Source organism: Manis pentadactyla, chromosome 4 (genome assembly GCF_030020395.1).
Source record: "Manis pentadactyla isolate mManPen7 chromosome 4, mManPen7.hap1, whole genome shotgun sequence".
NCBI lineage: Eukaryota > Metazoa > Chordata > Mammalia > Pholidota > Manidae > Manis > Manis pentadactyla.
The window spans coordinates 38,039,174-38,110,889 of record NC_080022.1 but is presented as its reverse complement, the minus strand read 5'-3'; the positions used below and the strand labels follow the sequence as shown (position 1 = coordinate 38,110,889).

The 71,716-nt window shown below is 44.1% G+C and overlaps 2 protein-coding genes across 7 annotated transcripts in view; one reads left to right on the top strand and one right to left on the bottom strand.

Moving 5' to 3' along the window:
* Positions 1 to 9,882, top strand: part of SPATA6 (spermatogenesis associated 6) — a 161,064-nt gene extending 151,182 nt beyond the window's left edge. For all 4 annotated transcript variants that reach the window (XM_057500190.1, XM_036893140.2, XM_057500191.1 and 1 more), the window contains 2 exons: positions 1,356 to 1,447; positions 9,672 to 9,882. In XM_057500190.1, coding sequence (XP_057356173.1) covers positions 1,356 to 1,447; positions 9,672 to 9,852 — 273 coding nt within the window. In that variant the 3' untranslated portion in view covers positions 9,853 to 9,882. The remainder of the gene's footprint in view (positions 1 to 1,355; positions 1,448 to 9,671) is intronic.
* A 27,101-nt stretch (positions 9,883 to 36,983) lies between these two features.
* On the bottom strand, positions 36,984 to 65,320 carry SLC5A9 (solute carrier family 5 member 9). 3 transcript variants are annotated; one of them, XM_036893097.2, is made up of 15 exons: positions 65,196 to 65,320; positions 59,366 to 59,586; positions 57,399 to 57,470; positions 55,770 to 55,874; positions 55,290 to 55,454; positions 54,147 to 54,252; positions 53,282 to 53,362; positions 52,774 to 52,979; positions 52,452 to 52,587; positions 51,909 to 52,016; positions 50,751 to 50,901; positions 48,794 to 48,962; positions 46,704 to 46,919; positions 43,647 to 43,806; positions 36,984 to 40,138 (listed from the first exon to the last, which is right to left on the bottom strand). In XM_036893097.2, exons 2-15 carry the CDS (start codon positions 59,504 to 59,506, stop codon positions 39,930 to 39,932), a joined length of 2,025 nt encoding a protein of 674 aa, XP_036748992.2. In that variant the 5' UTR covers positions 59,507 to 59,586; positions 65,196 to 65,320; the 3' UTR covers positions 36,984 to 39,929. The 3 variants fall into 3 exon arrangements, with proteins under 3 accessions (XP_036748992.2, XP_057356172.1, XP_036748993.2); XM_036893098.2 differs by lacking the exon at positions 36,984 to 40,138 and adding an exon at positions 40,180 to 41,140; XM_057500189.1 differs by lacking the exon at positions 46,704 to 46,919.
* Between the last annotated feature and the right edge of the window lie 6,396 nt (positions 65,321 to 71,716).

Sequence of the window (71,716 nt, the reverse complement as noted above, 5' to 3'; positions counted from 1 at the left end):
TTCTTTTAACATAATCTATTTCTGAAGGTTAAAAACATATTACATTGTTTTTTTTTCCTTACACTTGCTTTTGTAGTGGCTTTCTCACTCATTACAGGCAATTGCATTTTATGTGATATTGATGAGTAAATGCTTCACTTCATTAACTTATCAGACTGGACAGAAATAAGCAACATTCAGCTACATGCTATTTAAGAAAAAGATCTAAAACCTAATAATAAGGAAAGATTGAAAATAAAAGGACAAATATGTACCACCCAAGCACTAACTAAAAGAAAGCTATTGTAACTATATTAATAGTAAACCGAAAAAAAGTTATGGGAAAAAAGCATTAATAGAAATAAATGGAGTTACTTCATGATGATAAAAGAGCTCAGTTCACCTAGAAGCTACAATAATTCTAAATATATATATTCATATTTTCTGTGATTTTTAAGCTTGCTGTATATTTATTGCTTAAAATTTTTAACCAAATGCTCTTTCTGATATTGTGCCATCAACAATTTCTTAAAATAATTTTTCTTCACAATCTTTGTTAAGCTGATTTCTTACATAGAGTGAGTCCCTTATTAATATTTATCCTTATAAAAATCTTTTTATGCTCACTGGTTCCTTTTTTTTATCAGTTCTCTTTATTTCTGTTCCTGTTTGACTAAGGAACAAGGGTATTGGCTAGTAGTTGAGAAAGATAGTTGATACTCAATTATATTAAATTATTATACATAAGAACATAATTACCATGAATGTTAGTTTACAAAGCTATCTCTTTAAAATCCTATTTCTTATGCCCTTGAATGTGTCTGTTAGAGGTTAAGAACAGGATGCCACAGGAGCAGGAGTAGCTATGTATTTTGATTCCAACTACCTTGTTTTTCATTTTTACATCTTGTGGCTTATTTTGGCTTATGACTAATAATTGTAAGTTACTGGCTTTTGTAAGCCATAGGTAACTGTTAAAGAACTTACATCTACATAGTTTTCACAAATACTACTTCTTCAGAGTGCAGGTACAGTTTTTTAGTTCATGTAGCAATGTGTATGATATACAAACATCAGATGACATTTTGTAGTGTCTTTCTGTTTCCATTCATTTCCTATTCCTATTCTTTCACTGATGCATGAAACATCTACTGGATGTCTAGTTTTTGATAAGCAGTATTAACAGAAATATAATAAAACTGAATTTGTTTTGTTGAACAGAATACTTAATTCTCACTTACCCTTTTGCTTCTTTCCTAAGAAATCCAAGCATTTAATTCAAGTTCTTATAATGGGTTGGGGGAGTACATTTCCCAAAGAACCACAGGCATCATTGTAAGTATAAAGTGAATTAATGGAAATCTTTAATTTTTCAGGATGAGAAAGACCTAGAGAAAGATGATGAACTGGAATTGAAAAGAGATTTTTTATACAAAGACTCTGCCTATGACAGTGACCCAGAGTATAGGTATGAGCTTGATTATTGCAGTTTATACAGATCTTCTCAGAGTATGTATAAAAATAACCTGCCTTTTAATCTGGATTTGTGGGAAATTTAGGCCCAAATTAATAATTATTTATTGATTGATATTTAAAATTTTTAACTATATAAATCCCTTTTAAAATATCTTGTTTGCATTACTGCCGCTTTTCAATAAAAACAAATATAGTCAATTAATGGTGATACCTTTCATCTTAAGATTTATAGTGTATTTGACTGCCCTGCAAATCCACATATCCATAGATTATTTCATGATGGATTTATTCTTATGCAAACCATAGTTTTTATAATATTAGGCCATGAGTAAACTTTTATAAATTGAAATATAATTGATATGCAATGTTATATTAGTTTCCAGTGTACAACATAGTGATTCAAAAATTATACACATTATGAAATGCTCACTACAATAAGTGAGTTAACAATCTGTCACCACACAAAGTTATTACAATATTATAGACTATACTCCCTATGCTGTACTTTTCTTCCCCATTTACAATGAGTAAGCCTTTTTTTAATAACATAAGAGAAATTCTGTTCTTCTAGCCTAAAATTTCAAAAATATTAGTAATAAAATTTTTGTAAGATTATACTAGCAAATCCTTGAAGACATTTGAGAGCTCTGTGTTAATTATTATAAAATATGGTATTAAAAACTGAATATAAATTGTGAGTTTATATAACTAAAGGTTCTCTGAATCTTTGGTGCTGTACCACTGATTACTATATAGCCTCCACCTTAATGAGTTTCCTGAAAAACAAGCATAAGAAAAAAGCTCCCAATAGTGGAATATGTGCTAACTGAAGTTTTGGACTGAACTCTCTGCTCTTTATCCTGGTAAGCCAGGCTAGACATTCTATGAATGTGTGAGGAATTTTCCTTTTTCCCTTTACACAGAGCATAACTGTGTACTCCTTTCACAAAGTTAAGATCAACCTGGACCTGTCATCAAGGTAAATAGTATATTATAGGTGGCTTTAAATAAGAAGCAATCCAAACAGGAAAAGAAGGCCCAAGAAAGTTAACACCTTGAGGAACAAGAATTTTTGCATTTATTGTTTTACTCAAAGTTCTGTTCCCTAGATTGCTGCTATATGAATTAGCATCCCAATTTTGGGTCCTTAATCCATATAATTAATTCTAGCATGGTTGAGAATTGAGTAAGGTTGATAAACGAATCTGATTTTAAAAACTTTGTATGCAAAATAGTTACCTGGCTTGCTTCTTAAAAATATATATTTTGACTTTTTACGCCCATAGATTTTGGTTCCTTACATCTAGGGGTGAGTCCTAGAAATCTGCCTTTTAAGGAATATCATGGGTGATTCTAATGCAGGTAGTATAAGGAACACATTTTGAAAGCACTGGTCTCTATTTAAAGTTTACCATAAACCTCAGTATGGCTCTTTTCCGTTTTATCAAGCAATGTTAATGGCCAGTCTTTTGGTCACTCAAGATGGTTTCAAAAGAGAGAGTTTAGTAGAGTATCAGAAAAGTTCCATTTACACATTTTTGAGATTAGTTTACATTCTTTGCCACTTCTCTCGTGTGCATACATTGACCAATAGGACAGAGTGGTTAGTATTTCAAGAGTACTTTTATGAAAGTATTTTTTAAGAGTGGACTTTCATAAGAGTATTTCAGATATTAGCTCCAGAAGCTAACATCAGGAGGGATTACTGAAATGATCAGGGTATTGTTTTAGTTTTATCCCCAAGTCATATTATATACTAGGCCAAGAAGTCACTCCCATTCCAATTTCCCTCTCAAAGATGAGAGAACCTACACTCAGTCACATGCTTGTCTTAAATCTTCCATCAGCAGAGGTCAGGAGGGAGCTTGGGCTCTTGGCTTACTATCACCCCCCTGCAGACACGCATTGACATGGGTTGAGAGAAGGTCCGCATGGAACTCTGGTATGGCTGAGTAAGGAACTCAGCAAATCCTCCCCCCAAAACAACAACAAAACTAGACAGAATTGTCAAAACAATGATTTAAAGACTGGAAATTGACCAAAGATGTAACAAATTGTGAAGTATTTATCAAGAAAATCTACTGAACCTCAATAAGAGCAGTAGGAGTCTGTGGCATTTTGCCTGGAGCTCCCATCCCTATTCCTTGCCCCTCAGTTCCTTGGCACAAAAGTGCCCTGGGGCAGTCATGCTGAAAGACTGGCACCTCTGCCTCTAGAGGGACTGACTTTATATGAAGCAGAACATGGGAAGTTCCCTATACAGGGGGCTAATAGAAACAATACTACTGATCCCATTGGCAAACTATAAGGGAAAGCTTGAGATACTACTAATTGTTGGGGCAGACAACAAAGATCCAGAGACAAGACAGCCAAAGTTGGCCTTGATAAAGTTATACTTATCCCTGGTAGTCTGTAACATTTTGTGTATGCATAAGTCTGTAAATATATTCAGGAAAACTGGAGAGAGTCTTAAGGAACTACTAATCCATGGTCAAACGTGAGACCCTTTGAAGGAAGAAAGTAAACTCCAGGGCTGACTTGTAAACTGGATAGACTTTGAGTGTATTCTCCAAGCCATGCATATGTCCAATGGCAAAAGTTGGAAACCTTATAGGTTCATTTACAATGACCAGTCATTTGTTGGTCACCAAGCTATGCTGACCCAGGGGCAGCCCCTAGGAGACCAGGCTAAAAATAGAAACAATAGTTTTAAAAAAAGGAAAGAAACAAAAGATGCCACCAACTATACAGTGCACAAGAAGCAGACTTGACTGTATTGTCCAGGCAAGTCACTAAACAAATAACCAAAATAGCAACAACTCTGCTAAGGAGATCAGAATTCAGAATTGCTGCAGTTTTTATCTATAATGTTGTTTTCAACCAAAAATTATGAGATACAAAGAAATAGGAAAGTGTGACATATGCACATGAAAAAGGAGTTACTACCATCTCTGAGGAGGCCCAGATGTTGGATTGAGCATCAATGTTCAAAGAACTAAAGGAAACCATGTTTAAACAATTAAAGGGAAGTATAATGACAATGACTCATCAAATAGAGAATATTAATGAAGGAATAGAAATTATTTATTTCATGTTTTCCTCAGCAAAAAGCATGCCCAGGACTCAATACTTTATCCTATAATCTAGATATACATTGTGGTTGTCAGCCATGATATCCAGTATTTTCTGCAGGAAGAGCAGAATGGGAAATTAGAGTGTTCATTATTTCATCATCCAGGCATCAGCCTATCCATGCTAGCTAGTTGTCCTGTGTCTTCCATCACCTTTGAATATGAAATTTATTTGGAAGAAATCTCTTATCAAGGAGTTAAGTGACCTTTTACTTTCAAAACTTCTAGATTTCATTATTCATTATTGAATTCCACATACTTCCAGTTAAAAAAACTAGACATGAAACTGACCTAATGTGTTGTACAGTAAGATATTTGTTTTACCCCAATTAAATAAAATAATGAACATTTTTTTATTTCTAAAGGCAACTATCACTAAAACTCAAAGAACTACAATTTGAGCATAATGCCATGAAATGTTACTTATTATGACTCCCAAAGATAACTTTGGATTGCTGCTAATTATATTTTCCATGCCATCACCTAGTCAGCAGTCTATCTACCTAATAATATCTAGTTAAGGCCACAATTTTGATATCTTTAATGACAACTTATGACATTGTATTTTTGTATGGTATCTTCAAAGATACAAAATGCTTCTCAGATTTTGTTAGTCCATAATATAACCTCTCTCTATCATCTTTCATGAACTTCAAAACTTCAAATATTTCCTTCCTTCTATCCCTCCATCCAATGTCTATAGAGCACATGTCACATCCTCAGTACTATTTCATGTGTCTTGGCAGTCCAAGTTTAGCTTGATCAGAAACTTTTTTAGGGAAGGAATTCATTTCTTGTATTTTAAAACATGTTTGATTATACTGACTCTTAAATCACAAGTCTGAAGTATAGAATATCAATCATCATCTTCGAAAGTAAGTTTCAACTCTGGTTCTTTGAGTACAAATGGCAAATAGCCAATTTTTAAAATTCTCGTGACCTTCCAGATATTTCCTAGAATTAATATTCTTTGGGTAGCAGATCCATATTACTTTCTAACCTTTTCCATGTATATCACCTTATAGAGATTTTGTCTGATGACTATAGAGTAGTATGTGCTTGGTCTTCACTTGATCCTGAGAGAGAGAAACACCATCAGGGTTTCAAATGAGGTCACACTTTTCTAAGCAAAAAGCTAGTGATGCCCTTTGTCTCCTAGTTCATGCCAAGCTACCTAAGACTTTCTCTTCCCTGCATATATGCTGGGTTTTTAAAAATAAAATTATAATTTATATTTTATCATCACTTAGGATTTGAAACTGCCCAATTCTCAAATATTATCCTGGTCTTTCTTCTTTTAACATTTTAAACTTATTAATATACCCATTAATGGGGATTTAGAATTGACTCAATTCTCAAGACTAAGCTGCTTAAAAAATGTACTGCATTAATAAAATAACAATATCATCCCTGCTTTGCAGGTAACCATTTTAAGGTATATAGTACTCCTGCAGTATTTTGTACAGTATATATAGTAGGAACTCCCTAAGTGCTTTGTGTGAATGAATTCCAGAGATACTCATGGTAAAATAAAGAAGTGTAGTTTTTAAGAGCCTATTACTATAAAAGACTTTTTAGTGTCACTTAACATTTTAAACTTATTAATATACCCAGTAATGGGGATTCAGAATTGACTCAATATGTTCACAGTTCATTAATTAGAGAGCCAGTGCTTCCATGTCTGGAAGTAAATATTGCTTTTGGGATTCTAATACTCTTTGCACCTATCAGTGGACCATATTGGAACCTGTTTTGTGTTCACATCTCTGTTTTGCAATTTACTTCTAGACTGATGCAATTCCCAAATTTTCTCCGGAGAACCATAATACTGTTTACTCAATTGAAAAAGTTTGCAATTTTAAATAGAAATAAACTCCCTGCCAAATTTTGCAAGCTCTAAAAGCAGTAGAATGTCTATTTTGGCCACTTTAGCTGTTCTTTATAGAACATTATCAGATTCACAATTGCTTCTAAAAAGCTTTCTGAATTTTATTTATTCATTGCAAGCCACTGAGGTGGTATTTTAAGACAGTTTTGAGACATGAACAAAAATGTATTGTCTAATGGAACCAAAGGAGTAGCAAGTCTATGCCTGATAACATTAAATATGGTAATTTATAACAGGTATTTGGAATTTGGTTTATAATCTCAGAGAAACCTATACAATGCTTTTTAAATTTAGCTTTACTATTCCTTACCAATTTGAGAATTGGGTAGTGGTATGTGTTAGAAATTCAAAGTTCTGTTGAGTAGGTTTATTATGTACTATAGTGTCTATAGTCTGGCAACTAAACAAAATATAAAGTTCAGAAAGAAACATATTATCTGGCCATGAGTATACAGTAAATTTGATGATTAAGCAAGTTGATAGGGACAGATCCATGTCTTAGAAGTTTTAATTAGTGCATGACTTGCTACAAAATAAAACAAAACAACCAACCAAATAAAACACAACATGTGGGACTCCTGTAAAAGTATGAGGGAGCAGAGGCAAATAGAGGAACTTAGGCTGGTAGATATGTTTGCAGAGGTATGGAGTACATGCAGAAGTTTTACTGTTAATGTATTGGTATGTGTGATTTCCTTATTACATAACTCAAATTGACCAACTGTTTTAAGTGACAGCAGGAGTTAGGCTTTGTAAGATTGTAAGAAAGAAATTGTATTCAATGGCTATTTCTTGAGCAAAGCTAATGAAGGAAATTTGGTAACTATCAAAGCAATAGCACTGAGACTTGGCTAAGGCTTTTTGAAAAAATTTTAAAGCTTATACAGATATTATTAGAAATAGTTTTAATTACCTCTTTGGACAATATAAAGATAGAACTAATAATAATCATGTTTTAAAATACCACAGTTACCCTAGAGATTGTATCATTTTCAAAATTTTAGAGTGTGAAAGAGGTGGTACCAAGTGTAAAGAATGTTTGGCAGGATCTAGTAAATATTGCTAGGAAATATGAGGCAGAATCCCTTTTTATCAAAGTCATCAGAAACTAAAGATCTCTTGCCATAGTTCATGGAAGTGAAATTTTTAAGAACTTACTATGAAATATATTAACTGTAACAGAGGAATGTATTTAAGGTTTGTACACCTTAAACAACAACAATAATAATGAATACCCATTTACTCACTATCTAGCTTAAGAAATGTAATATATAGCCAATACCTATAAAGCCACCTTGTGCCCCTAACCAATTGTGTCTCTTTCTAAGAGGTAACTGTTAATTGTGACTTTTCTGTTAACTCTTCTTTTTTTTCTTCAAAATTATACCACACATATATCTATTCTTAAGTAATAAATTATTCAATTTTCCTTGTTTTAAGCTTTATATAATGTAAATATAACTGCATATTGTTTGAAATTTGCTTCCTTCCGTTCAGTTGACTTTTCAGTTTCATCCATATTGATGCATGTAGCTATAGATCATCAATTTTCCCTACTGTATGTTATACCATTGTATGTGTGTACCACAATTTGATTTATGTGTTCTAATAGATGGATATTTAGGTTGCTTCCAGTTCTTAACTCTATTATAAAGAGTGTTATTATGAACATGTTTGCACATGTCTCCTAGTAAATGTGCAAGAATTTTGCTGGGGTTCCTAGGAGTGGAATTACTGGGTCCAAGTTGCATATTCAGCCTTACTGGGTCATGCCAAACTGTTTTCCAAAGTGGGTGTATAAATGTTCTCCATTCCTTTATATCCTCACTGACACCATATCAAGCTCTAAGAATGATAACACAGGTACTTCATGCCTTTTTTTTGTGTGTGGTCATTTTACTTGTTCACATGGGGGATTGACTTCAAGCCAAACAGCAAATTCTTCTTAACAGATACCCAACTCCAAGATTTCCTGTTTCACAACTGACAATAGAAGTAACATCATGGGACTGATATTGCAGGGAGGAAGATGTTTGTGTGAAGTGAGATTCAAATGTATGAAGAAAATATTTGGAGCATTTAATAGCCAAGACATACAGTTTTATATGGCACAAATTTCATAATCTCTAACATGCCTGAGATGTCTTATCTATAACAAGTACTTAGTTTTATTGAAGTAGGTCAATTATTTATTTAGAAAAATAAAATAAGCTCCATCTTTGAAAAAGTCAACATTTTATTTCTAGCAAATGATAGGTTAAGCCCAGAGCTTAATGTTTAATGATAGTAAAATTATAACTTTGGTATGTTTAAAAAGTGCTTTCAAGCCTTTAGAGTTGCCTTTTCTTCCCTGTTACCATTAGAACTAGCCTTGTTCTGGCCTATTTCTTTGCTTCCTACCTGTTCTTTTTCTTTTTTTCCTCTTCAAAACCCTCAAAATTACAGTGGATCCCTATCACTTCAAATATAGATTCTTTTTTCTTATTCTCCATTTTCCAAAAGTGGTTCATAGTCAGTCTACTTTTCTTCTACTCCTTGAGGACAATCGCAATATACCATAGTAGAAAGCCTTAGGGCCACAGACGTAGTATCCCATTCTGGCATTTACTAGCTGATTAGTCTTAGGCAAGTCACATTGATTTCACTTAGTCTCAGTTTCCACAGTTTCGAACTTCAGAAGGTTGTAAGACTTTTTGATAAAAATATATAAGTATATATAATATGTAAATATACATAGTAGTTCAGTACCTCATATTCAGTAACTTCTGTGTGCAAAGTAAGCCCTGTACTTTACATACCTTCTCTTTGATGTTTAAAAAACTGCAAAAGTACAACAAAGGAAGCTGAGACTGGACAATTAAATAAATTGCCTAAGACCCCACAGCTTTATTAAGGAGTAAGCTGTCATTCTGTTCCAAGTCTGCCTGACTTCAGAGGCTGGGTGCTTGCATAACTGGCCATACTACACGGTCTGTGCTCTGCTTTTACCATGCTGCCCTTTCTCTCTTCTCTGAATTCTTTTTAAACTGTGTTTCTTCACACATGATTTTCATTTTATTGTTTTGTAGTCATTTCATGCAAATAGTATCACTATTTGAGTAGCCCATACCCATAAACTACTCAGTAAATATTTGATTTATATAGTACTACCTCACATTTAGTTTCACTAGTTTTAATCTTTTAACCCTTTTTTATAGCTCATTTCAGCGTCCACGTGGTACTCTCCATTTTGATGATGGCAAATACTGGTCCAACAGGGCAGCCTCTTATAAAGAAAAATCCCACCGACCCATCTTTGAGAACAGCATGGACAAGATATACAGGAACTTATACAAAAAGGCCTGTGGTTCTGTTTCTCATACACAGGAAAGCTTCTGAGACCATCCACAATAAACTGTATGAATGATCGTGTTACCTTCTCAGTGAAAATGTTTGATGTGATCAATATCTGTATTCCTTTATTTCATCAGGTGGTTCTGAGTACAGTAGTTAGACTTGAATACGTTCATTACTTCAAAGGGTAAATTATCATAGGGAAGCCTTTTTTTCTGTATCACAGAAGAGAGTGCTGTGTTTCAAAAGTCAAAGCTGTGCAACACAATCACAGCTTCCAATCTGATGACGAGGAAGAATATCTATCTCCAAATCCAAGAATACTCTCTCTAAAAATATTCTTCTGCCTTAGTCACCTTGTAATTTTCTTTCCTTCTACTTGACTAGTTATCTTGCCTAAGATTTAATGAATATTAATTTCTTTTTCTAGGAAATGAGCAAAAAGACATATTGTACTGAAATGAATTTCCCGAGTTTAAACCTGCTTTAACTAATATTTTCTACCTTTCCCCCCCACCACAGAAAAGAGTACTTATATTTCGTAACTAATAAGATGTAGCTTTCTTTTTAAAGTTTATATAATCATTCACTCTTTCTTCTCTAAACTACCTAAGTTACCTTCAATGCATAACAATTAGCTAGAAACAACAGTGCCATGTGTGACCCAAAATGTGAATTTCTGACTTTTAGAGGCAGAATCCTTTGCATGATTTTCTGTAAGGGCATATCTTTTGGTGAAGCCAAAATAAAAAAAAATGCTCTCCATTAGTAAGGATGTAGAAACTCAGAATAAATAAAGGAAGTATATTTACTTTAACCACTTTAGAGTTTTCAAAGGCACCAAATGGCCCAAGACAGTAGTATTCTTACTTTAAAGGACACTTGGAACCATAAAGGGGAGTAAAATATCATAGCAAAATTCTGTACTGAAAAGCCTGTTGTTCCTCCCCCACCCCTCAAACATACACCTGTGAGGCCAGCAATGCTTTGAAGATATGAAGAAACCAGTTACTTCCTATTTACCAGAGAGTGAGTGGAAAGAATACAAATAATAGGACATGAATGAACTTGGGTTATAGACCTGAAGAGTTGACTACAAGATAATGTTTTTCATTGACTCCAACTTTGAATAATTCTACTGTTAGAATTTTTTTTTTAAAACTGACTTGGACTCCATTTAAATTAAAATTAGCATGTAAAATTGGGTAACTTATTTTAGGAGAAAATACGTTAATACTTGTTATCTAATAATAGGATTTTTAAACTTCATGTTAAGTGAATTTTAGTATGGCTATCTATGATATATTGGAAAGCACATCAGAGATGGGGGCCAGAGTCCTAGGCTTTCATCCTATCTCTGCCATTTTCTGGCTGAGTCTCTTTAATTTTTTGATCCTCAGTTTCCTTAGTTATTAAATGAAGAGAATATAGTAGATTAGCATTTCCTGAGCAATGTTCTGTGAACCACTGCTCTAGAAATGGCTATAGGAATGTAGATACAAGGATTTCATTGGTCGTTAAAGTTTAGGCACATCTGTGCACTATATTCACCCCTGAGAGAGTCATAGGTGGGATGAGAGCAATGAAAAGGGGTGCTATTGATGCTGAAACAACAGTTATAAACTGGAGCTCTCAAAGCAAACTGGGACATGCGCTCATTAGAGTCAGAATGAACACTAGCATGTTAGAGCCTCTGAGAAATCCCAGCATAAACCTGTTTTGTTCTAGCATCTAACAGAGTCTGATACAGGTTGGTGCTTGTTAGGTATTTTTTGAGTTAACCCAGAATTTCCTAAACTAAGTTGAGTGTGTAACAGTATTTGCTTTTATGGCCACTTCTTCCCTCCCATTCTGCTCCCCTCAACTACCCACACTCCCTGTCAAACGCTATCCTCAGGTACATGTGGACATCAGTTGTGGATATGGTGGACTATACCATCACTGAATTACTCTCTGGCTGTGAGTTATATAATGATGTTTTGTACAATAAGCTTTTGAAGATCAACATTTAATAATGATTTTTTTTAAATTCTCATTGACACTTATGTTTTTATATTTTGTTTTTGCTTTTTTGGGGCGTTTGTCTAATCAAATGAAAAATTCTTCAATTTAAAAGTTGCTGCTTGGTGAAAAGAACAAATTTGAACTTCAAAGAAAACCTTTGCTCTCATAGAAAATCTCCTGAGTAAGTAGCACAGACATTACCTAGTGCACCTGAATCTGCCATTGACTACGACAAAGGCAACAAAAAATGGTTCTCAAAGGGGAACTTAAGAAAGTGCTATTCTGAAAGACATTATCCTGTGGATTAAATCTGACATCTCTCTGAAGGATCAGGTGCAAATTTCCAGATACATAGCATCTTTGCCAAGAGTCTGTTTCCATCCTCTAAATGAAGGAGTGGTCTTTGTTGCTATCTTTAACTATTACTGTGAATTCTTATGTTGTATTATCTTTAAAACCTTTAAGAACTAATAGTTGTGTTTTCACATCGAAAGAAACAGGAAGGTGCAGTTTATTTTCTTAACCTTTTCTCTGTATTTCTTACAATCTAGTAACAGTTATTTCGACTTCAAAAGACAAATGGATCTTACTTTCCTTTTAATGTATTTTTTCCTTTCAATAAAAAGAACAATTTTAGTAAGGAAAATGTCAGTTCAGCTAAGAAAAAAGATGAATCATTGAACTGAGAATGAGTCTTCCCTGGAACCACTACTACTTGCATAACCTTGTTTAAGTCATTTATCTTTCTTGGAGCTCAGTTTTCTTACCTATAAGGTGATGAAGGGATTAATTCAGAATGATCTTTCAGTGTTTCAACATTTCTATAATTGTGCAACTGATTACTGTGAAAATCAGGAAGTTCTAGGCCGTGTTGTGACCTAAAAGAGCAAGTCCCTGATTAAAAATCTGGAGCAAATAGAGGATTCTCATTATTGTGTTCATTTTCCAGTAATAGCTTTATTGACATATATTTCACATTCTATAGAAATCACCCTTCAAAAGTGTACAGTTGAGGGGTCTTTGGTATATTCACTGTTGTGCAACTATAACCACTAATTGTAAAATATTTCATCACTCCAAAAAAACATTCTATACCCATTATTAACAATAACTCCTCACTCCCTTCTCTCCTCAACTGGCAACCACAAATCTGTTTTCTGTTTCCATGCTGATTTTCGATATTTCATGAATCATACATGACCTTTTGTGTCTGGCTTCTTTCACTTAGCATGTTTTCAGAGTTTATCCATGTTATAACATACATGAGTACTTCATTTCTTTTTATTACTAAATAATAATCCATTGTATGGCTATACCACATTTTATTTATCCATTTATGGACATTTTCATTGTTTCCACTTTGGGGATGTTATGAAAAGTACTGGTATGAACATTTGTGTATAAGTGTTTATAAGGACATACCTTTTCATTTCTCTTAAGTATACACCTAAGAGTGGAATTGCTGAGTCATATGGAAACTATGTTTAATGTTTTGAGGAACTTCCAAACTCTTTTCCATAGTGACTCCATCATTTTACAATGATTTTGTTTATTTTTACCTTGCCTTAGGATCTTAGAGTAGTTACACATTCAAGCATTCATCCACCCATTCATCACATATTTAGTGAGTACTATGTTGGATTTAGAGGGTACAAAATTTTTAAATACATCTTCCTGCAGTCATGAAGAGTATTGAGAGACAAACAACAGTGTACTTAACATTCACAGTGGTGTGGTAATTCTATGTTATAAGAATGCGAATAGGAGATTCTAGCTTGATATAACAGAAATTGCAAAAATGTGAAAATAGGAGAGAGATATGATTGTTCAGGAATCATGTGCCTTAGTTGGAGATGGCATGCAAGGTTGCAGATGATGGGAGGGAGGGAGTGCAGTAAAAATGGCAAAGGGAATCGGCAGGCCAGGAGCAGCATTAGAAGGTGACCTTTGAGCTGGACACTGAAAGATGGGAAGGACTTTAAAGAATGGGAAATCAAGATGGAATAAACTAAATACTGATGAGGTTTTATGAGGGTAGAGGTGGGATAGTAGAAAATGCCCAGTAATCTGTTGAAAATAAAGACCTAGAACTTGGAAGGATACAAGAATAGAAAAATAGGTTTTTAAAGTCAAATAAAAATAAATGAAAGCTCTATGTTGTTCTTGTACTGATTAGTAAGTGACTATAATAGGCACCTGAGAGTAGTGGACCCCAAGCAATTGCATTTTTTGCTTATTATTAGGGCCCTGGTGATAGCAAGTTAGTTAAGGATCACCCTTTTAGAAATTAAGAAAGATATCCTCCCCCCCACCCCACATTTTCTAACTATCTTAAAATCCATATACAAAATGAAGAGGTAAGAGAGAACCCAACTTTTTGTTAATGAGTTATTATGAGAGTATTATTTATCCCTGAATGAGCTACTTTGTGTTTAATTATATAAAGTTTCTTAGACAGCCAGAACTTATGACTCTTCACCCATTTAACAGATACTATTGAAGGTCTACTTTGTTCCAGGCAGTCTGTAAGGCACTGATTGATTATCCAGAGATAAACAAAAACATAGTTCCTGACTTGAGTTTGAGAGAGGAGACTGACACTTACGGTGAGAGAAGTACTATAATAGAAGACAGAAATTCTGTAAGGCCAAAAAGAAAGTCTCAGTATTTTTAGAGATGTCATAAGCTTCAGAGAGGGATGATAACTGAAATTGGTTGATACGCTATCTAGCTGGCCTGGATAACATAAGCCTTAGAAAATCATTTACTAGGATTTGTAAAGTAGGAGGGAAATAACCCAACACAGAACAGATAGGAGCTTATATACTGCCACACTGTCTTGCCTGTGGGTTTCATCCCTGGACAAGTTCACTGTGGATTCATTGAGACTGAAAAAAGTGACAAAGGAACTTTCTTGGTGTAAAAGGGTTTATCACAACTTTATTTCCACGGTACAGGTCAGTCACTAGAATCCCATCCACTCAGAGTAGGTCTGCATTCAGCAAGCCGGTCTCTGCCTCTGGGACTTTGCCCCCTGCAGCCATCTCAGTCTCTGTCCTCGGCGCTGCCACCACCCCAGTCTCTGCTCTCCTGCAGCCTTGCAGCCCTGCAGCTGTGCAGCAGCCCAGAGCACTGGGTGGAGCTCTTTACGTAGAATCAATAACAACGTATTGCCCACACATGGGTAGTGAGCAAGCTGACCAGGGTCAGGTGAGAATCCTGGCCATAGGAACCTTTCTCCACATACACCTACCTTGTTCTCTAAAAGTTAATAGTTAAGAAGCCCCTACTCTTTTTACCAAAAATAACTGATTTTGAAGAAAATAGGTATATCTATAAATAATCAAAAAAGTGAAACTTGCTACATTTTTATAGATCACCTGCACATAAGTACTGAACACAAGTTAGATAAATCAGGGTTCCTGAAATCAAGAAGCTTACCCTGACTATTGATAGAGCATCAGGAATGTAAACTATCACATATAATATCTGTGGATTTCCTCAATTTTACTTTTATGGTCTGATTAGGCTCTTCTAGCTTAGGTGTGTTTCTTCATCTTTGTATCATCAGCACCATAATCTGGGCATATCTTTATTATATCACTTAACAAACCAAATTATTCAGTGACTTTCTTATGTATTTTCTACTGGTCTACTGGACTATGTATCTTTTTCTACTGGTCTAGCCTGCAGGGGAATGGAAGTTCCTATGGCCAGGATCCTCACTTAACCCTAATCTACTTGATGAGGTAATTGGCCTACTGCAGAGGCTAATGCTTACACACCCATTGGCAGTGAGCCATTATAATCTGTGTTACTATAGGAAGAGCTCCACACAGTGCTCTGCCCAGAGGCAGAGACAGAGATTGAAAAGGAGAGGGATTCAGATTGTGGACTTTCCAAAGGCAGATGTGATTCCAGCACTTGACCTGCCACCCTGGGAATAATGTTTGGTACAAGCCCTTTTATTCCCAACATTCTGTTGTTGTTTTTCAGTCTCACTGAATCCAGAGTGAACTTGGGACAGTCCCCCTCATGCAAGACAGAACCTAGTGGAAGAGAATGTAGTCTGTTTCAATTTGTGTAGTATATCAAAGTTTTCAGGCATTTTGGTGGGGGAGTTTACTTTCCATCCCCAACTTAATGTCTTCTTTAAAGTTCTTAAACCAAAGGAATTAAAGTAATCACTTTGGGTAGTATGGATATTTTAACAAGCCACATGGTAACCACATACACAAATACATACAGAAGATAATAAAAAGATAAAGGAATCAAAGAATATCACTACAAAAATTCAGCAAAGTCCAAAGGAAGACAGCAAGAGGGGAACAAAAGAACTACAAAACAAAATGACAAAAGTAAGTCCTTTCCTATCAATAATTATCTTAAACATAAATGGATTGAACTCCTCAATCAAAAGAAACAAAGTAATTGAACAGACAATAAAACAAGACCCAGCTATATGCTATCTACAAGAGACTCGCTTTATATTTAACAACACACATAAGGGTAAAAGTGAAGGAGTGAAAAAATGGTAGTCCATGCAAATAATAAACAAAAGAGCATAGGTGGTGGCTATATTAATATCCAAAAGTAAAAAAACTGTTACAAGCATCATTACATTTCTATTGCAATAAAAGTTTGAAGAAGTTTAGGTTTTTTAGTTTGTGATATAGTTCAGAAATAAGGTGAGAGCAAACCTTTAGTGTCTTTGAACATATGTAACAGAAATGAGAATGTGTATCCTGTTAGAGTCTTTGTTTTATCAATGAATCTCATCCTTAACAGGAGTATTTTTGTCTGTCTTTTTTGTAAAATGAGTGATACATGCAAACAAAGTGTTAAAGAAGGATTTAGGTATATATAGATTTTCAGAAAGGTCTATTTCCAGGAGATTGACAGCACCATTGTATAATAGAGCACTTCCTTCTTAACTTTTCTGAACCTCATTTTTCTACCTGTGAAATAGGATATTGATAAACATTACCCTCCATTCTTCAGAGGAGTATTAGGATTAAATAGGAAAATAAACGTGGAAATTCTTTGACATATATTAAGCACTATCATAATTGCTTCTTGGAAATGATCTGGGAAAAGGAATTTGCAATTGGAAAATATTCCATCTGGCATAATAATAATAATAATACTGTTGGATCTCAAGTTGAACAAAGCTTGGCTTTCTCTCTCTGAATTTGTCACCTCTGTTTACTAACCTTTCTGAACTTATTTTCTCATTTGTAAAATGGAAGGTATTTTCATAGAGTTGTGATCATTCAAAGAGTTAATGCCTGTGGAGCAGCTTATACAATGTATGGTGTTCAGTATAGGCTATAAAAACAAAAATTCCAAGTCAGTGCAGAGATGTAGTATTCTGAAAGATCTTGAAGATCTGATTAGAGGGAAAAAAATGGGATATGAGCTATATGAATGAACATAAAAAAAATACTCAGAGTCATTTTAAGACTGAGTTATTCAGATTTTTTGGTATGGCTCTTAAATTTATTAGTTTTTTAACTTATATAGGTTGTGCAGTAGTATGGAAAGTGCCATATATACCTGGATTTGAATAGTGTACTATGGTGCTATCTAGAGATATTGAGTCTTAATTTTATTATTCATAAAATGGGAATGATACCTACCAAACATGGTTACTCTGAAGAATATATTAGGTAAATGATGCAAAGTGATTATAGCATTGTGCTTGACAAATAGTAGATACTTAAATATAATTCAGCACCCTATCTCTGTCAATGTTTCATCGTTTTGTGCACAAATCCACCCTGGCATAAACAGCTGCCTTAGAGTGATTATTTCTATTTTTTTAAATCCTGTTAATCTTGTATACTTTGTACACTTTGGTAGAGGTATTATGTATAGATTTTACAAGTGAACCAATGCATGACTTTAGTGTCTCAGAATATTGTCCATTTAAACTGTTTATGTGACTTCTCTCACTTGTTTAGGGTCTTATTTTTAAAATAAAAGTAAATTTACTTTGAGGGTATGTCCTATAAAACCAGATTTAATCTTAGGAATTTTGTTATTTTTTTCCTCTGTTTATTTTGGATTTAATACAATTACATCTTATAAATTAACCATATTTATTTGATTCAGAGGATGTTAGAGGTAAAAGTTACAGTAAATCACCCTATTCAACAGAAGTAACTAGATAATCTCAGTCAGACGAACATCTCTGTAGATCTTAAGAATTTATAATGAATGTGACTCAGCAACCCCCTTTTTCAGAAAATGATACTGTTTGACAGTAGTCATGGAGGTGTGTGTATATATGTGTTTGTGCATGCACATGTATTATACACACACATACACAGACACATGCACACATATACACATATACCTTTTCTTAAGTAGACCCAACTCAAGTTTACCATGTAATTTAATTCTTCAGAAGTATTAATGTAAAAAATTTTAATTATACAAATGTCCTTTAGAGATCTAACCTAAGATATAAATAAAATAAGTAAAAGATAAAATTATTTTTGGAAATTGCTGGCTAACGAGTATTATATTTTAGTTATTGCATCTTACTGTATATGAATATTCACTGCCAGAAAAATAGCCTAGTGAGTAAGTACATGGCCTCTGAAGTCACACAGCTAGATTCAAATCCCAGTTCAACCATTTAATAGCTGTGTGACCTTGGACAAGTTACCTGATTTCTTTGTGTCTCAGTTTCTTCATCTGTAAAATAAAGATAATATTACCAAACCCATGGGGTCATTATAAAGACTAAGTTAGTTAAAAAAATGCAAAGTGCTTAAAGCAATGCCTATCACACGGTAAGGACTCTATATTGATATTATTCACTATTATTATTATGAAGATGATGATGATGATGTAGCTGACTGATTATCTATTGGACTCCTCTGAAATGTTTTTTTATGAAATAGTTACTAGTATATAGTTCCCTTTCCCCCCTTCTGTTTTTAATAATAATCTGTTGTTAAGTAAGATGTTATATTGAAAATGAATCTGCCACTCTATTTAACAAGGACATTAAAAATAGTGCCCACTCCTCTTGGGGGCGGAAGATGGCGGCGTGAGTAGAGCAGCGGAAATCTCCTCCCAAAACAACATATATCTATGAAAATATAACAAAGACAACCCTTCCTAGAATAAAGACCAGAGGACACAGGACAATATCCAGACCACATCCACACCTGAGAGAACCCAGCGCCTCGCGAAGGGGGTAAGATACAAGCCCCGGCCCGGCGGGAGCCGAGCGCCCCTCCCCCCAGCTCCCGGCGGGAGAAGAGCAGGCAGAGCGGGAGGGAGACGGAGCCCAGGGCTGCCGAACACCCAGCCCCAGCCATCCAGGCCAGAGTGCAGGGCCCTCGATACTGGGAAAACAGGGCAGCAAGAACAGTGAGCAGGCACTGGAGGCTGGGCGACAGAGGACATAAGAAAAGCGCGCGACCATTTTTTTTTTTTTTTGCTTTTTTGCTGCTTTGTTTTGGCGAGCGCTTTTTGGAAGTCTTAAAGGGACAGGGGCCCCAATACTAGGGAAACAGGGCAGAAAGACCGGTGAGCAGAGGCCTGAGGCTGGCACCGGAGAATAAAGAAAAACGAACGACCACCTTTTTTTTTTTAATTAAAAAATTTTTTTTTTTTTAATTAAAAAATTTTTTTTCTTGTTTTTTTTTGTGGTCGTTGTTTTGTTTTGGCGGGTGCTTTTTGGAAGTCTTAAAGGGGCAGGGCGGGTCACTTAATCCAGAGGTAGGGAATCCGGGATCTCTGGGCACCCTAACCCCTGGGCTGCAGGGAGCAGGGAGGCCCCTTACAGAGATAAATAGCCTCCCAGCAGCTCCTGCTCCAACGCGACTCCACCATTTTGGAGTAGCTTCCCGAGCCAGGCCACGCCCACAGCAACAGCGGAGATTAACTCCATAGCAACCGGGCAGGAAGCAGAAACCCTGTCTGCGCGCAGCTGCCCAGCACAAGCCACTAGAGGTCGCTGTTCTCCTAGGAGAGGAGAGCCACAAACCAACAAGAAGGGAAGTTCTTCCAGCCGTCACTCGTCCCAGTTCTGCAGACTATTCCTATCACCATGAAAAGGCAAAGCTACAGGCAGACAAAGATCACAGAGACAACACCAGAGAAGGAGACAGACCTAACCAGTCTTCCTGACAAAGAATTCAAAATAAGAATCATAAACATGCTGACAGAGATGCAGAGAAATACGCAAGAAAAATGGGATGAAGTCCGGAAAGAGATCACAGATGCCAGAAAGGAGATCGCAGAAATGAAACAAACTCTGGAAGGGTTTATAAGCAGAATGGATAGAATGCAAGAGGCCATTGATGGAATTGAAATCAGAGAACAGGAACGCATAGAAGCTGACATAGAGAGAGACAAAAGGATCTCCAGGAATGAAACAATATTAAGAGAACTGTGTGACCAATCTAAAAGGAACAATATCCGTATTATAGGGGTCCCAGAAGAAGAAGAGAGAGGAAAAGAGATGGAAAGTATCTTAGAAGAAATAATTGCTGAAAACTTCCCCACACTGGGGGAGGAAGTAATCAAACAGACCACGGAAATACACAGAACCCCCAACAGAAAGGATCCAAGAAGGGCAACACCAAGACACATAATAATTAAAATGGCAAAGATCAAGGACAAGGAAAGAGTGTTAAAGGCAGCTAGAGAGAAAAAGGTCACCTATAAAGGGAAACCCATCAGGCTAACGTCAGATTTCTCAACAGAAACCCTACAGGCCAGAAGAGAATGGCATGATATATTTAATACAATGAAACAGAAGGGTCTTGAACCAAGGATACTGTATCCAGCACGACTATCATTCAAATATGACGGTGGGATTAAACAATTCCCAGACAAACAAAAGCTGAGGGAATTTGCTTTCCACAAACCACCTCTACAGAACATCTTACATGGACTGCTCTAGATGGGAGCACTCCTAGAAGGAGCACAGCAGAAAACACCCAACATATGAAGAATCGAGGAGGAGGAACAAGAAGGGAGAGAAGAAAAGAATCTCCAGACAGTGTATATAACAGCTCAATAAGCGAGCTAAGTTAGGCAGTAAGATACTAAAGAGGCTAACCTTGAAGCTTTGGTAACCACGAATTTAAAGCCTGCAATGGCAATAAGTACATATCTTTCAATAGTCACCCTAAATGTTAATGGGTTGAAAGCACCAATCAAAAGACACAGAGTAACAGAATGGATAAAAAAGCAAGACCCATCTATATGCTGCTTACAAGAAACTCACCTCAAACCCAAAGACATGTACAGACTAAAAGTCAAGGGATGGAAAAACATATTTCAAGCAAACAACAGTGAGAAGAAAGCAGGGGATGCAGTACTAATATCGGACAAAATAGACTTCAAAACAAAGAAAGTAACAAGAGATAAAGAAGGACACTACATAATGATAAAGGGCTCAGTCAAACAAGAGGATATAACCATTCTAAATATATATGCACCCAACACAGGAGCACCAGCATATGTGAAACAAATACTAACAGAACTAAAGGGGGATATAGACTGCAATGCATTCATTCTAGGAGACTTCAACACACCACTCACCCCAAAGGATAGATCCACTGGGCAGAAAATAAGTAAGGACACGGAAGCACTGAACAACACAGTAGAGCAGATGGACCTAATAGACATCTATAGAACTCTACATCCAAAAGCAGCGGGATATACATTCTTCTCAAGTGCACATGGAACATTCTCCAGAATAGACCACATACTAGGCCACAAAAAGAGCCTCAGAAAATTCCAAAAGATTGAAATCCTACCAACCAACTTTTCAGACCACAAAGGCATAAAACTAGAAATAAACTGTACAAAGAAAGCAAAGAGGCTCACAAACACATGGAGGCTTAACAACACGCTCCTAAATAATCAATGGATCAATGACCAAATCAAAATGGAGATCCAGCAATATATGGAAACAAATGACAACAACAACACTAAGCCCCAACTTCTGTGGGACACAGCAAAAGCAGTCTTAAGAGGAAAGTATATAGCAATCCAAGCATATTTAAAAAAGGAAGAGCAATCCCAAATGAATGGTCTAATGTCACAATTATCGAAATTGGAAAAAGAACAGATGAGGCCTAAGGTCAGCAGAAGGAGGGACATAATAAAGATCAGAGAAGAAATAAATAAAATTGAGAAGAATAAAACAATAGCAAAAATCAATGAAACCAAGAGCTGGTTCTTCGAGAAAATAAACAAAATAGATAAGCCTCTAGCCAGACTTATTAAGAAGAAAAGAGAGTCAACACAAATCAACAGTATCAGAAACGAGAAAGGAAAAATCACGACGGACCCCACGGAAATGCAAAGAATTATTGGAGAATACTATGAAAACCTATATGCTAACAAGCTGGGAAACCTAGGAGAAATGGACAACTTCCTAGAAAAATATAACCTTCCAAGATTGACCCAGGAAGAAACAGAAAATCTAAACAGACCAATTACCAGCAACGAAATTGAAGCGGTAATCAAAAAACTACCAAAGAACAAAACCCCCGGGCCAGATGGATTTACCTCGGAATTTTATCAGACATACAGGGAAGACATAATACCCATTCTCTTTAAAGTTTTCCAAAAAATAGAGGAGGAGGGGATACTCCCAAACTCATTCTATGAAGCTAACATCACCCTAATACCAAAACCAGGCAAAGACCCCACCAAAAAAGAAAACTACAGACCAATATCCCTGATGAACGTAGATGCAAAAATACTCAACAAAATATTAGCAAACCGAATTCAAAAATACATCAAAAGGATCATACACCATGACCAAGTGGGATTCATCCCAGGGATGCAAGGATGGTACAACATTCGAAAGTCCATCAACATCATCCACCACATCAACAAAAAGAAAGACAAAAACCACATGATCATCTCCATAGATGCTGAAAAAGAATTTGACAAAGTTCAACATCCATTCATGTTAAAAACTCTCAGCAAAATGGGAATAGAGGGCAAGTACTTCAACATAATAAAGGCCATCTATGATCAACCCACAGCCAACATTATATTGAACACCGAGAAGGTGAAAGCATTTCCTCTGAGATCGGGAACTAGACAGGGATGCCCACTCTCTCCACTGTTATTTAACATAGTACTGGAGGTCCTAGCCACGGCAATCAGACAAAATAAAGAAATACAAGGAATCCAGATTGGTAAAGAAGAAGTTAAACTGTCACTATTTGCAGATGACATGATACTGTACATAAAAAACCCTAAAGACTCCACCCCAAAACTACTAGAACTGATATCGGAATACAGCAAAGTTGCAGGATACAAAATCAACACACAGAAATCTGTGGCTTTCCTATATACTAACAATGAACCAATAGAAAGAGAAATCAGGAAAACAACTCCATTCACAATTGCATCAAAAAAAATAAAATACCTAGGAATAAACCTAACCAAAAAAGTGAAAGACTTATACTCTGAAAACTACAAGTCACTCTTAAGAGAAATTAAAGGGGACACTAACAGATGGAAACTCATCCCATGCTCGTGGCTAGGAAGAATTAATATCGTCAAAATGGCCATCCTGCCCAAAGCAATATACAGATTTGATGCAATCCCTATGAAACTACCAGCAACATTCTTCAATGAACTGGAACAAATAATTCAAAAATTCATATGGAAACACCAAAGACCCCGAATAGCCAAAGCAATCCTGAGAAAGAAGAATAAAGTACGGGGGATCTCACTCCCCAACTTCAAGCTCTACTATAAAGCCATAGTAATCAAGACAATTTGGTACTGGCACAAGAGCAGAGCCACAGACCAATGGAACAGACTACAGAATCCAGACATTAACCCAGACATATATGGTCAATTAATATTTGATAAAGGAGCCATGGACATACAATGGCGAAATGACAGTCTCTTCAACAGGTGGTGCTGGCAAAACTGGACAGCTACATGTAGGAGAATGAAACTGGACCATTGTCTAACCCCATATACAAAAGTAAACTCAAAATGGATCAAAGACCTGAATGTAAGCCATGAAAGCATTAAACTCTTGGAAGAAAACATAGGCAAAAACCTCTTAGACATAAACATGAGTGACCTCTTCTTGAACATATCTCCCCGGGCAAGGAAAACAACAGCAAAAATGAGTAAGTGGGACTATATTAAGCTGAAAAGCTTCTGTACAGCAAAAGACACCATCAATAGAACAAGAAGGATCCCTACAGTATGGGAGAATATATTTGAAAATGACACATCCGATAACGGCTTGACGTCCAGAATATATAAGGAGCTCTCACGCCTCAACAAACAAAAAACAAATAACCCAATTAAAAAATGGGCAGAGGAACTGAACAGACAGTTCTCCAAAAAAGAAATACAGATGGCCAACAGACACATGAAAAGATGCTCCACATCGCTAATTATCAGAGAAATGCAAATTAAAACTACAATGAGGTATCACCTCACACCAGTAAGGATGGCTGCCATCCAAAAGACAAACAACAACAAATGTTGGCGAGGCTGTGGAGAAAGGGGAACCCTCCTACACTGCTGGTGGGAATGTAAGTTAGTTCAACCATTGTGGAAAGCAGTATGGAGGTACATCAAAATGCTCAAAACAGACTTACCATTTGACCCAGGAATTCCACTCCTAGGAATTTACCCTAAGAATGCAGCAATCAAGTTTGAGAAAGAAAGATGCACCCCTATGTTTATCGCCGCACTATTTACAATAGCCAAGAACTGGAAGCAACCTAAATGTCCATCAATAGATGAATGGATAAAGAAGATGTGGTACATATACACAATGGAATACTACTCAGCCATAAGAAAAGGGCAAATCCAATCATTTGCAGCAACATGGATGGAGCTGGAGGGTATTATGCTCAGTGAAACAAGCCAAGTGGAGAAAGAGAAATACCAAATGATTTCACTCATCTGTGGAATATAAGAACAAAGGAAAAACTGAAGGAACAAAACAGCAGCAGAATCACAGAACTCAAGAATGGACTAACAGGTACCAAAGGGAAAGGGACTGGGGAGGATGGGTGGGTAGGGAGGGATAAGCGGGGGAGAAGTAGGGGGGTATTAAGATTAACATGCATGGGGGGGTAGGAGAAAAGGGAGGGCTGTACAACACAGAGAAGGCAAGTAGTGATTCTACAACATTTTGCTATGCTGATGGACAGTGACTGTAAAGGGGTTTATAGGGGAGACCTGGTATAGGGGAGAGCCTAGTAAACATAATATTCATCATGTAAGTGTAGATTAGTGATAGCAAAAAAAAAAAAAAAGGGCAGTTCCTGTGTGGTAACCTCCAATGAGTTCTACACAAGGGTATAAAGGGCATATAAAAGTGTAGGCAAAGGGTCTGTTTGTGTTTATACAGAGGATCAAAGCCTAATTGGGCTACCCCGAAAATGAACTAAGATACGATATGAAAGAGAACTTCCAACATCTGCACTCTCTGGAAGACTCATGCCAGAAGATGATCATCAAAAAACCCCAACAAAGATCCACGCACTGCTACAGCTGTAGATGCACTCATCCCACCAGTTCCTGGACTTGCCATGGGAATGAGGAAGGAGATATCTAAGCTGGCCTGTGCATACAGTAAAACAACAAAATTGGACTGGATCTATACTGTTGGAACTCAACCAAGAATTTGGAGAAGTGCAAATTGTAGCGCTCCAAAGTCTTACAACTACAAACTATTTACTGTTAAAAGAACATATGGCATGTGAACAGTCCCCAGGAATGGGTTGTTTTAATTTGTCTGATTTCTCTCAGACTGTTCAAGTTCAGTTGGACAATATCCACCATATCATAGATAAGTTTTCACAAATGCCTAAGGTGCCTAACTGGTTTTCTTGGTTTCACTGCAGATGGCTGGTAATTACAGATATGCTTTGGTTATGTAACTATACTCCTATTATGTTAATGTGTGTGTGCAATTTAAGTAGTAGCTTAAACCTATACATGCTGAAGTTACTCTACAAGAAGATATATCAAAGAAATAATCAATCTTCCCATGTTTTCTTCCGCCTGCTACTTCTATAGCTTTTCTTCTTCCTTCCTAATTACAACCCTTAAATAGAATTCGTGCCTCATATCAAATTTACTGAGTATCATAATTCTTCCAAGTGGTAAAGATACCTCAAGACAAATGCTGGACATAGAAGCCACAGGGCATAAATATGCAAAGAAGTAAAAAGCTAACTTTTTCAAACAATAAGGCTTCTCTCTCACTTACCAACTTCACATTTCCCTGTATGGCCCCGGAAGATGACTGGTTAGCCAGAGACGGGTAAGATTCCTCAAGGGAGGAACAACCTAAGACAGGCACAGTCGCAGGGGGGCCATCAGGTGAGAAATTGGGGATCAACAGAGGTGAGGCTTAGAACCTCACCCCCCCGTTCTGAGAGAAATCTTCTGCATACGTGGATGTTTTATTGCCCTTGTCTAGCTTGGATTAACACATAGTCTACAGGCACACACCTGATCATCTACATGTGCTCTCTTACAACACTAAACTATGTTTTCTACCTTTATCTTGTATCTACCTACCACTTCAGCATTTTATTAAAAATAATAATAATAAAGAGAGAAATGTGATAACCACATATAAATCAAGTACAAAAACCAAATGAGTATTCATATTTGAACTGACTGTTTATAGTTCACAATGCATGAGCAAAACCGAAAGTTTCTGTGATGACTGCCCTTGTACTGTTCACTATGTAACTTATTCATTATGTAAGAATTTGTTCTACATGTAAAAACTTGTTTGTTATGCCTCAGAAGATTGGAGACTGACAAAAATTAGGCTTTGGGTGGAATAATGATTGTGCATTGAGCATTGACTCCCCTATACAGAATTTTATTGTCGTTAACAACCATTTGATCAATAAATATGAGAGATGCCCTCACAAAAAAAAAAAAAAAAAAAAAAAAAAAAAGAAGGACAGACTTCCAATGGTAAAATAAATAAGTAACCAGGATGTAATGTATAGCATAAGGAATATAGTCAAGATATTGTAACAGCTTGGTAGGGTGATAGCTGGAACCTAGAATTATGTATATAAATGTTCTACCACTGTGTTGTACACTTGAAACTCATGTAATGTAATACTGTGTGTCAACTACCCTTCAATAAAAAATAATTATTTAAAAAAAAAAAAAATAGTGCCCACTTTCCTAAAGGATAGAAAAAATATGCTATCCTGATTCTCTTATGTGACCCAGCAGTTGTTCACATATATATTCCTAAAACTGTGCTGCATAAAAAAAAGTGTTTTGGCATAGAAGCTGCATAATTTGGAGAGGTTTTTTATTGATAATCTTAAATAAAACAAACTCATTTCAGTTCCACTGAAAAGCCAGGGAAGGACGGATTGTTTTTGCCAAATGAGAGAAAATATGCTAGCTTTTGAATTGGGAAGTATTTTCAAGTGTTTTTGTTGGGAAAATGGGAGAAAAAGAACGTTTGTCTTCAGTGAATTTTTAACTAGCAAACACATTAAGCCATGCAAAAACTATTTCCACCAAACTTTTATGATAAATAATAGCTTGTATTTTATATAGTTTACCATTTTTAAGCATGTTTACTTAAATTATTTTATTGTATCTCTCCATAACACTGTTGTGAGTTAGGTAAGGCAGGGGTTTTAGTCTACATTTTTACAAATGGGAAAACTCGAGTTTGGGTTAAGTGTCTTTGGCTGGTCACACAGTCCGAGTTTAAGTGACTGAACTAGGACTTAAACCCAGATATTAGTATTTTCTCATAAATATCCTATAGTACGTTTTCCTTCTATTGCTTGATTTTCCTAAGGTATTGGATTTAATAGTGGATTTTAAGAGATTATGCTTGATTTTCAGTGATTGATTTGCTTCTATGTTTGGAGGAGGCTTGTTTTCCATTACTCACATTTAAAATATATATATATTTGTGTATAGTTCCAAGCATTTAGAAATATATATATTTGTGTATAGCCACCACCACTAATCTCCAGCCAGGGCCTGGCACCCAGAAGGTGCCCAAACAACATCCACTCCTTAATCTGTTCTTTCCTTTCCCTCTCCTGTATGGCCTGGGCTGGTGGGCTGTCTGCAGGAGCCTCGCAGAGCAGCAGGTGGACAGCAGAGGATAATGAAGAAGGATAGTGGCTGGTTCTTGATTTCCACGGAATTATATACCTTTTGAGTTATCCATGGGTAATCTTTAAATACCAAGTTTTTTTCTCCCTTCATCTAAATAGTGAGCAAAGTCAGTCATTTATTTATGTATTCATTAGGCAAACACTGATTACCTACTACAGACTAAATATTCTGAGTGGCATTGGGCAAATATAAAATAAATAAGAAGACCTGACCTCTCACAAACACGTTAGAGTACAGTATGTTGTAAAAGGACCAGTGTATCATGGATATATACAACCTAAGTAAATGTATGAAGGAGATGTTTGGGTGGGTGCTTTAGGAACATGAAAGGAAGCAATCACTTCCTTAATGTCTGAAGGAAGACATCACAAAAGAATCAGCCTTTCATCCTGATCTTAATGGATGATTTTATCAGAAGAAGAGAGGTAGGCAGGGCATCAGAGGTTGTGTGGACATTAAAGACATACAGCATATTCAGGGACTGCAAGAAGTTAGAGTAGAGGGGTAGATGGCAGAACTGGGGCCCAAGATGAGGGTGAAAAACAGGCTGAAATCACCTCAAGGCCCTTCTTATACCTTACTATAGCATTTGAATTGTGTCCTCATACCAAAAAAATCTTGAGGTGCTCAAATAATGCCATTTTATTCTCATAGTACCATTAAATAGATATTATCTGACATCCCAAAGGTCATATTAAGCCCAAGGGTAAGGGTTATGTAGTCTGTTTTTCTCCAGACATCTTTCATCTTTCAGCACATTTATTGAGCACTTGTGTGTCAAACACAAATAGATGACATAAAAAAATTCTTAAATATTTTCACTGAATTTTCTATCTAGTTTAGCAGATGACAGAAATACTGGAAAAGACCACAGTAAAAGATATCACAAAGGAATCCATAACTGCTGAAGAGTCAATGAATTTAAAAGACAGAGGGAACTAAAGTCATTTATCTGAAAGACTGTGAGCCAGAGGGGGGATATGAGTTCTGAAAGATGGTTGGATGAAAATAGGAAAGGAGAAAAGAATTTTAAGTGAAAACAATTGAGCAGTGGCATAAAGGTGTGGAAATAAGGAGTAGCTAGGAGTGTTTGGGGACAGCAAGTTGATCATTTGCCTGGAGTTAGAGTTTCATGCAGGGGAGAACACCATTAAATACTGACAATACAAATACAGCTGCTAACTTCTAAATGAAATGAAATCTTAAGAAAAGCTGTTTCTGAATTCACTTTTGATCCATCTAAAGAATCTCACATAAAACTCAAACCTCAGCTGAACTTTAAAAAATAACTATTTCGTAAATAGATAGAAGAGTATTTTCTGGCATTAAGATACTTTCAAACACTAAAGTCATTGCCAGAGATTTTCCAGCTTAAACTCATGCTGTTTAAATGCAGTAGAAAGAGCCTTAGAGAGCCTTTTATGTTTGACTTAGGCTTTTTTTCCCCAAGGAAAAAACAGTAAAATACAGCCACTGGCCCTTTGTATATAAAGAGCATAATTGTCACATCCTGAGCTGCTAAATGCCTGTTTCATGTATTGTTTGCTCATAGCCAGTGAACTTTAGGGCTAATTCCTTCTTGCCTTGGACCAAGAATGAAACTATACAGATAAGGACCACCATTACTCAGACATGAGAGATTAATATAAAAATATTTTCTGATGAGCTTAGAGTCACTGTTACTTTATATCAGTTTTTCTACGTAAATATTTCAGCTTAAGCTGGACATTTCAACCATTAATTCTCTTCCAATTTTAAAAAAACTGCATAAAAATTGGAAGGTTTTTAGAAATAGTCATATGACAGTAAAAATGAGATAATTTAGTAAGAGCTTTTGTATATTTTATTGTGATATTCTATGCATTTCTACAAAGTTGTTAGTTTTTTTGACAGATTTTGTATCTTACTACTTTAATGTTAATACATACACATTTCTTCATTTTTCTAAAATAATGCATAAATGTATTTTTAATGGTTATCTAATATTGCATTGACACACTGTGAAGCAATTTAACCATTCCTCTGTGGTTGGACATTTATGTTGTTTCCTAATTGTGTGTGTTTAGTATATATTTAAACCGAGGAGAAATGTATTTGCACCAAAGGTAGATTATATGTTCTACTTATGCAATGTGCAAGCAGAAAATGGATGACAGAGGGTTGTTCTTCCTTCCTTATTTGTTTGTACCAGAACTCTCTATTGTTTACATACATTTTAGCCTCTTTGCCATTTTCAGAAGCTTTATTTGTCTCACTTACTTTTTGGTTCGGATAAGCCTTAAATATAAAATCCATCTGTGAAGCATATTGCATATTCTCATTGAAAGCTAGAAACCCATTTTTAATTAAAACTTTATTCAGCACTCATGGTTCACTTTGTCCTGTTTTTATTATGAAACACTTCAGTCTTCTTCCTAAAACACATATGTTTTATACATTTCAAGATGTTCCTTGTTGCTCACGCAGAACTAGTTTCTTGATGCTGTCAGCTCACCACCATATGTCCTGGCTGCTCGTTTTGCTTCCTTTCCTGGCATTTGTGTAGGCAACAGCTTGTATGTAATGCAAGTTAGGCTTATTCCACTCTCTTTTATAAAACTTGTCAGAAGATAAAATACAAACTGGAAACACTGCATGATTATCTGACTTGTTAGTTTATATGTGATTATAAAGGATGTAGCCTGTCTTAAGCTCCTATTGTTTATAAGAAACTATGTCCACTGAGACCTGAAGTCTTGCCAGATGTGAATAATCACAATTAAGATACTACTGGGGACTCCTTGGAAATAGCACAAATTACATAAATTGCAGTTCTTCAGCATTGATTATCAAACCAAATGTGAAGACTGGGGAAAGGGAGCATAAAAGTGAGATTATCCCTGTTATTTCCAGCAGCACACCATTGTGCTTTCATCTGAAAGTCTCTGCAGGATTGTCCCCAGCACATATGTGATATTTGAGATAAGTTGTGCTGTACTTCAAGTTAGGTATGGTCAGAAGTGAACTAATTTAAAAAGGAATGATGTTTAGGTTGGATCTGAATTAGCAAAGGCAGTGGTATTAAAAAGTTTGCTTTGCCTTTAAAGAAAATTACCAAGCATGATAGGCTTTACATTCTCCCTAATATAAAATCCCAAAATAGAAAAACTTCCACCATTTGAACCTGATGAGTTCTGAATATCTGAATTTTTCAAGTAGTTCAATTATAGTTTAATTAAAATTCTTGTTCTTTTAACTATTGAACCTCTTCTAAAGTTACCACATATTTCCTAACCTCCTTAAAACAGAGGATACTGGATATATTTTAATGCATTCCTGGTGATTCTGACTTACCAATGTGAACATCAGTTATTGTATCAGCCAGTTTAAATGCAGCGCTGTTGAGGTAGAGGAGAGCCATTTGTGCCTGAAATGACTGCCTCCATGCTGAAATGGCTCTGTTTTGTTTTGTTTTTAGCATTTGCGCTGCTCCAGTGTTTGTCTTTCCCGTGCTGACAGTCGGCACATCTCATTATTTCAGAATTTTTCTCTTCAAATTTTCTGTTCATGATGTAGAACAGGCTTGGAGACCAGGTTACCAATTCGATATGATTGTATAAAACAAGAAGGAAAATGCCCTGTCAAGGACCTGTCAAGTGTTGATAGAATGGCATCAGCTTTGACTGGTAAGTTTGTGTTTGCTCTGTGTTTCCTCTAGGTGGACAAACCTGCTGTGTCCAAAGAGTGTGTTAGTGTAAATGTTAACAATCTGTACTCCAAATTCAGTTAAACAAAGGATAAAATTACTTTGGCCTAATATTCTAATTTCACAAAAACTTTAATATGAGAGAAGCGTAAGTGCATTTAGACCACATTGAGATTCCTTTATGTGATAGTTTACAATACCATACAAGTTCTACCTCCTGGTTGGTTAGAATGCATGTCTTTAACTATAGTACTGTACAACCTATGATGGAAGATTAATCATTATCCCAATACAGACATTGTAGTGTGTTTTATTTAAGCTCCTGGTGTCTTCTCTCTGAAATGGAAACCTTTCTTTAATCACAAACAGAAAGCTAAAATACAGGGTTTTGTATGTTCTATGTAGCCATTTTGAATGGGCTAATAATTTTTTTATTCTTTCAGTAGCACTTTACCTTCATCTCAAATACATTTGAAATTATAACCTATAGATTTATACCATTGATAAGAGGCTTTTTTCCCCTGAATTAAGACATACTGAAATATACATCAGGTAGATAACTCTAGTAGGTCACAGAAGGATTTTCTGGAATTTGATTGAGCCTTTATGTGCTGGGCACAGTGCTAGGTGCCAAGAAAAAGGAATACAGAAATGAGTGAAACTCTATCCCTGATGGAAATTAAAGTCCTGTGGAGAAGGGGACAAATAGGTGGATTACACTTCAACATGAAAAAAATTCTGTAATAACTACAAACAAATCCAGTCATGAACTCTAGAGGCTGAAGGAAGAGTAAAAAAAAAAAAGAGAGAGAGAAATGCAGGGGATGGCAGGTACGTAAAGGGGCAGGAGAAAATGCTCCGTTCCTGTTTCATGGAGCAAGAAAAATACATGTCCTCAACTCAACATCAGGCATACTAGAGTTGCATTCATTAAATAGTTTTGAATGCTGCTACTATTCTGTCTTGGAAAAACAAAATATCTATATACAGCGTACTGAGAGGACAAAGGGAGAATATGGTTAATTCCTCTGGAGGAAGGAAAGGTCTAGGGAAAATTTCAAAGACATTTGAGCTAGGCAATAGAGGATACATGGGCTTTCAGAAGGCAGAAATGTGCAGAAGGACGGTGTAGGCAGAGAAAAGAACAAAGATGGAGGAAGTCATGGTAATCAAGACCTCATTATCCATCCTGCCATGATTAATTCTTGTATCTTATAGCAAAGGAGGAGGCACAATGTTGGGTAATAAAAGCCCTGGCTTAGTGAAACCAACTTGATTTGAGTCTTGTTGTTTCATACACCAACTGTGTGTGTTGGTGGCAAAGTGCTATATCCTTCTATGCCTCCATTGCCTCATCCGAAAAAGAGAAAATAATGTTGTTGTACCACTGCGGAGGGCATCATTCACATCATGCACAGAGGTCCTTCCTATTTCTGGTGGGCTGAGAGAATTAAGCAAGGTATTATATAGAAATACTTTAGCAGAGTGGCTGGCCCATAATCAGTGTTCAATACATGTTAGCTACTTCAAATCAGGCAGTTACAATTTTAAAGAATGAATCCATCTGAAATGGATTAAACCTTATTTATAAAGGTTTGTGCATCTCTGCCCTTGTTAGGCAATCTATGTGTTCTGGGATTAATTTGATACAATGCAAAATGTACTTTGCTTAATTTATTGGGCTTCAAATTTGTCATGAAGGAAGTATACGGAGACAAAAGTAAAGCAAAATAAAACAGAACAAAAACTAAATCCCTGAAGAAGGTTTTGAATGAGCAGCTTTTTGTTCCTATGTTGGTTCATTTGATTCATACCAGAACATAGAAGTCTCAGATGTATTTATTTTTATTTATAAAACCTGACTTCTGTGACCATCCAGTGTTTCCACTGAGAACCTTTTTTAGTACAATTTTGTAACCCTGAAGTTTAAAGAGGTTTATTGCTTCTTCCCTCTTTATATCCAGAAGCAAGGCTGTTGAGAATGGATTAGTTAATGAGAACATCTGACTCAGAAAATGGGACAGCCATGAATTTGCCTGAAGACTCAGAAACATGGCTAAGGGACAATGATTTTTACCAGACTTCAAATGTCAGCAAACACTTCAGGGCTGCAGGAGAGAGACAATAAAGCATACAGGGTTTCATGGCTCTTGCTCTGGGGGTCTTTGGGGCACCTTGGAGGGAATTATTTGCTGAACACATGATAGTCTTTCTGTTACTTGTCCAACTGGATTAATTGAAGCCTGTTAACACTCTGTCTTATAAAACAGAAAATAGCCATTAAGTACCCAGCAGTGCACGTGGAGAATGCAGAGATGAGGATCTGTCTGCAGAGATCGAGTTTGTGCTTCTGGTGAGTGCCATGACTAGGTGAAGTCAAAGGAGCTTGGTCAGCCGTTTAGACCCTGCGACAGGTTGTATTCAGACTCAGAGGCTGGAGTTTAGTGTGCAGGGTGTTTATGAGGGAGCGCCCTGGATCCACACCAGTGAAAGGGAGGACACAGGATCAAGTGGGAGGAGAAGCTGAGCTGTGATGTGGGCCTGACAGCAGCCTTGGCCTACCCCACGGGGCTCTGGAGCTAAAATGACCCTCCGGAGTTATCTCCCATTAGGCTGAAATGGCTGTGCCTTTGTACTTATTAGTTGTTGCATATGGGCTGCCCTCGGAAGGGTAGAACCTGGGGCAAGGTGGCTCTGCAGCGAGGCAATCGCTGCTGGGGCTGGTAGTTGAAGGCTGCCTCCCCCCACAGCACTGCAGCAGCTGGGACAAGTACGTCCTGTCCTTGCCGCCGCCGCCCTCCACCTCCAAATTCTATTATAACATTTGAGGTCCAACCAGTTCGCAGAGACCTGACTGGGCAAAGAGAAGCTCCACCTTCCCTTTCCCACTTTTCTCCCAAAATAGTCTCAAGTAACTCATTACCCAAAAACCACTTACTCTGCTGGGCCAGCACCACCACCCCGAAGACAAAAATATAGACCTAATGCTAGTTCTGTGAGGTAGGTTGTATTTTCCCAAAGCAGGAATTATGAAGAGGTTTTACGGCCCAGATTTCTTGGCCCAGCTCCAGACCCACAGATACAGATAAATGTGGGCAGACGCAAACATGTAGCCGACAGGTAGCTCAACATGTTTACTCAAGCCTGAATGCATCATTTTGTTATGCTTGCAGCAGCATCCATCCATCCATCCATCCATCCATCCATCCATCCATCCATCCATCCATCCATCCATCCACAATCCTTATGTTTTTACTGTGAATAAATATAACAATATTTATCATTTTAACCATTTGGAAGTGTACAATTCAGTGACATTTAATACATTCATCATGCTGTATGTCCATCAGCAATATCTAAACCCAAAACTTTGTCGTCATCCCCAACATAAACTCTGGTCTCATTAAGCAGTATCTCCTTCTCCCCTGTCCCACTCCCTGGGAACTTCTATTGTACTTTGTGTCTCTGTGAATCTGCCTATTCTAGGTACCTCATATAAGGGGAATCATACATGTCTTCTGTCTGGCTTATTTCACTTGAAACAGAATGTTTTCAAGGTTCATCCATGCAGCATATATCAAAATTTCATAACTTTCTAGGAACAAGTGGTACTCCGGTGTATGCATAGACATGTTTTATCATCTGTGGATAGATACCTGCTTCCTTCCTTCCTGTGATACTGCCACAGCCTCATAAACTGCCATCCCTTAGCAGCCTCTGGCCTTTTCATTCATTCTTTCTGTTGGCATAATGGCCTTTCTAAGACAAACCACCATAATGGCCTTTCTAAGACAAACCATAATGGCCTTTCTAAGACAAGCTGCTCCTTGGATACATTCATTACCCTGCAATGTATCCCTGACCCTATGCCATTCTGAGCTGCACCGTGGTGCCCAAATTGCAGTGGTCATCTGTGTGTGTAGGATTGCCTCCACCCACTTCCCCAAGCTGATCTGCTTCTTTCTCCTACAGCCACACCAAGAAGTCTCACTCTGCCCTAAACATGCCATGCCCTTGGCCTACTTATTCTTTTTCATTCCATTTTCCACACAAAAATCACTACACATCCTTCAGAATCCACATTAAATGTCATTTCTGTGAAGCCCTCCTGAACTCTACCAGGTCACTGGTTGCCCTTTTTTCTGTTTTTCCCAAGTATGTCTTTCCTACCTCTAATTTTAGTCCTTATGCCAAGGTACTGCTTACTTGCCTGCCTTTTTCATTAGATTAACCATAGATGTTTTATTAACTTGGACTGTAGATATTTTGCATGATTATTCCATGTGCCTGGAAACTAGAGCAATTCCCCAAGAATGTGGCATATATGAGCAGTGTGATGGGGAGAGGCCTGCAGGTGGAGTCAGAATTCTGGGTTAAAATTTACATACAAATTGTCCTGAGAGGTTGAAACAAGGCTTTTGTGTTTTATTCAGGGGATAAGGTATAATGGTGGGAGTCTTTTTTTCTTCTTCCTTAAGTAAAAGTTGTAGATTTTATGTCAGATCATAGTAAAAAAAATCTGACATTTCTACATTGGGAGTACAAGCTAAAGCTGAGATTTGATTTTGAAATATGAAAGTAAACTGTAACTAACTCAGTTTAAGTCTCTAGGATTTATATTTATATATAACCTTTAAAGTTCTCCCAACTTTTCACCCTGGAGAAAAGAAGGAATTACAGTAATCTTACTCAGAGCTGGAAGTCTAGAGAGACACCCGTTCTAGGTTAATGGAAAACTGACATGGGTTTGCCTAGGCTTCTAGCAGCGTCCATCCCCCTCTAACTGATGTGAACTCTCACACCCAGGGACACAGTAATGAGTTTCACATTTTAAATCGAGTGCTTCTGTGGTCCAAGCTCAATTGCAAATCACTTCTAAAAACATTTCTTCATGGCATTTTTAAGAGCACTATTTGTTTTTAAACATCACCCTTCCACAGTCCAAAGCTGTTTCTTAATGTTGTTATTGCTCATGGCAAACCCATCTCAATTCTCTGAAAACTACTTTTTAGTGCTTTCTATTTGTGTTATTTCCACTCAAGTGTGCTGGCACGTGACTCGCTCTCCCTATACCCCCTCCCTCATCAAGGGCCCACATGTGGAATTGAATCAGAAGCATACAGTGTTAGCATTAGAAGGCTCCCTGGAGTTCATCTAAACAAATTCAAATCTTTGCATTTCCCTTCCTTATCAAGGATGAATAAACTAAGGTACTGGAGCAGAGGAGCCACAAAGTAAGTAGTAGCAAAATTAAGCTAGGACTCAAGGACCTTCAAGTCTTAAAAGACATCTAGTTTGATTTCCCCAGAAGTAAAACATGAAAACAGTTGAGGGGTGGGGAGGGGGGTCAATCCCAGGAAATACTAGCAGGGACATAGGGAAAACATCAGACAGGGCAGGAAAGGCAGCAATTCAGGATGTGTTAATGAACAGATTAACTCTGGGGGCAACTGGGGATCCATTCCCCCAAGAACTTCTGGAGTGGTTTAGAACAAGCCCAAAGTTGTCCCACTGGGGGGGCAGGAACCTGGCAGTACTCATCCACCAACTCTTGTTTGTCCTGGTTGGGGGCTGTTCCCAGGACTTTAAGTCCCCTGCACTTCCAGCCTGTTCTATTCAGGGGACCAAGAATTTTTCCACATCTCTCTGGAAACCTCACAGCTCTGCCTCAGAGATGAGAGGCTGAAACAAAAGGTGATCGTAGGGCTGGTATTTGCAAATGAGTAAATATTATCCCTGTTTTTTGGGACTCACCATGCACTTTTACACCTTTCCACCTTTGCACATGCTGTCCCTTCTACCTTGTATGACTTCTTCAAAACTCCTATTCATGCTCCAAAGGCCAGCTCCAGTGTGTGCTTTTCTTTTATGTCCTTTCCTGATTGCTCAGGAAAAATGATTGCCCCTTCATTTTTGCTCTGATAGCAGGTTATATGCTGGCTCTAAAATAACATGACCAGGTAACATCATGCCTCCTTGTGTGCCCAGCTGACCTACTAACAGTAGTAGTAATAGCTAATGTTCATTGAGTTTAACAATGACTATGCACCAGGCATTGCTTTAAATACTTTATGTGAATAAACTCATTTAATCCTCTCAGCAATTCTATGAAGCAGCTGCAGTTACCATCTCCATTTGGTAGGAAGGAAGCAGAAAGAGGTTAAGCAATGTTCTCAGTATCGTGTAGTTACCAAGTGGCAGAGCCAAGGCTTGGTTGCCGAAGGTCAACCTGCCAAGGGCCTGCTTTTAACCACTGCATAGGACAGCCTCTCTTTGGCTGGAATAGAGAAGGGAGCCCAAGGACTGAACCCTGGGGGTATTTCTACCAGTTTTTATAGGGCCTCATGCCAGGCTAGGAAACACTGTCTCCTATACAATCTTAAACAGGCAAATGGAAGATTTACATTTTACAGAGGTTACCCTCACTTTAGTGCCTAGGCTGAATTGGAAGAGGAGAAATTGAGAACAGAGATTATAGACAAGAAACGATGCAGAGATCCAGGTAAGAGATAAGAAGTCCCAAGTTTGGCAGGGAACTCCCCACTGCACCCCAGCTGACCTCTGCTCCCCTCCCTAGCTGCTCCCAGCACAGCAGGGCTACCATTCATGGATATACAGCTGGTGCCCTGCACAAATGCACCTGGCCAAGGGGCATGGAGGGGCAGGAACACATACTGGGCTCTGACTGCCACCTGTGAGCCCTGAAGAGGACTCACATATGCCAAGAAGGAAGGGCTCCTTTTGCTTACTTTCCCAAAGAAGCCAGTGTGGACTAGCAGTGGACTTGCCAATTCTGACATCTTACACTATTTTTTGTTTCCTGTTTGTCATGTTTTTTCCCATCTCTGTTTTGAATTTTTGGTTTCCTCTGCTAAGGACCCTTTTTCACTCTTTCATTAATTCATTCTTTCATTTATTCATGCAATACTTGTTTTTTAGCACTCATGATGTAGCAGGTAACCTTTTAGGTGCTGGGAGGCAGGGGGGAACTTACAGTCTAGGGGACGAGGTGAATATCAATGAAATGATTATATAGATATGTCACTCTGACACTTTCTTTGAAAGCGAAGTCAGGGGACCATGAGGTGCTGGGGTGCTGGGGACATATCTACTCTGGGATGCAGGTGGCCGTGGTAAGATCATCACTCTGCCACCAACTGAAGGAGAATTCCCCCACCTTGTGCATGACCTGCCAGCCACAGTGCAGAGCCCAGGACCCTAAAGAATACTAATATAACATCTTTGAACACCCGTTAATTTCTGGGTGCACAGTCACTCAGGATGTGGTCCTTGGCCCTTGCCCCTTGGGGTACTGATCTCATGAGGGAAACAAGCATTACCGCACAGCGACCCACGCTGCCACAGGAGCAGGTCCACAGGTGTAGAGCACGGGGACCTTGACCCGGTTGTGGGCATGAGCAGCTTTTGGAGGAGGGACCCAAGCAGGGTCATGGAGCTTCCCAGGGCAGGGGATGCCTAGCAGGCAAAGGGTGAGGGTCACAGGCCCAGCTTCCCTGGCTCCTCCACTTACTCTTAAGCACAGAGCAGTCTGTCCTGACTCTTTTTTTCAACAAGTCATGTCTCCCTAAGTAGGCTTTAAGTTCCCCAAGGCCCTGGAGACTGCACACATGTGTGTGTGCAGGTAGGGAGAGGCAGAAGGTGAGTGGTGCCGAGAGTCCCTGCCCCCGAGCTCCCTGCCAGCTGCATCGTTTGTGCCTTTCCACCTGGTCCCTCCATCCTTTGGGCCTGACAGGCACCCCTGCAAAGCCACCAATGGAAGGGTAAGTCCCTCCTGGGTAGATGTCTGCCAGAAATAGCTGCCTAGGGCTGGGAACTGGATAGACAGGGCAAGAAGAAGGAGGAAGGAAGGGATACAGGTGAGCAAAGATGCACTTAGATTTCTGCAATGTTCTTGCCACTGCTTTTCTTGTATCTCCCACATTTTCACCTCAAAATACAGTAAAATTCCTGAAGAGATTTGCCAAGAGGGGGGAAGCAGTGTTTTTGAGGTGGGAATGGAAAGCAGTGTGATGGAAAGAGAGCTGGAGTCAGGAGACCCAGTTCATGAGTCCTGCGGTGTGACCCTGAGCAAACCCCGTGCTCTCTCTGGGCCGGCATTTCTCCCCTCGTCCAGTGTGCACGCTGGGTGAGCTGCTCTGCGGGGGCTCCTGCAGTCCCAGCCTCTGTGGTCTCCAGCTTCGACAGCAAGGTGGGAGAAAAGCCTATCTCGATGGCAGGCTGTGTTTAACCTGTCTCCGCTGAAGCCAGGTCTGTGAAGTTATGCAAAATAGCCCCAGAGGAAGACGTTGATGGCCAGCAGGAGGACAGCATTAACGTTGCAGACGCTTCTCCAGAGTGGCTCCTCCTCGATGCTGGTCAGCTTCTGCTGGAGTGCGGCTGCCTCTGCTGGGCTTAGGGTTTGCTCTGGGGCACTGGAGAGCCCACAGAACCAGCCCCAGAGCCACTTTCCCCAGGACCTGCATGGGGCTGAGGGACAAAAGTCAGGAGAAGGAAAGCAGGAGGGAGAGGCAAGGTGGGGTTGGAGACACGAGTGATGAGGCAGCAGGGGAGGGAGAGATGGTGAGAAACCAAAGAAAAGGGTGAGGCACGTGGGAGAGGGGATAGGATGGCTCAGCCCTTCCTGCAGGCCCACAGCCTGGGTGCTGAGCTGAGACGCCAGACTGGCTCTGGCCACGGCATCCTGACAGTCACCTAGCAGAGGGTGCTCAGTGTGTTGGGGGGCACTGTGTGCTAAGGTGTGAGGATAATGCCATTCGTGCAAATTCAGGGCATGAGGGTGGAGTTGGGAGCCTGATCTCAGCCAGGAAGGGGGCAGCAGTTGAGACAGCCGAGCCCTGGCACTGCTGTGGGGTTGGCCCCCAGGCTGGAAGGCAGGACCCCTCCTTCCAGGACCAAGGCCGCAAGCAAACCACTTAGCTTCTCTGAGCCGAGGCTCTTTCTCTCTCTCACAGGTCAGTGATGCCCTGCTCTTCTCCAGGTTGTTTTGAGCATCAAAAGAGAATGGAGATTTGGCCACACTTTAAACAGTGAACAGTGTCGGAGCAGTGCAGGGAGTGCAGGCAAACATAACATTCTCGCCATGTGTGCGCCTGTGCAAGGCAGCCACCAGCTTCCCGGTGCGGAGAAGAGCCCGCTTTGAGGTTAAAGGGTAGCACAGTTCACTAAAAACTAATGGTAAAAGAAATAACAAAGGAGGTAAGTATTTAAATTTGGGGGGGGATTAGCAGATAGCATATTAATATAAAATTAACGTGAAAAACCTCTCACTGAGGTTGAATAGAACCCATTAGAAATGCTTTATCATCTTAATGGCTTTGAAGTTGGTATTTGGTGAGCCCAGTGTGAGCACAGAATGCCAAGGATGTGAAGACCCTGGGAACCGTCTGTTCTGGCTTCCTCGTGCTGAGGAGGAGAAAGGCTCAGAAAAAGGAAGGGGCTTGCATCCGGTCACAGAGCTGCGGAGCTGCACTGAAAGCAGTAACAGAAATTCAGCATTTTGATAGTACTAGGCTTTGTCACTTTACAAGCCTGGCCGAGCACTCGCTTTGGATTCTCATGCGAGGAGGCCGAGGATGCACAGAGCTTCACGTGTGAGTTCCGGTGCCCAGAAGCCTACATCACTTGTAAGTTGTACTGGTGAGCAATGTCCTGGCACGTCTAAATCTGTCTACAGACTGGGACGTATACACTTTTTTCAGATCTACTCTGCTAGCCTTTACATTTCTGCTTAACTTTCCTTCTTTAGGAATCAAAATTACACAGCCACGTTTCTTTTTAACTTGAGGGCAACACTGGAGAGCCCTCCTCTGCCCGTGAGAGGTGGCTGCTTCTACCCCCTTCCTGATGTTTCCTTTGGCAGGAAAGGGGCTTTTGCATCCTACAGCACTTGCCTCTCCTTGTCCTTTTCCTCCACCTTGGTTGGGGAAGGATTTCCCTGAACTTCTCGGCTGACTCAGTGTCTCCTTTTGGGAGCAAGCAGCCCACAGGGGGCAGGCGTTTCTCTGTTTCTCCGCAGACAGGCTCTGCCCCTTGGCAGGGGGCCAGCCAGGGAGGGCTGCCAGGGACCATGTACGGCTGTCGAGTCTTGGGGTTCAGCTGGGAGGCTGTGACCTGCCCCCTCCCACTGGGAACTACCTCCACAGCTTCTTCCCCTCCTCTTTCCTCTCTCTTGGTAGCTGCCTCACCTAAAAGAGCTCGTGCTCTCAGAAGCATTCCTCCATGCTGTACATTTTACAGCGGCCCAGACCTGATCCTTGTGACGATGTGGGGGAAGCAGACTTGAGACACCAACATCTGGTGCATAGTTCGCAAAGCTTGGAAAGAGACAAGGGGCTAGTTACATTTTGCCAAGCAAAATACACCTAAAGTAACTGGGGCAACTGATCAGTCCTGGGAGGGTGACTCTGACGGTGCTTTCTGAAGTGAGAGCCTGTGTGGGTTTGAGCTTGGAAGTTTGTAGTGGATTACATTCTCCATTATGGATAGCTTTTTACAGTGACCACTGGCTTTTAACTGCTGCAGCTTGGGCAAGAAGATTTGAGACTCAGATATGCGTGGGCTTCTGGGGCTTATGATGTCATTAACTCTAAGCAAGTGAGGGTTTCTCGGTCAGGGCAAAGGTGAGGGGCCTCAACAAAGGTGGAGGTTTCTCAGGCCTCAGGGGAATCACAGGGTCCCTAAAACCCATCAAAGGCAGAGAGCTGAGTGGCACAGGGGAGCCGGCTGTGTGAGCCCAGCAACCATGCTTTGATACTTTGATAATCTTATCTATGCTTTAACCTTGCTGGAGTGGCTAAAAGTGTGGCACAGCAGAGGCTAGGCATGGAGCTAAGGTACTAGTTGATGCCCTGATGGGCTCTGCCCCATCCAGTAGGACAGGGCACCTGCTGAAGGCCCCCACCACACCAGGGGCTGGGCTTCCCTCTAACTGAGGCAGGAAGTAAATTTAGGACTTAAACTTCATTAAATTTTTAACTCACAAGGGCAAAAGAAACTGATGTTGGGCATTAACTTGTAAACTGGCTTAACTTTAATTTTTCCTCAGGAATTTTATAATTTGGAAATTGCTGTAATATTGTCGCTACATCAGAATGTCTTAATGTTGCTATTTAATCTCACCACAGGAAAGTTATAGACTCATTGCATCTTAAACAGCTACATTATGTCTTATGCCAGTTTTCAACCTTAGGTACTGTATGGTCTTGGAGTAAAGCGAATTAATGTACTGTCCTAACATACTTAAGAACTTTCAGGAAGCATGTGGTCCAAACAGGAGCTCAAGGAAGATACCACAGGGATGGTGGTTGGTCTGGAGGAACATTATGTAGACACACAGCACAGCGTGGACACGTGGCTGCTCCGGCCCCATAAGGGATAGCCATGCTTCTGTGTGACTATATGCAGAATTGTTACACCCAGTGGTAAATAAGTAAATTAAAAAGTGGTTGTGGCGGCTGGGGGAGGGTCTGTTTCTTTTCCATGTCAGAAGTTTCCTTCCATCTGGAGGGACCTCAATTAGTGTAACAACCTTTGATTTTCTGCCGCCCGGCTCATTCAACCAGGGGTCATGAAGGGACTTTCTGTCTCAAGACATTGGAAACATAAAGAGGGCGTGCTTGGCTCAGTCCCTTCCTCCTCCTTGATCGCAGTGCAATGCTCACAGGGGTAGGCGACTGCAGGTGCCTCTGTCTAATGCTGGGGTTCAGTATTAGGAAGTGTACCTCCCCCTAAATATAAGCCAAATCTGTCCACCTCCACTTCATCAGCAATGTGGCCAATATTTTGGTTCCTGACTGCTTTACTCATTTTTCTTATTTCTCAAATAGTTTAGTAGCCACATGGAAAGGGAGGAGAGGTGATAGTTTCTGGGCTCCCTCAGAGACTCCATCTCCAAATAAGGTTTTTGGGGACCCACGACAAGGTGTCTGCCCCCATTGCTCCTCTGTGAGGTGCACCCCACATACCCTCAGCCTACCTCTAGGCTGCTCCTGGCCCTGGCTGGAGTTCTCTGCCCCTCTGCCTGCTGCAGGGCACTCCCCGGATGGCATCTCCCTTATTCCTGCGGTGCCTTCACGGGCCTCCTCCTCCAGCTCAGCGTGGGGACAGTGCCGGGTCCACCATGTCAGGCGAGCAAGCTGGAGGGACAGAAAACACGGCTTGACTCAATTACCTTTGGAGGAAAGTCCTGCTGTAGAAGAGGAGGCTCCCCTTCCTAGGGGGTCATCAGAGGAGCGAGGAGTGTGGGCAACAAGCTCAGGGCTGGACATCAGAAGGCTCCGAGCCCGACTGCCCATCCTCTGAAAATCTGCACTCCCTGAGCACGAGCTCCAGCCAGGCCGGTAAGGGGTCATGGCCCTGACCTCACGGAGCTCACAGACCAGGAGAAAAGCTGGACAGGGAGGCAGGTGACCTGCAACAGAAGGCCCTCAGGGTCAGACTAAGGTGTGGACGCTCTCAAAAAGAAACTTTAGGCAATGGAGAGTCAGTGCCGACTATAGGCAAAGGGAAGAGACTAAGTCCTAGGGTTTAGAAAGATCTCCTGGAGTGAATTGAAGGGATCCAGCCAGCAGGCTTGCAAAAGACAAGCAAGAAATAAAGAGGGGCTGAGGAACGTGAGGGAGTGGCCTTCAGGTATGATGAGGAGCAGGATCTGCAGGCCTGGTGATGAGAGAGTGAACCATGAAGGGCAGGGATGCATCCAGCTAGCTCTCAGGATCCCCCCTTGGACTGTCGGATGGTAGTGGTGCTCCCCACAGAGAGGGCAGGAGAAGGAGCAGGGTTCTGTGAAGGTGGGAGTGAGAGAGAACAACAGGTTTTTTGGGACCCACAGCATGGTGTCTGTCCCCATTGCTCTTGAGGGCGTGTGCTTGCGCTCAGGTATGATGAGCTGGAAGAGAAAGGAGGGGAGCTGTCCAGGTGCAGAGGAGAAACCCTGCTTCCCCTGGGCGCTCTCCTGCTGTTCCCTTTTCGGGGGCTCAGCAGAGAGGGACACAGCAAGTTCTCTGGCTGGTGCCAGCTGGCCACAGCCATGACTATCTAGGCTCAGAACAATCTCCTCTCCAGCAAGCCTCTTGTCCTGGTCAGGAAGCCCTTTGATACATATTGAACCAGGTATCCTGTGCCTGCCCCGACTTCCTACAAATATGCACAGAAGAGCAGGGAGAGAGCCTCTCTCCTGGGAGATTTTCCACTGTGCAAGCAGCTATGCCTCTTCTTGCATCTGAGAGCCCGGGATGCTGCTTTGCTTGTAAATATCCCTCAATAAACTTTATCCTTACACTGTGTCATTAGCAGCATACGGACGGTATCTGTGTTACCAGGGAGCAGCTGGATTTGGGGGTTGAACCTTGGGAAGGAGTTTTGGGTGGATATAGAGAATTGAGTTCCATCTTTATGTGGAGGGTGGCTGAATCCACGGGCATGGACATGATAGTGCCAGGGCAGTGCAGGGTGAGAGGGTCATAGGCTATAGGTGGGTCTCTAAGGAAAAAGATATTTAATGGGCAGGAGAGGAAGCCCATGAAGAAGGCAGTGAAGTGATCAGTGGTGCCTGGTTCACCTCAGAATTCGCTTAAGATAAAGATGGGAAAGTGACCTTGATTTTTAGCAATAAGAAGGTTATTGTGGTTACCCGCGTGAGCAATTTCAGTGGGAAGGTGGGACACCGTCCACACTGCTGTGGGTTGAGTAGACCAGAGGGGGCCGTGGGGGATGGGAGTGGAGACCACTCTTTGCCAAGTTTCTCTTGAGAGGAAGGAGGAGCAGCTGGAGCTGGAGGCAGCAGGAGCCGGGAGGGGAGTTTTCATGGGATTCATTTCAGCATGGCAGGGAGGCAGCAACTATGGAAAATAATTTGAAGGCTCGAGCAGTAGGGGGAGAGCATATCTGGAGTGGGCCACTGGAGAAATGGGCCTTTCTTGGCTCCTCTGTGAATATGTTGCTTGCTTGTAGGAGAAATTAGTGACACCAAAGATATAAAGTCATTTTGCAAACTCTAAAGCACTATACAGCTAAGGGGTTTTAGTAATGATTTCCACTCAGTGTTTCAAGAACCAGCCTCTGGCGTGGGCTCTGTTACGGGCTGAACTGTCCTCCCCAAATTAGTATGTTGATGTCCTGGTGCTTCAGAATATGACTGTATTTGGAGGGAGGGTCTTTAAAGAGGTAATTAAGGTTAAACAAGGCCATCAGAGTGGTGCTAATCCACTGTGACCGGTGTCCTTCTGTGAAGAGGAGATTAGGACCCCTACGGGCAGAGAGAGACCATTTGATGCAGAGAAGGCAGGCAGCTGTAAGCCAAGGAAGGAGCTGTAAGCCAAGGAGGGAAACGACTCTGCTGACCCCTTGATCGCAGACTTCTAGTTTCCAGAACTGTGAGAAAATTAATTTCTGTTGTTTAAGCCCCCCAGTCTATGGCACTTTATTAGGTCAGCCCAAGAAAATGAATACTCTCTTTCTCTAAAGAAAAATGTTTTCAAAACATGGTTTCAATGTCCCAGGACTGGTAAATCCAGACAGCGTGGGAGAAGTGAGGACTTTGAATTGAGTGTACTCTGGCCAACTCTGTTTCTTTTTTCATATGCCTGTTTTTTGACCAGTAAACAAATCCCTACTCATTCTTCTAGGTCCAAATCAAAGTGAGCTTATCAGGGAACCCTCCCCAGATCCCCAGGGAAACTACCTCTCCTTCTGAGTGGGCCCCTCCCTTTGAGCTTGGTCCTTCTGCACTTTCTCTTGGTAGAGTAACTGTTTTGGTGTGTAACTCTGACAGTCACTGGCAGGGATCATTCATCCTTGTAGTCCCAGCACAACACCTGGAACATAGTAGGTGCTCATGGAATAACTTTCCAACTGAATGAATTACTTTTACCTTGGGAATTAATGACCTAATGAGCTCCCCCTCCCAAGGACATCTGTATGGCAACAGAGGAGACCACACCCAGCAGAGGAAAACTCAGTGGTGGGATTCCAGGTACTGGGGGGTAAGGACAGCATTTGGAGGGTGGGGGGCTCAGTCCGGCAGCCCACTTGCCTTTGCCTCAGGGATGGGGGCTGTACAGAGGCTGACAGTGATGGTGACGAAGGCAGTAAGCCCACAGAGGAGGAGCGCGAAGTAGAGGTAGTGCATGTCCTTCAGCACGGCTGGCCTCCCATCTGCCTCTCCACAAGCTGGGGCTGGGTACGAGAACTCCAGGATCATGCGCAGAAGTCCCACAGCCAGGCCAAACATGAGGCCCCAGAAGGCTCCCTGTGGAGAGAGGGCAGGCGCAGGCAGGGGTGCGACCCAGGTGGGACACCCTAGGAAGCTAAAAGCCACCGGTTTCTTACAGTGTTTGCAAGTCCACTTGAGTCAGTTCCCCAGTGCTAAGGCTTTGTCTTAACTTAAAGGCAGGCATCCCTTTCTTTTTGAAAGTTTGTGTGATGCCATTCACTTTTACGGAAGACCTGTGTTAGTACCTGCTTTTGCTAACCAAAAGAAATCCAAAGAGGATGTTCATTTGTGTGAAAAAAGGCAAAAAGTACAAACAGCATTTAGTGTTGGCTTTGCAGTGAGCCCTTACAAGGCAGCATGTGCTCCGAGGAGGGAGAGAGGCCCCACCGAGCTCCTCCAGGGAGCTCCACTCAGCATCGAGCTGCAAGAGCTTTGAACTATAGCTGTAAACATCTGTACTTTATCTTGATTTATTTTGTACATCCATTAGCAAGATGTGTCAGAAGAGCCTAAGAGAGGTTATTTTTTGGCTCTGAGAATGCTAAAAAAATTTTCCATATAAATTAATGGTAATTGATTTTGGCTTACAAAAGATTTCATAGGAATGCTCCACTTTCAGATGGGAGGAGGAAATCTGTTTTGGAAAGGGCACAGGCTGGAGTCCGACAGACCAGGATTTGGCCTGGCTTCATTCCAGAGTGACTGAAACAGGGACTTAACCTCACTGGCTTGAAGTTTTCTCATGTGCAATGATAAGAGAAATTAATAGACACTAAGTATAGATGCTTCGTATTCAACTAGAATGGAATATGTTTTTTGTGATAAGTAGAGAAAACCAAGATCCCCCATCCTGAATTTTTGTTATGATGAACCAAAAATCACAATGGAAGTCATCATTTTTGTTGTTTTTAAGAAAAGCTCAGGCACCCCCATATCTTTTTTTATAGCACCTTTTGACTCTATACCTGTTCCCCACATGTAAGAGTCAAATGGCTTGTATTTTCAAAAATGAGATGCTGATTCTAATTTCAAAAATTCTCAAATGAGCAGAAACATCTAGAATTCAGCAGAGTCCTGCTGTGCCCCGTGGTTATCAGTAGGGAGGTTAGACCTCTGCACACAGTGGACACCACAGACCCCTCACTTAGGTACTCTGTTTGGGGAGGGGTTTGTGGTCATGACCTTGAGCTCTCACATGGCTCCCGGGTAGTCATGTCCATGACATCTCTTAACTCCCCAAGGTAGAGCAGCAGATTTGGACCTGTCTTTTCTAGGCTGTCCTGGGGAGTAACCAAGATTACAGTCCTGGTACCTATAGCTCCTCCCAGGCTTGCCAGGTTTCAGGGCACTTTCAGAAAGAGGCACATGCAGGCTCCCCTGAAGTTCACACTTGGTTTCATCTCATCATTGCTGTTATTTTGCCTATGTATAGAACCTTGTATTCTTAAAGTCCAAAGACGCTAGAGATCACCCAGTCTGTCTTGGACTTTCACACCCACTATTCCTTGTGTCTGAAACAGTGTTTCCTCTCCCATAAATCCCTCAGGTCTCAGGGAAGATGTCACCGCCTCCAGGAAGGCTTTCCTGACTCCCTCCCAGGCATCCCATAGGTTGGGTGCTCCTGCTCTTTACTCTCAGAGCAGCCAGTAGACTTAATTATTATTGCTTGTTGAATCAGCCTTCCTCCCTGCTGGCCCAGTGATGAAAGACCTACGTGAACCTTGTAAACCCACTGCATCTCCAGAGTCTCCATCATAAGATTGTAAATGTTTGTTGGGTGAATGAATAAATATAGACCCAATGCTATGGATGGGGAGATGGAAGCCTAAGTGGGCAGACCAAGGTCACATGCCAGACCAGTCCTCCTGGGCCTCTGGTGTACCAGGGGACAGAGGTGCAGCTGTACTCACAGGCTCTGTGACCCTTTTGCAGAAGATGGCCAGCAGGAAGAGCGCAGTGATGGGCGGGGCCAGGTAGCTGGTGACAGACTGGATGTAGGTGAAGAGCTGCCCGCTGCTGGAACTTTGGATGATGGGGATCCAGAGGATGCTGATGGCAACGAGGAACACCACAAACACTCTGCCGGGAGGGCACAGGGCACTATGAGGGTGGCCTGGCATGGCGTGGCATGAAGGTAATGCCCAGGGAGGGAGAAGGGAGGAGAATGCAGCCACAGAAGCAGAGAATGTTAGAAGCTTGAATCCCAAATACTAAGATTTTAGAAATTTAGACTCTTTTAAAAATCACAGACTGTCAGATTCCAGAATCCAAGAAACCCAGAATTTTTTACTCAGATGCCTTTGAGGCCATGCAGCCCACCTGCGCTTCAGGGAGGTATGTACACCTCTCACCTCACCACCCACCTCAGATAATGGCCTTGTGTCTTTGTTGGATGCATTTGCTGGTCTTTTCACGTACAAACCCGGTGCAAGACACCCTCCTTCTCTGGGAGGCCCCCCACCTCCAGGGACTGCTCCCTTCTCTCGGCTCCTCCAGCTCTAACTCCTTTTCCTTTAGACTAGCGTTTATCTAGTAGCAGGGGCTCACCTTCCTCTCCGGAATCCCCAGTTGATCCAGGTTCAGGCCCAAATCCAGTAGGATGTACGTATGTATGGTTTTGCAGGTGTGTAAACAAGTTGACAACACACTTTTCTTGGATGTTTGTTTGGTACAATAATGCATAAGACCAGGAGATGGCGCCCAAACCCCACTGACGGATAAAATAAATGGCAGTGAACTTGGGGGCAGTTGTGTGCAGAGATCGAAGGATGCTTCTTTTGAAATGGCTCTGTACACCTGTCCTCTCCTTTCCTTTCCCTCCCACTTTCTCTCTCTTAGGCCCCACTACAGCAGCAGCTACCCAGGTGGTCTCCCTGCCACGCATCCCCCTTCTCTTTGCCCAATCTGTCCTGCACTCCGGGTGGTCAGTCCCCTGTGGGTAGGGCTAGGGCACTCAGGTGAGCAGGTAGTAGGAATCTGCTTGGCAGCCATGGACAGAAAGCATCCTGATGGAAGCAGCAGTGAGAGCAAAGGCAGCGAGATGGAAAAGAGCACGTTACCATCCACCAAAAGGGAATCAGCACGTTCATCCAGTTACCTAAGTTATACAGCCTTAAATTATTAAGCAAAACTTTCAGAAAGGTCCCTTTAAACCGGTGTAAACTAAAAGTCCCCAGCCTAGGGACAAAAAGAAAATTAGCCACCAAGTGATACACTGAAAAGCATAAAACTGACACCTACAAGATGAAGTTCAAATTCTTTAACTTGGTGATCAGGGCTCTGCAACATTTGGAGACAACCTTCGGATGAACATCTGCAATGCAGGACCCTCAGGGCATTACCTGTGTTCCTGCCTTTCTCATTTAATGGTGCATACCCTCAGAGCAGGGCAGTGTAAGTCATGTCCCTGTCCCCAGCACAGGTATGATGAAAGGTGGATGCTCAGGAGGAATCTGATGGAGTAAATTAATAGCCTTTCCATAATCCTAGGAGAGCAACCAGAGCTGGTCTGAAAGCTCCTGGGGAGGAGCTGCTTGCTAACTTCCTCCCACTTACAGAGTTCACCTTTCATTTCTTAAATGCTTTGTCAGCTTTGCTCATTTATCCTGCTGATCAATTCCAAGGGAAAATTAAAGAGGCAGGGAAGAGAGATTTCTCCTTATTCTGGAAGGGCAGGAGTGGTACAGAGCTGGAGAGGGACTTACCTGACTGAGGTCACGTAGAAAGTTGCCGGTACAGACAGGTGCTCTGCCGACCAGGTCAGGGTCCAGACCCAGCGGCATTCCCCAGGGAAACCCAGGGCAGGGAGGAGGGGAGAGGGGCTCCGCCTACAGGGAGGCGGCACTCCAGAAGGATGGGCCCTCGCACCTGCCCACCAGCATCAGCTCCTGCTCTGACGCCTTCCTGCGGAAGCGCTGCCACACGTCAACGGCGAACAGGGCGCCACTGCTGTTGAAGATGGAGGTGAGTGAGCTCATGAGGGCGGCCATGATCACGGCGATCATCAGGCCCCGCAGACCTGGGGAGAGAGGAGGTCTGCGTGGACAGCTGGCCTGGTTGGGCAGGCTTGGCCAGGAGCCATGAGGCTACCGAGTCCGGCAGAACCAGGAGTTTGGGGGTGGGGCTGGGGTGGGAAGGCAGTGGCAGAGGCTCCCACCCTGTGCAGACAGGGAATCCAGGAGAACCAGAGGCCCGGCCGGTCTGCCTCTGCCTTGCTCCGTGGCCTCTCGGAGCCTCAGTTTCTTTTCTGTCCCTTTACATGGTGGGAGAGTAGGTGATCTTTAAAGTCCTCTGCAGCTTTGGCATCTTAGTCTGGGTTTTAGAGCTTGTAGACTCTTGGTTAGTGGGTCCCTGGTGGGGAGGAAGGTGACTGATCATAACTGGGTGCCTTCTGTGTTTTGCTATCTTTTTCACTAAGCGCAGTGCTAGGCTAAAGCCCCTGCTTGGAAGGCAGAAGCCCTGGATTTGTTTCCTGGTTTTGCGAGTAACTAGCTGTGTGATCTTTGAACTAGTTCCTTCTTTTCTGGGTCGTTTTCCCCCTGTAGCAAGAGAGGGTGGGACCCCTGATATCTGAAGTCTCTACTACTCTAATGGCCAAGCTTCTAGAAACAGGAGCTCACCCCTGGGGGCATGACTCCCCACCCAGCCCTCCCTCCCCCTGCCCAGTCCAAATATGTAACACCTCCTGCTTTGGAAGACTCACAGTGTCCCAAACCTGGGCCAGCATCTTCCTGCCAGCCTTCTGCTTCTTCCTTTGGTTAGTAACATATATCTTTAGTCCCCTCTGCCAACCCAGCTACCGTGCAGATGACATGAAGCCTGAGAGCAAGGGTCTGCCTTTTATCCTGCATCTCTGGGGCCAGGGCACAGCACAGGTGCCTTAACAGACACTTGTGAAAATTGTGTGTGTGTGTGTGTGTGTGTGTGTGTGTAGGGGAGGGGAGTGGGAAGATGTCCTCTCAGGCAGTGGGGGTTGGCGGAGGCTGGTGGTAGGACTGAAATGTGGGGTGGGGGGACAGGACTCACCAACAGGCATGAGTGCCATGACCAGCTTGGGGTACGCGATGTTGGAACATCCAACGCGGGCCCCGCAGATTCTCTGGCAGACGTCAGGGTCAACACAGCCCACCTCATCTGCAGAAGTGATGGGACATAGAGCTGAATCTTCCCATGACTTTCCCAATGTGCAAAATTTGCTTTCCAGCCCTATAGGGATGTGTTTACTGGTGACTGGCTGGGCTCAGAGGGCCCAGGGGCAGGTGAGTGTCTGGTTCCCATGATTCAGCTGTGCTGGTAAGGTTCCCAAGCATAGACTGCCCTGCAAAGCCTGAAAGACTCCTTTGGGTTTTAGGCATTGGATCTGGATAAAAGGCCAATATCCTCGGAAGGCACCAAGAATGCTTTAATTGGACTTTCCCTTATGAAGGGGAAGAAGGATTTTAAAATGACATGCAGATACAAATTTTTTTCTACTGAAATATTTATTGTATGTTTAGCTCACAAAGCCTAACGTACTTACTATGTATTAACAGGAGTTCGAACCACACTCTAATCCAACATGGCCCTTACCTGGGTACAGGGCCCGGCTGATCATGCCGGGCATGACGATGAAGAACATGGGCAGGATCTTCAGGTAGCCCCCCAGCACGGAGCCTCCCTTGGCATGAGACAGACTCTTGGCAGAGAGAGACCTCTGCACAATGACCTGAGAAGGCAGCAGTGGAGATGAGCCGCTCGGGCTGGGCGGGGCTCAGCTCAGCCCCCAGGAGCCCTGATGTGGTCACTCGCTGTGTCCCTGCAGTGGTCCCAGGATGAGCCCCAACCCTTTGCATTCAGATGCTTGATTTCCCCACAGGGAGCCACCCCCGTTCGTGGTGGGCTGGGCCCTCACCTGGTCCGTGCACCAGCACCAGGTGGCCAGCACCGAGAGCCCGAAAATGAGGCCTGGCCAAGGGATGTCCCCGCTCACAGGGTCCCGGAGCATGTGGAAGGCGTCAGGCCGGGGGAGGTGACAGGTGGTGTTGGGGACTGTGGCATTGGGGATGGCCTGCCTGTACCGCCGCTCCAGGCCTGGGTACCAGCCCACCTCCCGAAAGCCTGTGAGGAGAGACCACACTGAGTGAAACAGCTCCAAGGCCCCCCTGGGCATGTCACACGTGCCCACTAACTCCCAGCCCTGTGGGGGCCCCAGGGCTTAGAACTGGTATGGGAACTGGGGGTGGGGAGGGATGTGGGGCTCAGACCCCAGTTTGGCCTGGTGAGAATACTGCTCTTTGGGAGCCCTGCCTGGAGGGGGAAGCACGGCTCTGTGCTCTGGAAAGTTCCAAAGCATGGAGATAAGGACAGATAAGAGAGGAATTTAGACTTGAGGATGGGGCGTATTCAGGTCTGTTCCTTACCCAGAAATGTGAGGACCAGGGCTCCCCCCACCATGACCACCGTCTGCAGAGCGTCTGTGTAGATCACGGCTGTGAGGCCCCCTGGGGGCCAAGGCGAGGGGTCGCCAGTCAGCGCCAATGGGCTCTTCCCAGGGTGCCCCCCCCCCCGTGCTCCTCTGCACTGGGAGACCAGATGGGACACGGAGCCCTTGCGGCAGGTGGCCCTGGGTCCCTCCGTCCCACTTGGCAGGGTGGCGCTGGGCATGGTCACAGGCACTCAGGGCAAGCTCTTCTGCCGCAATGGCCTGGGACTGGGGCTGCCAGGCGCCACTCGTTCAACTTCCCAAGTCCATTCCTTTGCTGAGCTGTTAGCTTCAAACTCCCCACCTCAAGGCCCATGTAATCCCCGCCTTCCCAGTCCAGCTGCCCTGAGCCCATGCCCAGGGCACCCAGGCCTGTGTGAGGGATGGGGGGTGCGGGCTGTGGCTTGTGTCTGAAGCAGCCCAGAAGGGCTCTAGACCTGGTGACAGTCCCCTAAGGGGACCCCTGCTCCCTGTTGCCGTGGGTCCTCAGCAGTGTCTTAGGTCTGTCCCTTCCTGCCTCCCTGGCTGTCCCTGCCCTTCTCTCAGTCACACCACATCTTTCAATCTTTTCCTCTGCGTTTCCTCTGATCCTACATCTCTGGCTGCCTCTCTCCACCTCTGCCCCTTTCTGCTCCTCGCTCGCTCTCTCTGGGACAGTGTTCTCTCCCTCCCTCTCTCTGGATGTCTCTCCTCCAGTCCTTCCCTCCATGTCTCTGCCAGTTGAGTTCCCCTCTCCACCTCTCCCCGTCTGTCCATCTCTGCTCCTGGCCCTGCGCTCCCACATGGCCACCCCTCGGCCGTACCTGCGATGGTGTAGACGGCTGTCACCACCAGCAGGATCACTGTGGAGAGGTACAGGTTCCAGCCCAAGGCCATCTGGATGAAGAGGGCTCCAGAGAAGATGTCAGTCTGCAGAGAGCAGGGATCTGGGAGTCCTGGTCAGTGAGGCCCTTGGTACAGCCACCAGGATGTGTCACCTGACAGCAACACCAGGTGCTGTCCGCCCCATCACATGATGAGGACGAGCCCTAAGGGCCATGCTGAGCAGGGTGGGCTTGATTTGCAAAGGGTGAGGAGCTGCAGGGATTGTAAAGCAGAGAAGTCTGCATAAAACTTTGGACCTGAGAGCAATGTAATCTGGTGGCACTGCCAGGAGATCCTGTTGTCCCTGAGTGTGGAGGTGAAGGGACGAAGCGGAAGGCTGAGCAAGTAAATCGGAGCTGGGTTGGAGAAGAAGAAAAGTTGGGAGAACAGAGCAGGAGCCTAGAGGGCCCCTGACTACCCCCTGATGGAGCAGAGGCCCACTCGGCAGCCAGATGGGCCCGCGGCTGAGCTGATGGGCAGGAGCCCCAGTGCAGAGAACCAGGGGCCCCGGACTCCAGGTGGGCGGGTTTCACAGAGGACCTGGAGAGCACCCTTGGCCGAAGCTACCTCAGGCGTGTTTCCAAGCACTGGTGGCCCAGGTGTTGTCCTGTTTTTCCCAAGCCTCAACCTGGCAGCTGAATGACTTAGTCCCCATCGGTGCTGGCTTGCTGATCCAGCCCACGACCCCTGTAGGAACCCATGACAGGGCTACAGCATGGCAGGGTGGAAAGAGACCTGGCCTGGGTCAGAGGGCCCAAACTCTTGTTGTGGGCCTCGGCAAATCGTTGGGCTTAGGTTTGTTTTCTGAGCTTAGGTCAATAGAGGAAGAATAAGGACCTTCCTAACTGTAATATTCTAGGCAATTACTGTGCAGTGCTAAATAAAGAATCGTTAATGGGAAGATAAATGAATGACCAAACTCTAGATTATAAGTTCAAAGAATGGAGGACTGAAGGTATGTGGATTCATCCTTCCTTTCTCCTGTCCTTCCTTCTATCCACCCATCCATCCATCTAGCAACAAGCCATGACCTGAACTCAGCATTTTCGGGGACAAATGGCCATGCTGGAGCTGATACTCACTGAAATTTTGGTGAAGATATAAAGGATGAGAGACAGGACAGACATGTACACCTGGATCCTCTGGCCCCCGAATCGCTTCTTCAGGTACTGGGGCATTGTGACCACGCCAGCGGCGATGTACACGGGGACGAAGATCCAGCCGAGGGCCAGAAGCAGCCAGGTTGCCTGGGTGAGTGGGGAGAAGGTATCCATGTGTTGGATGCAGGCGGTGGGGTGGCCCCATCCAGAGGCCGTGCCACGCTGTGGGAAAGCAGGGGGCTAAGGGACCTGGGACCTCATCTGGGTCCTGTGTGACCTCTGGTTAGTCCCTCTGCCTCCTCTAGGCCTTGGTTTCCTCATTCATTACATGGGTTCCCAGTTTACCAGCAGCCTCCCCAAGCCCCTCTGAGGTTCCTTTCAGCACTGAGTCTGGGGATGGATGGGAATGGGAAGGGTTCAGACCTCCATTGCCCCTGAGAATACTCCAGCCAGCTTCCTTACATTCCACTCGAAGCCTCCTACAGCGAGGCCTCCAGCAGCCCCTGTCCCAGCCAGGCCGATGAACAAGCCACTGCCCACATTGCTGGACATCAGAGATGCTCCGATCTGCAAGGACAAGTGGGGCTGAGGGTCAGGGGTCAGTTTTACCGTGTATCAATGTGGAGTCGGGACCATGAGCTTCAGGAGCTGGGAAGCAGGCAGAGAGCAGGACGTGGACTTAGGGGACTGAGATCACGAGGAGAGGGAGTAGGGGCAGCGAAGGTGGGGGGATGGCGCTGACATTTACTGGGCACCTACTGTATGCCAGGCACTGGACTAGGTACTTTAGATGCACAGATAGACTTAATCTCCACAAGTATTTAGACAGATGGGTATGAATCTTTCTGATTTGCAGAGGAGGAATCAGTGTTCAGAAAAATGAAGTCCCCGACTCCGGGCCACCCTGTGAGTGAGTGACAAAGTGGGAAAAAAGGGAAGTCACAGGGAGCAAGGTCCATGCAGGGTGGATAAAGCTCTACACTTGACCGTTGATGTGAGGCCACCAGAGAGCAGGAAGCTGCAAGGGAGGAGGGAGGTCCCCAGGGCAGGGATTTGGGGGAGGCCTCTGCCACCTGTTCCTGCAGGACCTGGGGAAAGGCCAGGCAGAGGGAGGAGCCGCGGGCCTGAGTTGGGGCCCAGCTCCTGGGCCTCCCCGCCTGGAAGCAGCCGCTAACAGACCCTTGGCCCGCACGAATGGACGACTGGAAAGGAAGTGGCAAGAGAGGAGGGTTTCCCCAGCCTCCCACTTGTTCATTTTCCCCATGAGGCAGCCACCTACTTGGAGACAGTAGAAGGCAATAATGGCAATAATGGTGACAATGATAGCAACCTGAACTTAAACACACTGCCAAGTGCTAGCCAGGTACTGTGCTAAATATATTGATTCACTCAGCCTCACCACATCCTAAGAGGGAGGTCCCATTAGTATCCCCATTGTACTGAGGAGGAAACTGAGGCACAGATAAATGACTGCCAGAATGAGGAAGTGGCAGAGCCAGGGCCTGTGTCCAGCTGCCACTGCCCCAGAGGCAGGCCTTGCCTCTCTCCATGCTATTTCAGGAGGGGCTGTTAGTTTTGAGGACCAGGGGAAATTGGGGGAGCACCTGATAGAAGAGATTGGGGTTCACCAATTTCTCAGGATCAGCTTTTTGAGTTTGTTGGAGATTTTAGGTCTATGATTTCCCTCATTTAACAGCTCTCCAGATTGACGCTGCTGGGTCACCCTCCCAGGGAAATCTGTGCCAATCGTCCTCCCAGTGTCTGGCAGTCAGAGGCTCCTGCAAGCGCCCAGGGCCCCCCAGCTTTCCTCGTCTCAGCACTGATCCTGTTGTTTACGAGCCTGTCTGCCCAGCTCAGCTCTGAGCCTCTCTGGAACTGGAACACTCCAGATTATTTCTGTAGGTCCAGGGGCCCAGTGCGTGCTTGCCAGGGGTGTGTGTATAAGATCGGTCAGGTTGCAGGGAGCATTTGGACTGGAGAGAAGCTGCCCAGAGGCAGAGACCCACCCAGGGGCTGTCACCTTGGTCTGGGTGAGAGAAGCTAACATGAGGACCTGAGGGTGGGAGGAGGGGAGGGAGGAAGTCAACTCACTGGCCACCAGCTCATGGACTTCCCCGCCAGGAAGTAGCCGCCCAGGGTCCCTCGGCTCGCACGAATGGACGACTGGAAAGGAAGTGACAAGAGAAGGGGGTCTCCCCAGGCTCGCAGAGCCTCTGCCCTGCCCAGCTCCCTGCCCCTCGGCACAGGCACTGCAGGGACCAGAGGGTGAGAGCTGAGGCTGGCGGTCTCACCTCTGTCCTGTGTGTCTGTGCCTCACTGCTCATCTCCCAGGGCTGGCATGAACAGCGAAGGAGCTAACAGAGGTGCCAGGCCCTCGTGAAGGGCACGGTGTGGGGCAAGGGCATGAGGGCATTAGTGTGTGCTCCCGTCCCCCTGGCCTTTCTGCCTCTGCTTTGTGTCCGGAAGTGACCAAGAATCTCGTTCCCAGGTGTACAGGGCTTGCAGGGAGGCCGCCCTCCCTGCGCTGTCCTGCAGGACGCCTTCTCTGGAGGCCAGGAGGAGGACAGCCCTGCAGTTCTGATGGCGGGGCTTCGGGCCCACGGGGGAGCTGGGCTCTCATTGGGGCTTCTCCTGCCCTGGCGGGACGTCAGAGTGCACAGCTTGGGCCCATCCAGGCCCCCGGAACAAGCCCCCGTGGTGCAGCAGTGGGTGCCTGTCTAGGGAATTGCTCTGGAGAATGAAAGGAGGTGTGGGCAGGAAGAACTTTCTCTGGGGGCTCAGGTCTGAGAAGATGCTAAAACCAACAGGTTTCTGATTGGGTCTAGGGGTAGGAGAAATACTTGAATGAGAGGAAGGAAAAGGGAAGTTTTCAAGAAGCTCCTCTTCCCCAAGGAAAAGTAATTAGCCACCAGGAAGTGATCGGTGCCAGGTGGGAGGGTAGGTGGGCATGGCTGGTGCTTGTTAAACCTTTGCTTGAACTTTGAGGTGTCACCTCCAGTCCTCAGGGAGGCCAAGTGAAGAGAAATAACTAATTTCACAGATGGAGAAATTGAGGCCAGACCCAAAGATGGTGTCGGTGGGCGGGCACCTGTCCAAAGTCACTGAGGAGTTGGTGCTCTTCGCGGCCGGCTGCCTCCCAGGGCCATCTGTTTGCTCGTTTCTTCCTCACACCAGCCCTTGGAGGCACGGACTGTTTACCCCACTCACAGAAGAGGACACTGAGGCCCACAGAGAGTTCCTGACCTTGCCACAGCCTAGTAAGTGAACAGCTGGGACTCGAATACCCGTCTGCCTCACAGCAGAGTCTAAAGGTGCTGGCATTTCTCATGGATTCTGTGGTGATACTAGCAGCCGTTTACTGCTGCCAGCTCTGTGCCAGGCGCTGTGCCAGAGGCTTAGATGTGTCATGTTGTGGAATGGTCATGACCACTCTGCAGTGTAGTCCTTATTATTCTCACTGTCTGGATGAGAAAACGAGGCTCACAGAGGCTGTGTACGTTCCCTGGCCCACGCAGCCCTCACTGCTGGGTTCTGAACCCACAGCTGCCTGGCCTCAGAGCTTGGTCCCTGTCCTCACCACCGAGGCTCTAGTGAACACTGGAGAGCCTTGGGGTCACCTGGCCCCAGGCCATAAGCACACGAGCCCCAGCTCTGCCAGAAGCACAGGTCCTGCTGATACACCAGCTTAGTGGAGGGTGGGGTAGGCCAAGAGTCAAGTATTCACGGAGTTAGAGATGGCGGCATGGGGTAGAGGGCAGGAATGGGGTGTGGGCGGTCAGGGACGGGCAGGGCCAAAGGCAGCAGGTGCATAGGGCTAGGGAGCTGGGATATGGGGGTTCTGGCCTGGCCTGCCTCTGGCTCTCTGTGTGACCTCAGGCAAGTTGTACCTCTCTCTGGGCCTCAGTCTTTTATAGAAAAGAAGGGCTGGAGAAGATGACTCCTGAAGACCCTTGCATCTCAGCCTCTGTGCCTCCCCATTTATTTTCCTTCTGCTCGCCCCTGCCCCTGGCTCCACAGCCAGCCAGAGGAGAGCCGGCCTGACCTTTGGGCCTACTCACCCAGACCCCCACACCGATGACGAAGGCAAAGTAAACAACCAGGACTCCGATGTCATAGGCATGCAGGCTGACTCCCGCGCCGGGCGCTGAGCGTGGAGCTGTCACGGTCTTGACCCCATTTCCGGAAGCTCCAGGCCCCATTGCTGCCAGCTCCGTGCTCTTCTGTTAGAATCTGTCACCACCAGGCTGGACTTTGAGGTGCTCCTGGCTTGATTTCTTTCCTTTAATGATTAAACAGCCCAAGTGCCATTAGCTACTGAGAAGGCTCTGAGCCCCGCTGACAGCTAAGTCTGGCCTCCCTCTTCCCCTAACTGTCACCGCCATCCTATATGGGCCGCTCCCCCTTTCCCTGCCCCCACTGGACCATGCACACATGCAGGTACACTTGCAGGTACACATGCATTCCCACGCCCAAGAAGAGGAGTAAGAGGAGGAAGGGGGTAGGAATTCTGGAGCTGGGGGGATTTCAGAAGTCAAGGTGATCAGTCCTACTTGTGTGAAGAGAAAACTGAGGCCCAGGGAGGGAAAGGTGCACAGGGAAGCAAAGGTGGAGCTGGGCGTGGAGTCAGGTTTCTTAATAGTCAGTGCAGCGCAATTTTCCTTACTTGCGGTGGGAGGGACCCAGGGAGGAGAGGGGAAAGAATCTGCTGTTCTCCAAGCCTCTACCACATCGTGTGCTCATACCGCCAACCCACCCAGGGGTCACTTTCCCTTTGGTTACAGAGAAGGAAACTGGGGTCTGGGAGAGAGATATTTACTTCAAGCTACAGAGCAGGGCCAAAGTTCACATCTTCTGGGTCCATACTCTTGCCCTATGCTGTGACAAATGAGTGATCCCAGGGAGGGCCCTCTGCCCTGGGGACCCAGGCAACCGGCCTTCCATTCCCAGCTGCATACTTCTCTGAGCTGCACAGGGCCTCTGAGCCTGATGTCAGCATGGCCTCAGGCCTCCTCACAGGGCCAGTGAGTACACACCCTCCTGCCCTCCCCACTGGAAAGGCCTACATGCTCTGTCCCCCAGCCCCTCCTCACAGATGCCCAAGGCTGTGCCCCAACCCCTGCACATTTTACCAGGAGGCTTGGGCCCACAGCAGCCACTCCTCAAATGCTTGTGACTCCCATCTGTTAGCCAACCAGGTGAGTTAGCAATCCTGAGCCCAGAGAGTACAGGAAGGGAGCCAAATAGGCTTTGAGACCACCTGGATAGGTACTGCTAAGCCTACACACAAAGCTAGAGCCTTCGATGAATCAGCGAGCCCTATTTCCCCACTCAGGGCCCATCTTTTTACTTTGCCCAGAGCTTTCTTATTGGTGCTCTTGCTCACAAGGAATTAGAAACAACTTAGCAGCAAGAAGGAGGCTGCCAGAGGTGGGCAGGGCTGTGCCAGGCCAGCTGGAGGATGGATACAGATGGCCAGACAGTGCCTGGGATGCCATTAAATCCAAGTAAAGCAGAAAGGACTATGCCCAAGACAGGACAAATTGGGGCAAACAGGCCTCTAAATCAGGCTCCTTCTACCCCCATCCATGGGCATTCACAAATAGCAGCTAAGGATTCACAGGCACATGGGTGACCCAGAGTCACTGAGGAGAGAGGGCAGTGTGACTGTTACGGATTTCTACGTAGATGGCATGGACTATGAAATCCAGGTGGGAAGAGCTTCATTTAAAATGGTTTAACATTTTTGGCAGGTGTTGGTATTCAAGGTCAAGGCCTCATTTATCCAGGAAATCCTCTTAAAGAATCCCGAGACTGTAGGTCATGTCATCATTCTTACAGTAAGTGAACACCTGTGGTGCACCTGGCTCCGGGAGGCCCTGAAGCCAGAACCCATGTAATCCCCAGGGAAGGTAGGTGGCCCCAGGGGACAGGTGTGTGCGGCACAGTGCAGGTCTGTGGTCATCCAACTCTGTCCTCTCAGCCAAGGGCTCAGTGGAAGGAACAACAAAGCCCAGCTGGGAAGGTTGGGTGGGGTTATCAAGGAGGGGGGCGGTTGGATCCAGGCCTCCAGAAAAGTATAATGGAAGTATAACAGGCTAATAAAATGGAAGTTTCTACTGAGACACGGAGATACAATACATATAAAAATTGCAAACTGAGGGGCAGATCTGCAAAGGAAATGCTAAGAGCTGGATTGACAGCTCTAAAGTTTCTATGCGGGGATATAAAAGGATTTTGTGACCATTTCTCTGTAAAAATCCTTACTGTGTTTTCCCAATATAAAAGGGAAAGAGTGTTGGGGGGCTGGTTCCCCAAGGTGGTTTCAGGTGGAGGGACTTTGGGAAGGAAAGTTGGAGAGCCTGGCAAGCGCCGCCCCTGGGTGGGGTATGCAGGGGGCAGGCGCCCGTGGCTGACACGGCTTCCACTGCAGGGCTGGACCAGGGTTGTGGGTTTGCGGTCAGCCTGCACCCTGAGGTCTGGGCAGGGAATGTGTGGATGTTTTTCTGGTGTGTGTGTGTGTGTGTGCGTGCGCGCGTGTGGACTAGATGTGGGCCACATACATGAACAAGACAGTGTGGGCGTCTGTTAGATCCTGTCTAGTGGGCTACCCCGGGGAGGGAGCTTGGGTCCTCAGCTGGCAGTATTGGGAAGTGAACCCCTGGCTTTGTGGAGACTATGGAAGAACAGACTGGGGGCACTGGGAAGGATCCCCCATCCGAGGGACTCCTGGGTGCCTTGCAGAGCACCCACAGGAGCAAGTCAGCCTGGAACTTGTCAGCCAAGGTGACACTTTGCTGCTCTCTGGCATCTCCAGCACTGCAGGTCCCAGGAATGGCCCAGGATAGGGTGAGTGACAATGAAACAGGTTGACAAGGCCCCTGTCCCCAAGGCAGGCAGGACTGCAGCCCACTCTGGCTGAGGACGCATGCTGCAGGGAGAATTCTTAATGTTCAGTGAGCACAGAGTGTGAATATACGGCGCTGGGTGTGGGGATTTCTGAGTAATATCTGAATGGGGCTGTGTTTTAGCCTTGAAGTGACAGCGGGGATGGCCATGGCCTAACTGTAACCAGGAATCTCAGGGAGCTAGCTGCCTGAGGCTTCGTTAGAGGGAAAGCAAGAGCCCTTAGCCACTGAACAGGCTGCTTAAGTCCGACGATGGAGGAAGTGGCTCACAGGGTCACACTCCCTGCGTGCTGAAGATTCTGGAAGCCAGAGTTCTGCTGGGGTCAGTAATCCCACTAGCCTCACGGCATTGTCTTCTGAGGTCACCATCCAGAGTGTCAGTGCCTTTGGACAGCTCGCCTCTCCTGTCTCCCTCTCCTCACGATGATTGTGTTTGCCCTGCCCTCCCCAGCCTCCGGCTGCTCCGCTGCCTGCAGCCCTGCATGGGGCCCGTGGCCTGTGGCCTCTCTGACTACAAGCCCCTCACCGGCAGACACTCCAGAGCCGTCACAGTGACCAGGCCGCCCCACAGACCCCTCCTCCACAACAGCTTGCTCACGTGGAACCTTCCTTGCCCAGGGCCCTCAGAGTCTGGGTTGGAATCCTGGCACTTCCTGCCGCGCTGTACAAGGTGTGGATCCCGGAAGGGCCCTGCTCCCCTGGCCTGGGGTCTGTTCTGTGCCCTCTACACCCTGCTTCAGAAGACTCGCTGACCCCCTAGCTTGGGGAACATCCACAACCTCAACCTGACCCCCTCTGCCTCCCTCAATGTATCTGGTGATTTGGGGCCTGTCTCTCAGACATGAGACCCTCAGGGACCTGGGTATCTCATTCAAGTTCATGTCCTCAGAGATGGAGCAAAGTCAGTGCTTAGAGAACCGAGAATGTTTTTAGTAGACTGGTTGGAATGAGGCGAGGTGGGCAGGGATCAGGGACAGACAGGTACTCTGGGCGGAGGGAAGAGAGGGGACGTGGGAGAGGGGTGCAAGCCGGTGCACCAACTTCAGGGAGCAGCTTGTACTACTGGGCTGGGACTAGAGTCTGGAGGGAGAGTGGAAGGACTGGTGAGACTGGTGTCTTAGACAGTCCCTCTTGGGGCCCACATGGGGAATGGAGGGGAATGAGGAAGCTGGAGCACAGGATCAGGTGGACATGGACCCCGAGTCAAAGGACGGGAGGTCAGGGGCATGGCTGTTCTTACTCAACTGAAAGAATGCAGGACTTTGTGGCACCCTCCCCCTGCCCTAACCCTGGTGCCAGGGTCCAGGATCCTCCAGGTTGAGTGCCCTCCCCGGTGGCCTGGTGGGCCTTCCCCCCAGCTCCCAGTGCCTACAGCACCCTGTCATGAGCTCTGTGTGAGCAGCAGCCATGGGTTATTCTAACCCCAACGGCACTGGCATCATATATGGGATAGGTGGGGTGGGAAGCCTTTGGCTAAAGGGATGAAGCCCTGATGGTGAGAACTGAAGCACGAGGCATGAAATGCTGGCGATCCAGAGTGGGCCCCAGACACATGAACCCACGCCACAGAATCAGAATTCTCCATATGGAAGGAAACCCCCTTTCACATCGACACCCGGGTATTCCTCTGCCTCCTCTGGCAGTCCCAGCCCCGAGAAGAATCCAGGGCGGGTTCAGTTGTATCTCTGCTGGTCTCACCCCAGCTACATGCAAGCTCTTCCTGAAAAGCCAGTCTTAGGCAACCTTCCTGCTGAGAACTCCGTCTTCTAGAATACTAAGGGGTGAGGACTAATATTTGCCAGTATGTGCCAGAAGTGTTGGGTAGATCACGTCCCAAATACGATCTCATCGTACAGTAACTGTGGGTCGGCTTCATTATTCCCATTTTGTAGGTGCAGAAGCTGATGTTCGCTGGTGAGGTCCCATAACTATGGTGTGTGAGGGTTCTGAATTCAGGCCTGACTCACTGAAAGCTACACCATCAGCCCTTTTCTCCTAGTTCTATGTCTATGGCGAGAGAACAGGGAAGGTAAACCCCTCCTAGTGGTGGGGTAGAAATCAGCTTCATTTTGCTATTTCTAATGGGAGCTCTGAGCAGGGCACAAAGATAGCTGGATTGGACAGGAGTCCTGCTGGGGTGAGGGTCCTCGTCCCAGAGACCGTCTCGGCCCCCTCTCCTTCTGCCCCAAGCCTCAGCCGCCCTCCCTCCCCTGGCCACCGCTGCCCTGTGCCCGCCCCTGCTCTAGCCCTCAGCCCATTCGCCTGGTGATGCTATTTTTTTTTCACTGTCTGTGCTCCTCTCAGTTCAAATCCAAATGCAGTTTCTCCTAACTGATCCTCGCCACTCCGTGAGCACTCTGTCCACATCCCTTGTCAGGGCTGTCCCACACACAACCCCAGGGGCCGCCTTTCCCCAAGGACATGTCAGTGCTACCCTAACATTGTGGAAGGCAGTGGCCGGGCTCTCTGTACTGGGGGGAGAGAGGCAGGCAGGGCCCGTCTGGAGAAGGAGCTGGGCAGGAGGAGAAATCCGAGGCCTGTGAGGGCCAGGAGGGGCCCCTCCCCACATACCTGCCCTGTTCCCCCCCTCATCCAGACCACACAAAGGGGAGGGATGGAGTCCCATGTGGGCAGGGTGGGTGCTTCTCCTGAGAGGGAAGGGTTATTAGAGAGGAAGGTAAGACTGAAAAAGATGGTGGAGGGAAGGGGCGAAAGCAAAGGGAGGGAGCTACGTGCTCCGTCACTAAAGGCGTATCCCTGCCAGCCTGCAGGCCCGACCTGCGCAGCCTGACCGCGACCACACCTCCTGGGGTCCTCCTCTCCCCTCGGCTCTGGCCACGGCTCCCTCTCCAGTCCACGCACTGGCCTGGCCTCACAATTCCCGGCAAGGTTGCCCATGAGCCTGGCTCCTGCCCTGGGTGGGAGGTGGGAGGCCCTGAAACCTTACTCCAGCCACTGGGTCCTGGGCTCTGAGGGGCAGTACCTGCCACTTCGTGTTGTCTTGGGGAGAAGAGAACTTGTTCTTGGCTCAGGGTTCTCCAGGACCCCAGGGTCAGATGTGGAAGATCACAGCTCAGAGCCAGCTGCTGGGGCAGCCCTGGTCCCCACATACCTGGGCAAACAGGTTTCTCAAGGCAGGGCTGACACTATAAAGTTGGGCATTGTTTAGAGCTTAGGAGAAGTCTTGGCCTTGGGCCAGAGCTCAGGCATAGGTGTGACTGGGACACAGCACACACACACGCACGTGCACCATATATAACCGGTAGCTTGTCTAGGAAACGTTGCGGAGTAGTGATGAGGACACAGAATTTCAAGGCTCATTTAGGATCCTCCACTCACAGGCAGGCTGATGGGGGCAAAGAGCGTCACATTCCTCAGTTCCCTTTTTCTCTTCTATACCATGGAGATAATTACTATCTCACAGGTGTTAGGGAAGATGAGAAAAAAACAGTGGACATGAAAATGCTTTATAACCTGCAAAGTGCAATGAGCCCTGGAAGCATTGCTATTACCTGAGCTCCCAGGAGGATTTTGGCAGCTGTGCTGATGGCTGGTGGCTGGCCGGGGATGGTGGCGTCAGCACAGCAGCAGAGCCATGCACGGAGTGGGAGCCTGAGTTCTGGGTCTGCTGCTCACCAGCTGCACAGTGATGGGATAATTATTTCACCCGCCAAGCCAAAAATTTTGCATCTGTGCAATGAGGTGCCTCTTAAAGGATTGAGAAAAATTAAATGAGATAACGTGTATGTAACTAGATGTTGAAATGGGACTCCTCCTGTGTCAGTGTTGGCTGAGGCCCAAAGGGTGAGAATGAGCTAACAGGCACCTCAGAAGCCCCTCCATTCTAAAGGTGAGCCGGGACCCCATGGGGGGTTTGCCAGGATGGCCTTGGCGGTGGCCGAGCTCAGAGTCCGGGCGGCCCGGCCACCACCCTCAAGGCTGAGCACCGCACACACCCTCTGGTGGATCTTGTCCCGGCTGCTCTAGGCCAGCGTCAGAGCACAAGCGACACCCGCACATGCTCTTTCCTGTGGGAGGTGTGGTTCACCTAATGAGCAGTTTGGGCTGGAGGCCTCTTCATGGGCCAGTGGAAACCTTAGATCTTGCTAGAATCTGAGCCTCTTCCCACCAACCCTCTGCCCTTCCCCTCTTCTCTCCTGATTATTCCTGCTTCCTCATTTTTACACTTTAGTTGCTTCCTCCAGTAAATCTCCTGCCTGTCTGATTCCGTCTCTGCGACAGCCTCTCTGAGGAAGCATGTGTGCACCGTCGCTGGCCACCCACCTCCAGCCTGTGACAGCATGGGTGGGGCAGGAGGCAGGCTCTCTTACTCTCACACTGAGCTAAGAGAGAGAGGTTTCAAAGGGGCTTTGGCAGAACTTAAATGTATGCAAAGGGCATGGTGAGGAAGAAGAAGGCACACAGGAGACAGAAGAAAGTCTAGGCTGGGGGTGGGGCACGATCCCAACAAGGGATAGGCCAGGGTCAGGAGCACAGAGACCGGACAGTACCCAACAGGAGGCTGCAGGGAGGGGTCCCGCCTTCAGGCTCTGCCCTTCCCACTGCCTCGGAGGGCTGGCTGGCTGACGGGCAGGTGGCTTCTTCCCTTCCGTCCTCTCCTCTGGCTGCTCTGCTGCTGCCTTCCCTGACTCCCAGACTGGGGGAGCTCCTGCTGTGTTCTCACAGACCCTGTGCTCCCCGTGACACACTGACCACACCAGGGTGTTCCTGGCTGTGTCCCCCATAGGTAGGGGCACAGTGGCTCTGATGGGTTCCTGTGACCTAGGACCCTGAGTCCCTGAGGCCTCAGCGAAAGGACAATGGGAGGATGGCAAGTGCCTGAGCCAAAACCACCCCACCTTGTCATGTCCTCTTGCAGAAGCAGAGTCTGGGGATATCCAAACAAGGCTGGTATTGCTCTCCAAAGAGCATCTGGCCCTCCCTAGGAAGACAATAAACAGTTCTTTGTTGCCTCTTACAAGAAATCAGCCAAGGAGATTCAGAGGACCCTGGAGTTAATGAATGGAGGTAGAGCTTGGGGTCCTGGACTCATGTTCCTGTCCATCATCCCATCCCATCCCACACATCCCATCCTTTCCTAGATTCTGGGTTATTGGCACCCCACAATTATGTTTGCCCCATTATAATTCATATCAATTGTGTTACAATTACTTGTCTGTTTCCCCAGCTAGTGGTAGACTCCTGGAAAGCAGAGGCTTTATGAGATTCTTATCTGTCCCTAGCACATGACACATGGCCTGGCACACTGTAGATCCTCTTTACATTTTCATCAAATAAATGAACGAATGTATATTACATTAGTTTCTCCTTTCCTCTGAAAGCTCTTTATAAAGTACAAAACTCCAAAACTATACAAATCATCATTAGCAGGACCACATGTATCAGATGGGGTTCAGTTTGGCTGTAATGAACACCCAAGTTAAAAGTAATTTAAATAAGATTTTTTTAATGTAAAAGTCTGGAGATAGAACAGGACTGGTAAGGTAGTTCACAACTTTTTAAGAGACTTCAATTCCCTTTAACTTGGTGCTCTACCATCTTCCCTCATTGTTTAAAATGGCTGCTCACACTCCAGCCATTGCCTCTGTTTTCCATAACATTTCCTAGAAATTTCACACACTTCCACTAATATCCTGTTGCCCAGAACTTAGTCATGTGATCACATCTAGCCTCAGGGAAGAATGAGAAATGCCATTATTATTTCGGGTGGCCTATACCCTGTTAAGAATCTGAATTTTTTTTACTCATTGACAGAGAAGAATGGGTGCTGGGGGATACAGGAGTCCCAGCCATACCATGCTGCATAGTCCAAATGGCACATCTTTCTCTTATTATTGTCACCATTAGGCCTGATTTGAAACTTATACCCCAAACTAAAAAGCTATATACATTTGAATGATTGGCTTTCTTTTTGAAATTTTGCACAATGAAATGTTATTAACACATTTTTCATTTTCTAATTTATACATAATATAAAGAAGGAAATATAACATTATTTCATATGAACCAATAAAAGCCAGGACTTAGACAAATTGGTGCAGAAACAATCTATATCTAAAGGAGACACTCAAGAGTAAAGTCTAAGCAGTTCTGCCCCATCTAATTTCTTTATTCTGAAATGTCATTTTCAGATTTTACCAAAACCCCATGCCAACTTATTAAAAGGCACTTAGGAATAAGGAACATTATCCCTACTTTACAGTTGAAAGAAATGGAGTCCCTAAGGGGTCAGCAAATTTCCCAAGACCACAGAGTGAAGTGGCAGGATGAACACCCCAGGCTCCCAGCTTTGGAGCTAGTGCCCTTCCCTCTTTGTCATCCTGCCCCAGAGTTCTTTGGAAGTGGTGGAGTTTGCAATTACCCCACGATTCCTTCTGGGAGCTGTGTCTACAGTAGGCACTGGGGAGTCAGGGAGAGAGCAGACCCAGTCCCTCTCAAGGACCCCTGGTCTGACTGAGGAGGGGGCCTGTCCTTAAACTCCTAGAATATACTGTGGTAGATGATGAGAGAGTTGCAAGCAGGTGGCTCTCTGAGTCCAGAGGACAGGCAACCCACCCATCAAGGTGGGTGACATACCACTTTGGGTTCCCTCCAAACTCTAGTCCTCCATCTAGGAGAGGATATGGGGTTGGAGAATTTGGACCGGAATCAAACCTTAGACAAAGGACGTTAATGTCTATATTTGGTTGGTATAGACGTATGGCTAAGATTATAGGCTTTGAGATTAGGAAATGTTGGTTCTCTTCTCATGGATATCAAATTATGATCCTAATTTTTGTGTAAGAAAACAGGCTAAGAGAGTTCCAGTCACCTTTCAAGGTCAGAAGGCAAGCAAGCGGCAGAGAAAGACGTGAGCAAGACTTGGCCGACGTCGAGGCAGGACCTCTTTCCTCACTGTGCATTGTTGGGGTGGCTCTCCAGACCACTACTCGTGCTCCAACCCCTGCTGGTACCCACTGCCTGCCAGGCCAGACCAGGCCCACCACCTGGATTTTATTCCGTGGCTAGAAGCCTGATTCCCTGTGAAGAGCTGTTGGAATCACATCCCATCAGCTGGAAAGAGGGAATCTCCCTGAGAGAGAGTTGCCACTTTTTGGGCTTGAAAGGCTTGTTCTGTTAGGCTCCCTTGCCTGAAGCTCAGACTCTGGAGCTCAGGTTAGGCTGCAGTGTTCACCCGTCCTTTCCCTTTGCTGCAGGACCTATCTGTGGAAGTTCACTTCTGCAGGGCACTTGGCTCCCCTGCATTCCGATGTGGCTCATGTGATAGGCAAAACCTTGCCTCTGTAGCCTGCAGCAAATAGATGTGTACTGTAACTCATTCGCCTCAGCAAGCCAAGGTTTAAGGAAACCATTTGGCATAATCCTAGCCAGTCACTAAGTCCATTTGGGCACTAATCACTAATAATCAATAAATAATCAACCAATGAATCATCAATAAATCATCACTCATGAATTAGTTTTTAATCATCAGTGTTCCCTAAGCTTCTGTGTATCCACCCTTGTGCTTGGTATGCAACTGAGAAAAGTAAAGTAGGAACAGAATCCCTTCTTTTAAGAAAATTTAACTGGAGAACTTTGATTCTCCAGTAGGCACAGAGATAAAAATGAGGAATTTGAGGTAAGACAAACATAGGTTTGAATGATAATCCTTCAGTTTACCTGCGCTGTGTGACCGTAGCAAGTGATCTCACCTCTTTAAGGCTCAATGCTCAAGATGCCTGGCTTGGTGGTTGTGCATATCAATGGAGAGAATAGGATATATTTTGCTCCCCACTGGGTCCATGGGGAAAACTCTGCTGGTGGTAATTGTCAAATGCAGGATAAATGCACACAAGTATGGCTATTTGAAGTGGGATAGGAACTCGGAGAAGGGAGAGATTCCTATGTGGCTTCTCTTTTAATGCTTTGGCTTTCAAAACACCTGTGTTTCTGCGGCCATGGATAAATTGGACTTTTCAGAATTTCAGGACAAGAGATGACCACAGGGGGGCGGGATCGGACAAAGTTTAGCGTCTTCCATCCCCAGATCCTGAGAGAGACCACTAGGCGATGGTCTTTTCTGTAGATACCAGTTACATGTCTACCTTCTCCTTTCTGATTTTATTTATTTGAGTCGTTTCTCCTTTTTCCTATTTATTCTAGCTAAATTCTTGTTAATTTTACCTTTTCAAAAAACCAACTTAATTTTGTTGATCTTTCCTTTTTAGCCTCTGGTTCATTTATTTCCTCTCTGATCTTTGTCATGTCCTTCCCTCTGATAACTTTGGGCTTCGTTTGTTCTCCTTTTTCCAGTGACTTGAGGTATAATGTTTGATTGTTTATTTGAGGTCTTTTTTTCTAAACGCAGGTGTTCATCCTTATGAAAAATTACTTCGAATGTGCAACATCAAGAATTGGACAGAAGGTGGAGCAATAGAGCAGTTTTCAGTATCTGCCAGGGCCGTTCGCTCCTAGAGATAAGGCGTGAAGCAATAGGTGGCACTTCAGATGTTACCTTGTGTGTGACCCCATTTGCCGGCAGTGTGTAACATTGGGTGGGGATTGCTTGGGAAGCTGGAAATCTGCATTGCTGTTGGGCCGTGTGTCTCTGTATTTAACATTTAGACCAGGGTGGTCCAATAGAACTTTGTGCTTTGGTGGAAAGATACCAAACCCGTGTTGTCCAAAATGGTAGCTATTAAGCACATGTGGCTATTGAGCGCTTGAAATGTGGCTAATGTGAGGAAAAAAATTGTTAATTTAATTTAATTCAAACTAATCTAAATATAAATCGCAACTTATAGCAGCTTCTCAGTTGGACAGCACACAGTTGTAGACAACTTCAGTCTAGTAACAAATGAACACTCTCCATCCAAGCCCTTTCTGGGGTGGAGCTTTTAAAGATGAATTAGTCAGACTGTCTCCTGAGCTGCTCACTGCAGGAGAGGGGTGGGAAGCAGGGGAAGAACAAAGATTCATAAATGCTGTAATACAAGCCAGCCTGATTATAGTAAGAGACATAAATCATAGTGATGGCTGCTTTTATTTTTGAGTGCTTAACCAGGGGCAAAGCACCATAAAATATGATTTAATCCTCATGTTATCCTTGTGAGACTTTGCAGATGAGGAAACCAAGATTCAGGGTGACCAAATGTTTCATCTGTGGCAGACGATTGAGATCCCAGCCTAGGTGGGTCTGTTATTCTAAAATCTTTATTTGGTGCCGATGAAGGGCTTAAAGGAGGAATACATCACATTGAGTGGGGATGCTATTCAAGGCTTTCTAAAAAAAAAGGGTTGGATTTGAGCTAGCAGGAAGAATAAGTAGAGTTTTGATGGAGAAGGGGAGGAGACAAAGCCCAAGCAAAAGGAGAACATAAGCAGCAAGACAAGAATTGCTGGGGCCTTGTTCAGTACATTAACATTGTAATTGAACTAAATTTGGGGAGCGACACCCCTCTCTCTTTTAACATGTTTGCTGGCTCCAGCAACAGGGGCTTGGTC

Bases quoted from the DNA above. Each gene is read 5' to 3' on its own strand.
- SLC5A9 (XM_036893097.2), bottom strand. From the start codon at position 59,506: ATGGGGCCTGGAGCTTCCGGAAATGGGGTCAAGACCGTGACAGCTCCA. The intron at 55,455-55,769 runs GTAAGGAAGCTG...CCACTCACCCAG, and splicing joins TAGGAGGCTTCGAGTGGAAT to GCAACCTGGCTGCTTCTGGC. The intron at 54,253-55,289 runs GTGAGTATCAGC...TGCTCTCTGCAG, and splicing joins ATATCTTCACCAAAATTTCA to ACTGACATCTTCTCTGGAGC.